This window comes from Hypanus sabinus, unplaced genomic scaffold, assembly GCF_030144855.1.
Source record: "Hypanus sabinus isolate sHypSab1 unplaced genomic scaffold, sHypSab1.hap1 scaffold_371, whole genome shotgun sequence".
Lineage (NCBI taxonomy): Eukaryota > Metazoa > Chordata > Chondrichthyes > Myliobatiformes > Dasyatidae > Hypanus > Hypanus sabinus.
The window spans coordinates 299,693-371,781 of NW_026781266.1; positions in this window are offsets into that span (position 1 = coordinate 299,693).

Here is a 72,089-nt window from a genome sequence, read left to right on the forward strand (position 1 = left end):
TAGTAGAATGTGGCTGGTTTGAGAGTATAATTAAAGTTAAATAGACGGCATCTCACATCACGGGAATGGGAGGTCACGTCATTCACTGGCAGGGATCAGGACCCTGCCAAACGGCCCATGTGTGCGCTGGAAAACATTGTTCTTCAAACTGTCCTCAGACCTCGCTAATCTCCCGAGGACACGCTCCCTTTTTTTTCACAGGTCTCTGGAATATCGATGTGGATCTTTTACAGTGTTTGTAGGAATATTTAAAGTGTATTTTATTCTAACACGTGTCAGCTGTCACTGTGATTTCCATCACTCAAACCGCCCGGAATGACTGGAACGAAAGAAGAAAAGATGATGAATGATCCCCTTTAATAAAGAAATGTTCTCCATTTTCCCTCCCAGAACAAATTCCTTCCCTCAATTTCAGAAGCGAATGTACTCCGGCAAATGATACAAAATAAATCGACTTCAAGGTGAATGTCTACTTTAAAAGCAACAATGATATAAACATATCCTATTTGAATAGCTAAAGCCAGGTATCATGGAAAATAACATGGGAAATTCGCATCATATATTTTTTTAAAGTACATAGATTAGAATATCCCTTGAGGAGTCAAATTCATGATGGGGACAATGAGTAAAAATAGCTTAACGTAAGTGTTTGTGCATTTGGTTGTCACTGATGTCCCTGACGTGATAGCCACGCTAATTACCTCAGTGGAATTGCTCTCTCCTCAATAAAAGTCTGCTAAACAGATCACCAGTCCATCTGAGCAGCTGAAATTTACCGTACCACTGAACGCTGCTTCTGACGGAATATGGGATATTCGACGATTTACTACATCGCGAGCATTTTCTATCCTACCCTTGTAGCGGTTGGTGTCCCCGGTAAGATGCCGGAGCTGGTTTCTTTATGTATTGTGTCGCCGTTACTCAGCTGCGGTATCCTCACAGTTACTAAGCACAGATGTTACCATCGGCCGTACCGTGTTTCAAGCATCTAATTGTTTTATTTTTAATTATCGTAATTTGATCGAATTGTTTTTTCTTTTGTCAGTTATGTATGTGAGGACATTGACATTGTTTCATAATTTCACCTCGCTAGGCTTTCTGAAGTGATGCTGGTCTCTGCTTTTCCAGGTCCGAGTCTCTATCAGTGCAGACACTTCGACATTATAGCAACGTGGCAGCTTATTTAAATGACGGTCCAGTCTAACTTCGACACGTCGATCTGTTCTTACATATGTCAGTGAATGATAAATTGTGTTTTGTATCTTTTGTTTCCACTTTCTCACCGCTGCAAACAATCCCTTCAACTATTTCATGCCAAATAATGGAAATGCTGTTGTTTACGATCTTTCGTTCACCGGTACGTGAGTCGTGGAACTCAGATTCTTTGCTCTAAACTGTCCAGCCGGAGCGCAGGGACTGAGAGCGCTTTCCTCTTCCAAACAGAACATACACGTGGTCAAAGAGATGCTGCTGACCAGATTTCTACTTTGCTTTTAAATTTCTTGCAGTTAATTTAACGGCGATTGTGATCCTATCTCGGGGAAAATGCGGACTCTCCAAATGCATCACCCGTTACCTGGTTGGAATGGCAACAGCGGATCTGATGGTGGTTATCGTTGCTGCTTTAGTGGAACAGACCAACAATATTTACATTTATTCCAGATCCCTGCTCATCACTCCTGTATGCACTCTGACACTTGTAATTCGGGCTGTAACGACCGACTGTTCTGTTTGGTTTACCGTCAGTTTTACTTTCGATCGCTTCATCGCAATATGTTCACAAAAGTTGCGGGAACGATACTGCACCGAGAGAACAGCAACGGTGGTTATGTTGACCGTGGTTATAGTGAGCTGCGGGAGATGTGTCCCGATTTACTTTGCCCTTGAACCTTACGTCATCATAGACAACACGCCGTGGCGGTGCATCGGCACATATGAATACGCTACTTCACCCGTGTGGAGGGGATACGCTTTACTGGAGAGCATTTTAACACCATTGCTGCCAATTGGCTTAATCCTGGTGTTTAACGGGTTAACTCTACGGTATATCGTTGTGGCAAATAGAGTCCGCAGAAGGCTTCGGCACAGCAGCGACAATCAGAAAGATGCCGAGGTGGAAAAACGCAGAAAATCGATGATTTTGTTGTTTTCTATATCAGCTAATTTCATAGTGTTTTGGCTGCCCAATGTAGCCCATTCCCTGAAATGGCAAACGCAAAACTTTTTTTACCAGGACAGATATTTGAGTTCCCCGGTATACATCCTACAGCAATTTGGGTTCATGTTGCAATTTCTCAGTATGTGCACCAATACGTGTTTCTATACACAGACACAGAGGAAATTCAGAGAAGAGTTGAGGAATGGAATGAAGTATGTGTTTACATTAAATGGCCATCTGTGTAGATAACGCCCGTGTCTAACAGCAATTCACTGGAGTTTTCAAATAAAGCCATTTTACAATGAACAGGTTTGGCAAATATATCATTAATTCATACTTTCTTATGCCTGGTCATCCAGGAGTTGCAAATTTGGCGGAAGGTTGCTGACTTGACAGAGTTCAGGTAGGTAGCAATACAAACGTTGAATGCTGCTACTGTGATTCTTACATTGGTTGAAGTATGTTACAAACTATCACAGACACTCGTCTGTCTGTGAAAGGTACATAAGATTCGCTTATGCACTATTACGTACTGGTGGGTATATTGTACTTGTCACGTGACAATGGTTTTGAGGGGTTGGACATGAGGTGATGGTTCTGTGACTGCAGAGTGACGTTCTTTTCCCCCCATTAGAGGTCATGTGGTAGTTTTTTCAACAGGGTATAAAAGGAGGTCCCTTCCATTTGAGGAGGGGCAGTTCGTGGCTGAATTCGCCACTGACTGCATGCTGCTACGCATTCCGATATTATGACGCAGTTTCGTTAATAAGTGGAGTTTTACTTTCTGCCTTAAGTTTAAAAGGTTATTGCCGGCAGTTTCGCCGCAACATTTCCAGTCAAGTCATTGGAGAGGAAGAGTTGTCGGAGTTCTGAAGTCCAGAAGAATCGGGAAAATTAATGTCGGCTGTGAAACAGGTTCGATTTTGTTTGATCCTCATTCGGAAGGAATTCGTTCGCTGTGCCCATGATGACCCGTGTTCTGCCAGAAGAATAGAGGGGTGGGTAAAGTTTCACCAAGGAAAGGTCAATGCCTTTAAGCCGTTTTATTTTCCCCGATCGTAAGTCCTCCGGGGAATGTATTCTTCGACGGGAATCAGCAGTAACGCCACGAAAGAGAACTTAAAACTTTTCAAGAAGTCTCTTCTTTTCACTGACTGTGTAAAAGCTTGGACCTTCGCATTACTACTTCTAAGCATTGTTTTTGCATTCTCACTTTAAGAACTGTTTTCGCAGCATCGTTTTAAACACTGTTCAAGCTGCCGCACAACAGCTGACTTCCGGTTAAGTTAGACGTTTGTTTACTTTTATATTTTTTTAAGCAGTGTTTAATAAATTTTTATTTGTTATAAAAAAACTGTCTCAATTATATATTCCTTGTTGCTGATTTGTTGCAGTAGTCTCGTTCGACTCTGTCTGGATGGCTTCATTTAACTGGTTTGGACTAGCCAGGGTGTAAAGACACGAATACACAAGGCTGGAGTGGGCACAGACACGTAAAATATGTTGATTATTGCTCTGTACAATGATCAGTAACCAGGTGACCCAGGTAGGTCAAGTGACCTTGAGCCTATGGTTTGGAGATCCAATGGTTCAATTGATGAGGAACGATATAAGATTCCGGAGCTTCAGATATGCAGGGGTGATAACTCTCCAGCGGCCAGAGGGCAACCATTGCCGAAAAGTAGGACCACTCGGACACGTGGAGATCGGGAACATGAGGATCGGAAGATGATGAGAGGCATTGATTGTGTGGATAGTCAGAGGCTTTTTACCAGGGCTGAAATGGTTGCCACAAGAGGACACAGGTTGAAGGTGCTGGGGAGTCGGTAGAGAGGAGATGTTCGATGTCACTCAGAGTGTGGTGAGTGCGTGGAATAGGCTGCCGGCAATAGTGGTGGAGGCGGATACGATTGGGTCTTTTTAAGAGACTTTTGGATAGGTACATGGAGCTTAGAAAAATAGAGGGCTATAGGTAAGCCTAGTCATTTCTAAGGTGGGAGCATGTTGGCCGAAGGCACTGTATTGTGCTGTAGAATTTCTATGTTTTCTATGTTTCTATGGAATACCTTGCAAGCGTAGACTCTTTTCCCGGATAATACCTTTTCTCTTCATTGACTGTTCATGGAGTGTTCGGGTTTTCCAGCAGGGTGCACACAGGAAGATAGTGTGTAAATCTACGTGCTTTTATAAGAAATAATAAAAGATACTTGTTGGTAAATACAGATTCTCTGTATCTCATTGATCATTGTTGCAAGGGGAGATTCTTGTCACAGTGGCGTCCATCATTAACATTGCCCACTAACAGGACGTGCCCTCTACACAGGGTTACCGTCGGGAAGGAGAAACAGAAGCTCCGGCTCAGAGATTCAGGAACAGTTTTTTTTCCCCTGCCACCTGTATCTCAGTTTTGTTTTCTCTATATTTATTTATCCTGCATTTCATTGCACTGCAACCGTAAAGTTAACAATTTCACGACGTATGTCTGTGATATTAAATCTGGTTCTGATTCTTTAAATGTACCTTTGATTCTGAATCAGATGCAGGGGGATGTGTCAGAACGAACTTACATTAGTTGAAAGCCTATCAGGACCTCGTGTACTGTGCTGTAATATTCTATGTTCTGTGCTCGATCGAGCATATCGGATCTTGCTATAGTTAAATCAGTCGATTAATTATTTAAAGCTACGACGCCTTGCTTTTACTCTCAATGCGTCGGATAATAAAGTGCAGGAGAATTTTTAAAAAAATAATAGGCCTTAAATATCAGTACCGACCGCTGGATATTCTCGATAGCTTTGCTTGGAAGGGACTCGCCAAGTATTATGTAATTATGAATTGCCCTCGGTGTTTAGACTACGTTGGTCATGGGTTATGAAGGGAAGTATCTGGACCAACAGGAACATTAGGGATAGTCATTATGGCCCGTGCGTAATAGGTCATGTCTAACCAATCTCACAGAGCTTTACGAGGTAGTTACCAGGAACGGTGTGGAAGGCAAGGCAGTGGATGCCGTCTAACAGGGACTTCAGCGAGGAATTTCCCAAGGTCCCTTATGGAAGGATGCTCTAGAAGGTTCAGTCGTCTGGCTTTCACGATGAGGTAGCAGATTGGATTCACCTTTGGCTATGTTGGGGAAGCTAGAGTGTGGTAATGGATGGTTGTCACTCTGACTGGGGAACCCTGATGTGTGGATTGTCTGAGGGATCGTTGCTGTGCCCGTTGTTATTTGTAATCTATTTCAACTATGTGGATAGTAATGTAGTTAACTGGATAAGCAAATTTGCAGATGACAGCAACATTACGGATGTCGTCGACAGTGATGTAGAGTACCGGAGCATGAAGCGTGATCTGGACCAGCTGGAAAAATGGGCTGAAAACTGTCAGATCTCTTTTAACACAGAGAAGTGTTAGATTTTTTTGGGAGGACCAGCCAGGCTTGGTCTGACACAATGAGAAATAGGGCACTGAGGAGTACGATAGGACAAACGAATCTGGGAATGCAGGTCCATAATTCAATGAAAGTTGCGGCACAGGTAGACAGGGTCGTAAAAAAGGATTTTCGCACGTTGGCCCTCATAGACTAAAGTACTGAGTACAGGAGTTGGGACATTACCTTTCTGTTGGTTAAGGCTTTATTGGGGCCAAATTTTGAATATTGTGTGCGGGAAAGTTGAAAATATGATTATAATAATTCAGAAAAAAATTACACGGCTATTGCCGTGACGGAGCGAATATTTTTAATTAAAATGAAAGATTACGTATGTCAGCACTTTATTCCCGAGCGGGTAGAAGACCGAGGGGAGATTTGAAAGAGGTATACAATATTATGAGACGTATAGAGAGTGTAAATGCAAATGGGCTTTTTCCACCGATGTTGGGTGCGAATACAACTAGAGATCTAGTGGAATGGTGAAATGTGAAATTTTTAAAGGAAACATGAGGGAAAACTTCTTCGCTCAGAGTGTAGACAGTGCTACCAACCGATCAGCAATTGAGATTCCGATGTGAACGTTTAAGAGATGATTGGATAAGTACTGGGATATGGATGGCCATGGGCCGGGTGAGATCGATGGGAGTAGGCAGTTTAAATAATTCCTCATGGGCTGGAGACCCTGTTTCTATGCAGTGGTTCCTCTGGCTGTCTGACTGTATGTCTATGTTAGAACTTCAGTGTCTCACAGCACGAACCAATCCAGAAAGTCGTTGACACTGTTCGATCCCTTTGTCCTTGCACACACTGAAGCATGGAGACTGAGTTAATGGATGGTTACAGCATGCGAAGACGGAAACTTGGGAAGTTCTTTATTCTGTATTCTCCAATTCCCTGCGATGGTTTTGAAGGAAGGCAAATGTGAGCCCGGATATTTGCTTTGCCTTCGCTGCGTTTTTAGTTTCTGTAGTTTTGTGTGTTTCATTTTTTATTGATTTCAGAGGGAGACATGGATTCCACACCGGCCATGTGGATTCAGGATTAAATAGATCGAAATATGAGCGTATCTACAGGCGATACGATAAAACCACGATTCAGAGATAAATTGGCATTAGGATAACGGTGCGTACTTGAACTGGCAATTTGGAATTGGCATTTTGGAAGGCTAGTTATTTTAATAAACAGTAAAAGCTGCTGCTGAATACTTTGAAATGCTGTTTTTAAGTTGTATGGCTCCATTGGGAATCATTGCTTTGAAGTCATTGTAGCATCTGCCCTGTAATATGTTAATGACAGGTCAGTTTCGATAACGTGGCGGTGCAGTCAATAGCTCAGCGATCAGTTTACGTCATCAGCCCTTTTTCCATAAATTAGCATCTTTATTGTAATATGTAAATGACGGGATAGTTAAGTTAACGTGCCGGTGCAGTCAGTAGCTCAGCGATTTGCATACATCGTCAGCCCTAATTCCATTAACTTTCCAGCTGTTGCTGTGTCGTCAGATTAAATAGGTTATTTCACTCAGCCCTGTTTCTCGGAACACTGTAACTGCAGAGTCCAAAATAGAGATGTAACTTGTACCACAATTTCGACCCTCCGTGCGGAACACGGTTGTCCGCTGTCTTCCAGCAAGAATTCACCCTATCTACTACATGATCTACCTTCTGTTAGGAAGCCAAATCTGAATCAACGAAACCAGGTTTCCTTCGATACCATGCCTCTGACTTTCTGAATGAGTCTACTATGGAGAACTGATCAAATGCCTGACCAGAATTAATGCACGCACATCGACTGTCCTGCTTCATCTGTTGGTATTATTTTCATTTTTTTTTTCAAATAATTCAATCTGGCTCATAAAGGACAACATGCCATGTTTTCTCTCCGTAGCCAGACAACATTTCTCCAAATATTCATAATTTCCTTCTTCAATAATCCTCTCCGGTAGTTTACCCACTACTGATGAAAGGCTCCCTGGTCTGTAATTCCAAGAAGTATCCCTATTATCTTTCGTCAACAAATGAATAATACTTTCCACCCCCCGCACCCCCCAAGTCATCCAGTTCTACTTCCGTGGCCAGCGATGAGACAAAGATCCTGTCCAAAAGCTCACTAATAACTTTTCTCGCTTTACCAAATTACCTGGACTATATCCCTGTTGGCACCGGAGAATCATCTATCATAATGTTTTCGAAGTTTCCCCCGAATCCTCTTTCTGAGCGTCTGCCGTTTTACGCTGTGTTTACATTCATCAATGTATTCAGTGAGGAGCTTCACTGTCTTTTTGGACTCCAGATACAAGTTTTCCTGTGATCTGTCCAGACTCTCTCCATTCTCCGCCTGTTCTTCACAGTGCAATTCGCCAAAAACTTCTCAAGTCCCCTTCCACCTTTTCTAACTCCATTGTTAAATTCTTTCCTTTCTACATTCTGACCCGCTATAGCCTTACTTGATTCTTTCTTCCTAATTTTTAAATACCGTTTTTTCTTCTCACCCAGGGTTACTTTACGCTATCATCCTTTCCCTGCTTCACGGAGACAAGCCTATACAGAACCCTATCTCAGTGCTCCCAATAGTGCTCCGTCATATTTGTTGCGCATTTCCCTGAGTAGCTCATTTCCCAATTAACCTTCCTGAGTTCCTGCCAGGAAGCACCATAATTCGCTGATCCCCAATTAAATAGTTCCCATGCTCCCTGATCAAGGTAAGTGGAGGGGAGTTGTGCCCTGTTGTTCTGTAATGCTGAGCCGCGGAAAGATCTGTCACCTGATCCGTTTCCTTTTCTAATATTCGATCCGGTATGGACTGTTCGCTAGTCCACCTGTCTTCTTATAGTGACATTAATCCTTCCTGGACACAACTGAGAAATTATGCTATACCGAAACTTTTTACCTTGAGGAATTGCCAAATAATATTGTGGAAGTTTCAGTTACCCGTGTCAATAAAATGGTAAATGTCCATGTCCCGCTTCCCGATCGGTTCCTCACTGGTCCCGTTGCAGGTTTTTTTTTGTTAGGGGGCGGCGGTATAGAATAATCCAAAGGAGTTGATCACATATCTCTCTTTGTCTCACTGTTGCCCTCCGTATCTTCAGCTGTGAGACTATCCCTAGTTTGCCATCGTACTCACTTTCCACTTTGTTACACCAACCTGTCCATTTTGGAACATCTAATTCCCGGGAATTCCTGAAGCCATCCCTGCCCTTGTGATAGTCGAGTGTCTGTGATAGTTTGGAACATACTTCAACCAATGAAACAATCACGCCAGCAGCATTTGAACGTTTGCATTGCTACCTACCCGAACTGTATGAAGTCAGCAATCTTCCGGCAATTCTGCAATTTCCGGATGACCAGGCATATGATTGCTTCAATTAATGACATACTGGCCAAGCATGTTCATTTAAAAAGGCTTTATTTGAAAACTCCGCTGAATTGTCAGTAGACACGGGCGTTATCTACACAGATGGCCATTTAATGTAAGCACATACGTTATTCCAATCCTCAACTCTTCCCTGAATTTCCTCTGTGTCAGTGTATAGATACAAGTATTGGTGCACATACTGAGAATTTGCAACATGAACCCTAATTGTTGTAGGATGTATACCGGGGAACTCAAATATCTGTCCTCGTAAAAATGGTTTTGCACTTGCCATTTCACAGAATAGGCTACAGAGGGCATCCAAAATAATATGAAATTAGCTGAAATAGAAAACAACAAAATCATCGATTAAGCCGATTGGTAGCAATGGTGTTAAAATACTGTCCAGTAATTCGTAACCTCTCCACACGGGTGAAGCAACGTATTCATATGTGACGGTGCACCGCCACGGCGTGTTGTCAATGATGACGTACGGTTCAAGGGCAAAGTAAAACGGGACACATTTCACGCAGCTCACTATAACCACGGTCACCATAATCACAGTTGCTGTGTTCTCGGTTCAGTATCGCTCCCGCAGCTTTCGACAACATATTGCGATGAAGCGATCGAAGGTAAAACTGACCGTGAACCAAACAGAACAGTCCCTCGTCACAACCCGAAATACAAGTGTCAGTGCGCATACAGGAGTGTTGAGCAGGGATCTGGAATAAATGTGGATATTGTTGGTCTGTTCCACTAAAGCAACAACGATAACCACCATCAGATCCGCTGTTGCCATTCCAACCAGGTAACGGGTGATGCATTTGGAGAGTCCGCATTTTCCACGAGATAGGATCACAATCGCCGTTAAGTTAACTGCAAGAAATCTGGAAACAAAAAAGAAATATGGTCAGCTCTCTGAATGCCCCCATTCTACCGATGCTGTGCAGGGTATAGTCTGTTTGGAACTGGAAAGCGGGAATCCAGTGTATGCGGTCTCGGTCACTGCACTCCGGCTGGAGGACAATGACGGATGTGAGTGTCAGTGGATTGGCGACACACCCACAGTTTAGAGCGAGGCATCCGAGTTCCACGACTCACGTACCGGTGAGCAGTCGATCGCTCCTGTAAACACCATTTCCATTATTAGAAGTGAAAGAACAGACGGGATTATTTGTAGTGGTGTCAAAGTGCCATCAAGGAGATATAAAGCACGAGTTCTCATTTACTAGCTTACAGAAGAACAGACCTAGTAAACAGGACCGTCATTTAAATAAGCTGCCACGTTGTTATAAGGTCGAAGTGTCTGCACTGATTCGAGATTCGAGTCTGGAAAAGCAGAAACCAGCATCATTTCAGAAAGCCTAACGAGGTGCAATTATGAAACAATGACAATATCGACATCAACTCAATTGAGAAAAGAAGAAAACACTGCGATCGAACTACAAACATGAAAATGAAACCATTGGATGTCTGTATCCTCCATTCCGGAAACATGTTTCAGCTGACGGTTGCATCTGTGCTTAGAAACAGTGCGGATACAGCACCAACGACGTCACCATGCATAAAGTAACCAGCTCCGGCATCTTACCAGGGACACCAACCGCTACAAGTGCGGGATAGAAAATGCTCGCGATGTAGTAAATCGACGGATATCCCATATTCCGTCAGAATCAGCGTTCAGTTGTCCGGAGCGTTTCAGCTGCTCAGATGGACTGGTGATCGGTTTAGCAGACTTTATTAAGGAGAGAGAAATTCCACTGAGGCAATTAGCGTGGCTATCACGTCAGGGACATTAGTGACAACCAGCTGCACAAACATTTACGATAAACTAATATTATTCACTCAATCCCCTTGGCCTGAAATTGACTCCTAAGGGATTTTGCAATGTAATTACTTTAAAATAAAATATGATGTGCTTTTTTTCCATGTTATTTTTCATGATACCTGGCTTCAGCTATTTAAATGAAGATATATTTTGTCATTGTTGCTTTTAAACAAGGCATTCAACTTGAAGTCGATTTATTTGGAACATTTGACGGAGCACATTCGCTACTGAAATTCATGGAAGGAGTTTGTTCTGGGTGGTGAAATGGAGAACACTTCTTTATGAAAGGCGAACATTCATCATCTTTTTTTTCGTTCGTTTCTGTCATTCCGGGCGGTTTGAGTGATGGAAATCAAAGTGACAGCTGATATGTGTTACAATACAATACACTGCACATTTTCCACCAAGCGCTTTAAAAGATCCACAGCGATATTCCAGAGACCTGTCGTCAAAAAGGAAGAGTGTCCTCGGGAGATCAGCGAGGGCTGAGGAAAGTTTCAAGAACAATGTTTTCCAGCGCACACATGGGCCGTTTGGCAGGAACTTGACCTCTGCCAGTGAAAGACTTCACCGCCGCATACCCGTAATCTGCGATGCAGTCTGTTTAACTTTAAAGATATTCTCAGACCTGCTACAATTCTACCACTATCTCTCCATCCATTCTCTGTTTGAACAAATATAGTAAGCAAAACATATGATCAATCAGCAGGTTCTCAGGCTGTTGTATCATTTGCCACGAAGTTGTATCTTTTTCCCCCTGATTTACTGTCAGGTATATTGCCTTTCGAGCGTCACTATGAGTCTGGCACAACAGCGGAAGTGGTCAAGCTCACCTGTCAATCACACTTCCTTCTGCTCCTGCAGTGCACCGCTCCGTGCCGATTGTGGTTCTCGTAGCGATGAGCGGCCCTCGGCTTATTGGAGAAAGTATCACCTCAGCCTTCAAATTCATCCTTCCAACGTGAATCACTCCGTAACGTTCCGGGTGCAACTCCATCTGTAACTTCCCAATAACCACCCTTCCACTTATTTATTCACATCATTTCAAAGCACAAATATCCTGGGGTCTCAGAACAGATCTCTGCAGGACACCACCGGCACCAGCGTCCGGGGAGATAACGCTCCATCCACAACTACCCTCGGCCTTCCGGGGTGTCAGTCCTGAATCCACAAGCCAACTTTCCCAGGACACCAAACCTTCTGAAAAGTCCTGCCATGCTTAACCGTCACATCCTCACAGAATTGAACCAGGCTCGTGAGACATGATCTGCCCCTCACAAAGCCATGCTGACTCTCCCAAGTTAGGTAATCCTTCGACAAATTCCCGTAACTCCTGTTTCTAAGAACGTTCTCCAATAATTTGCCCGTCACTGAAGTAGGACTCACCGCTTCCCGCAGTCTCCCAGTGGTACTCCCGACAACACAAGAGGACTTATCTATCCTATGTATTTTGTTTCCGCTCCGTGCCGATTGTAGTTCTCGTACTGATGTGCGGCGCTCGCCTCACTGGAGAAAGTCTCATCACTCTGTTTCCATTGTGGAACTCGTACTAATGTGCAGTACTCGGTTGACTCGAGCAAGTAATACCTCTGCCTTCAAATTAATTCTTCCAAAGTTAATCACTCCGTACCTTTCCGGGTTGAACTCCATCTGTAACTTTTCTGCGCTGCTCTGCCTCCTGTCACTGTCCTCTTGTATTCTATGACTACCTCCTACACTATCCATAATTCCACCAACTTCCACATCATTGAAAATACAATAACCCATCATTCCACTTCCTTATTCATATCACTTTTAAAGCAGATCAATCCGAGGGTCTCAGAACAAATCTCTGCAGGACACCACTGGCACCAGCATCCGGGGAGAAAATGTTCCATCCACAACTATCCTCTGCCTTCTTGGGCGTCATTCCTGAATCTACCAGCCAACTTCCTCAGGATACCAAGCCTTCTGACGCTCTGAAAGGTCCTACTGTGGAACCGTCACATCCTTACAAATTGAACGAGGCTCGTGAGACATGTTTTGCCCCTCACAAAGCCACACTGACTCTCCCAAATTAGGCAATACTCCTGCAGATTCCCATAAATCCTGTTTCTAAGAATGTTCTCCAATAATTTGCCCGTCACGGAACTAGGACTCACGGCTTCCCGCAGTCTCCCGGGGTTACTCCCGACCACACAAGAGGACTTATCCATCCTATTTGTTTTTTTTTTAAAGTTCCAGTACATCCTCTTTCTTAATCTCGGAATGTTGTAGAACATCTGCCTCACCGCTCTCCTCACAAGCTTCCCTGTCACTGGTAAATACTGAACGAAATTCTTTATTCAGGACCTGCCCTTCTTCTCCCGAACTCAGGGGCTTGTTTCATCTTCTATCCCCGTCAGTTCCTACACTCATTCCAGTCATCTGTTTTCTTCACATACATCTCGAATGGCTTGGAGTTTTCCTGAATGCCACTGCAGACCTTCAGTAGACGTTTCTACTTACCCTAATTCCATTCTTCAGTTTGTCCCCGGCTACTTCGTAAATCTACAGTCATGTCTGATCCTTGCTTTCTAATCCTGAGCTCAGCTTCCTGAAGCTTCTTTCTTCCTCTTGACCAGATGTTTCACATCTTTTGCCAATCATGGTTGCTTCACCCTACAGTCCTTTCCCTGTCTGAATGGGGCAAATCTATCCAGATCCCGGTGTAAGTGTAGCCTAAAATATATTCACATTTCCGTTGTGCATTTCCCAGGACACATCCGTTCCTGCTTTATGCTTCGATGTTCCAGCTTAATATCATTCTACTTCTACTGACACAGTTAATTACTTCGGGAACAGACAGAGGGCTGTGAGACGCCAGTGGGTAGAGTGTTTAATTTGGACCCTGCCACGCGGTCGTGGGCAGAGTTTGGGGCAATGGGATGGGTATGGGGAATGACAGGAGATTGTGGGGACTCAACGGGGCATTGAGATTACTTGGTGACTGACGCGGTCCTATGTGTTTAGTGTATGTAACCCTTTTACAAAAGGAGTGTGCTGGATCCCTTGTAATCTGCCTATCGACACAACGGATCGACAGACGGCGCAATAGCTACTGTCTACACACCGTCCCTACACATCTGGAGAAGAAGGATGCTTATGTGAGAATGCTATTCTTGGACGACAGTTCAGTATTCAACACCATAATTCCCCCCAGGTTCGACAGGAAACTCAGAGATCTCGTCCTTGACCCTGCCTCTCAGATCGCCAGCAGTTTGTAAGAGTGGGCTCCCTCACCTCCACCCCTCTGATTTTCAACACAGGAGCAGCTCAGGACCATGTACTGAGTCCCCTCATTTACTCCCTGTATACCCATGACTGTATCGCCACCCACAGCTCCAATCTGTTAACTTAATTTGCCGACGACACTACATTGATAGGCCTAATATCAGAAAATAACGAAGTGGCCTACAGGGAAGAAATTATCTCCCTGACGCAATGGTGTCAAGTAAACAATCTTTCCCTCAATGTCGCAAAATCAAAGATCTGGTTGTTGATTACAGGAGGAATGGAGATGGGCAAACCCCTATTAACATCAATGGATCTGCGCTTGAGAGGGTAAACAACTTTAGGTTCCTGCCATCCACATCACCGAGGACCTCACGTGGCCTGTACAGACCAACAACGCCTCTTTCACCTCAGACTGTTGAGAAAGTTGATATGGCCCCGAAATCCGAAGCTACCTGTGGGGGGGAGAGAGATTGAGAGATGCGGGGTGCAAGAGAGAGAGACGAGGCGGGAAACGAAAGTCTGAAGTGCCAGAAAGACTGAGGAGAGAATTAGACTGGTAGGAGAGAGAGAGAGAGAGAGAGAGAGAGAGAGAGAGAGAGAGAGAGAGAGAGAGAGGGAGGGAGAGAGAGAGAGAGAGAGAGAGAGAGAGAGAGAGAGAGAGAGAGAGAGAGAGAGGGAGGGGGAGAGAGAGAGAGAGAGAGAGGAGAGAGAGAGAGAGAGAGAGAGAGAGAGGGAGGGAGAGAGAGAGAGAGAGAGAGAGAGGGAGGGAGAGAGAGAGAGAGAGAGAGAGAGGGAGTGGGGAGAGAGAGAGAGAGAGAGAGAGAGAGAGAGAGAGAGAGAGAGAGAGAGGAAGCGGAAGAAAGTATGGAATGAGAGCCCATGCAAGGAGAGAGACTAGAGTCAAACAAGAGATGGGGAGGGTAAGGTAGACGTGAGGAAGACACTCTGGACAGAGGAAACTGGGGAAATCGAGAGGCTCGTGTTGCAGGCAGTGTCACGGGAAACAATTCACTGGTGGAAGGAAGAATAAATTCAATTAAATGCCAGCAAATTCTGGAAGCAAACATTACGCCGTCTGTAAAAAAGCTGAAGATGAAAAGAGGATGGCTTCTACAACAGGATAACGATCCTATGCACACCTCAGAATCCACAATGGACTACCTCAAGAGGCGCAAGCTGAAGATTTTGCCATGGACCTCATAGTCTCCCGAACTAAACATCATCGAACATCTGTGGCTGGACTTCAAAAGAGCAACGCGACCCAAGAATCTCACAGAACAAGAAGCCTTTTGCAAGGAAGAATGGGCGAAATTCCATCAACCAAGAATTGAAAGACAATTAGCTGCCTGCAGAAAGCGTCGACAAGCTGTGATACTTGACAAAGATGGTGTTACTAAGTACTGCCATGCAGGGTGCCGAAACTTTTGCTTCGGGCCCTTTTCCTTTTTTTTGTTATTTTCAAACTGTAAAAGATGAAAATAAAATGAAATCTGTCTTAAGATACTAAAGAAATGTGTAATCTTTAACGTTATGCCTTTCGGAAATCAGGTCAGCTTCTTCTCGCTCAGATATTCTCAGTAAAAGAAATTTTGACTACGGGTGTCCAAGCTTTTGCACGACACTACATATAGAAGAAAAGTGAGAGTGAAGGCAAGTGGGGAGAGAGGAATGAGACAGGGGAAAGGGGAAGTTGAGGGTGGAGGAAAGAGGCTGAGGGAGAGGGGGTGTGCTGAACGATTAGAGAGGGGTGAGAGAATGTTGAGGGTGAGTGAGGAAGAAAGGAGGGTCGAAGTAGTAGATTGTGCTGTAGAGAAGAAGATGCTCGGGGAGCTGCTCACAGACACGGTGTTGGGGGAGTTCCATTCCTTCTGTGGTAATATAGGACCGGGTAGTTAACACGAAAATATCGAAAACACGCCTTGGAGGAGTTTCGAGACCGTTGGGCTCCGCGGGGTGTAAATGCCATCGTGGATGGGGATGGCAACATTCTGGTGTAATGTCTATTGTCTATTTGTAGTGCAGTAATTGTGTTTTGCCACTGTTTTGTATATATTGTGTAGCACCGATATTTGTAATAAAGGATTTTGTAAAAAAAAATAAAAGACGAACAAAGTCAAGACGATGAAAGCAGAAATTAAGATAAACCAGAAATTATTCAACACATTACAGTATCCTGAAACAGTTTAACTCAAGCTGATTACTCACACAGGCACAATCAAGTGGCAGGTATAATCACCAAAATCATGCTTTAAATTGGAAACACATGAAAGAGACGATCCATTACTCTAAACCGAATCCTGAGGGAGGTTTAGTTATAGTCCGACGATTTTATCATGACCAATCCATTCCTAGATACAATGCATCAGACACATCCGGATATAATATTACAGGATTAAACAGCAAAAGCAATTTACTTAATAGTCAACCAATAAAAAACAAGAGACAAATCTGCAGGTATGTGTGCGTCATTCCAAACACACATAATAGACAGAAACAAATTGAGAAACTTGAGAAACAATAAAAATATGCTGATTTGAAAAATAAAATTGAAAGACTATGGTATATGAAAAGCGTATACAATGTCGCAATTGGCTTCATCCCAGAGTCACTGCACGACAATAATTACACCTACACAGCAATATTCATGTAAACCTCCAGAAAGCTACAATAATGAACATCACTGAGAGTTCTCATAGAGAACTCAGCAATTGAACTGAGAGTTCTCAGCAATTGAAAAATAAGTTTTACCAGTTTTAGCTGTGAGAACGAAAAAATTATTAACATACCTGCGTTTGTACTGGAGTGAATGCAGAGGAGATTCAACATGCATTTTACTCAGATGGAAATTTGGAAAGCTGCCAAACTCGACAGTTACAATTCGGGTCTGTGTCCAGGTGGGATGTTGTCTGCTCATCGCGTGTTGACGGATCCCATGTTGGGTGCAAACAGCTAAATCTCATTGCGGTGCTGCCCACTCACTGCGAGCTCGAAACAGTCCCGATCTGACCGTCGGGGTGCTCACTGTGATTTCAGTCCGCTCTCCTTGTGACGGCCATATTTCCAGCAGCTGCTCCGTCTGCGAGAAGCACCGGCTTTGTCCGTCACTTGAGCGCTGAGTATTTACACCGTAGGGCGGGATTTATTATTCAACCTGGTTCGGCGATTATGACAGCGGGGGTCATGGTCAAAAATCAAAATAAGATGCAGGATGAATTTAATCACTGGTCGGAGGTGAAGGTCGCAGGGTGCGGGCGCCGAGGTGTCTGTTCTCATGATGTGTCTCCTTCGGGCTGAAAACCAGTTTTATTCTCCCCGCTGCCACGTTCTCCAATGACCGCCGGTTTTGCACTGTCAAGGTGGGAAAAAGCACCCTACCACCACTGAGAAGAACTTCGACATTTTATTTATTAATTAGTTGACATGACCGGATATCTCGCTGCGCTGGGGAAATGCTCTCTGAATTTAGACTGAGTTACCCCATAAATAAACGTGTTTATGCAGCAAGTTAATACCATCAGCATGTATCCAGAGTGTTAAACATTTTCCAAGCCTTGGAGGGAGTCCGAGCAAAAACGGACGTTGGGGCGGCAATGACGGAAGAATGAGAAAACAGTGGACAGTGGAGTGGAGACACACGGGAAGAGAGAGATGGGTAGAGAACTGAAGGAGAAAGACTGGACGAAAGACGGGAGATAGGAGAGGTTGAGAAGCAGCGAGTGACAAGTACGGGGCATGAGATAGGAGAGGGATACGGGTTAAAGGAAAGTGACGGAGGAGAGAGAAACAGGACGACGGAAAATTGGAGAGAGAAGGAATGGACAGAGAGACCGCAGGACAGAAAGCCTTTGGGGGGGGTGTGGGGGGGAGAGAGATTGAGAGATGCGGGGTGCGAGAGAGAGAGACGAGGCGGAAAACGAAAGTCTGAAGTGGCAGAAAGACTGAGGAGAGAATTAGACTGGTAGGAGAGAGAGAGAGAGAGAGAGAGAGAGAGAGAGAGAGAGAGAGAGAGAGAGAGAGAGAGAGAGAGAGAGGAAGCGGAAGAAAGTATGGAATGAGAGCCCATGCAAGGAGAGAGACTAGAGTCAAACAAGAGACCGGGAGGGTAAGGTAGACGTGAGGAAGACACTCTGGACAGAGGAAACTGGGGAAATCGAGAGGGAATGGGTGAGAAATAGACAGCAGGGTGATAGTCCGGAGGAGAGAGACACGGGGTGGGGGTGAGTAGGATGGGAGACTGGGAGAGAGTGAGTCCCAGGTTGGGGAGAGATAGCGGGATTGGAAAGCGACAGTGATTGGAGAGGCAGAGACGGGATTGATAATGGGGGATAAGGGGAGACTGCAGAATGTGCAGAGACGAGGGAGAGAGACTTCTGGCAGAGAGATTGAGCGGGATAGTCTGGGAGAAATAGACTAGACAAGAGAGACTGCTTGGAGAATGGTTGGAGAATGGCCTGGGAGATCGACTGGAAGAGGAGAGACTGGGGAGGGACATGAACAGTTGTAAAGAGAGACTGGGGAGGGACATGAACAGGTGTAAAGAGACTGGGGGAGGACCTCCTCACTCTTCCTACCCACGTCATTGGCCCCTTCATGAAACACGACATCCGGCTTCTGACCCACCTTCTTGAGAATACTGAGAACTGGATCCGATAATCGCGGACCCGGGCACCAGGGAGGCAACAGACCATCCGGTCTGTTCTCGATCTCTTCCACAGAACCTCCTATCTGTCCCCCTAACTATCGAATCCCCTATCACTACTACTCTCCTCCTTTCATTCCTTCTCTTCTGAGCTGAGGGTCCAGTCTCGCCTGCCAGAGACGCAACCACTGCACCTTGTCCTTGGTAGGATGTCCCCACCAACCGTATCCAAAACGGTATATTTATTATTGATGGGAACGGCCACAGGAGTCCTCTGCTCTTCCTGTCTATTCCCCTTCCCTCTCCCGACAGTCATCCAGTTAACTGCCTCCTGATCCTACGGGTGACTATCTCCTGTAACTACTGTTTTTTTTTGCCTATGCCTCCCGAATGATCCGAATTTCATTCAGATCCAACTCCAGCTCCCGAACATGGTTTGTCAGGAGCTGCAGCTGAATGCACCTTTTACAGGTGTAGTCATCAGGGACAATTGTGCTCGCCATGATTTCCCACAGACTACAAACGGAGCACTCAACTACCCTAACTGCTGCCTCAATTACCTATTCCTATGGTGTTTAAATTAATGAAAGGAACTTACCCGGCCTTACCTCACTGGGAGCAGGTCCGTCCTGAGCCTGTGCTCGCCGAAGCCTCACACGCCAAACCTTCCTACTCTGTCTCCCACTGCTCCGTCGCCCACGCCGTTGATCTGCTCGTTTTTTAAATCTCCCGCTGCTTCACGGCCCACTTTCACGCGCTTGCGCAGTCGTGCCCCGTTCCACAGCCGAAGAGATGACTGACCCTTCTCAATCTGCTCGCTATTTAAATCTCCTGCAGCCTCACAGAGGGCGGCTCAATCCCGCCCAATCTGGTGGACTCTGTACAGAATACTCCAAATGGGGAGATGGCACCCTGCATGTTTCCGTGTTCGTCTCACAGTCAATTAACAAAGGAACACTCCACGTTGTCCTCCCTTTTTGCAGCTGCGATACTGTCCCTGGTTTCCATCGCGCACATTTTACACTCTGTTACCCGACCCTGTCCATTTTGAAACATCTAAAACGCGGAAAGTCCTGAAGCCATCCCTGCCCTTGTGACAGTCGAGTGTCTGTGATAGTTTGGAACATACTTCAAACAGTGTAACACTCACGTCAGCATTATTGAACGTTTGGATCGCAACCTACCTGAACAGTGTGAAGTCAGCAATCTTACGCCAATTCTGCAATTTCCAGATAATCAGGCATATACCAGAAAATCTGCAGATGCTGCCATCCCCCTTTCTTTCTCCCTCGGCCTTCCGTCCCATGATCTTCCCCCTTCTCCATCTCTGTATCCCTTTTGCCAACCAACTTTCCAGCTCTTAGCTTCATATCTCCCCCTCCTGTCCTCTCCTATCATTTCGGATTTCCCTCTCCCCCTCCCACATCAAATCTCTTAGTCACTCTTCTTTCAGTTAGTCCTGCCGAAGGGTCTCGGCCCGAAACGTCGACAGTACTTCTTCCTAAAGATGCTGCCTGAACTTTTGCGTTCCATCAGGATTTTGTGTGTGTATTGCTTGATCAGGCATGTGATTGTTTGAATTTATAACATATTTGCCAAGCCTGTTTATTGTAAAACGGCTTTATTTGAAAACTCCGCTGAATTGTCATTAGACAGTTGCGTTATCTGCACAGATAGCCATTTAATGTAAACACATACTTCATTCCATTCCTCAGCTCTTCTCTGAATTTCCTCTGTGTCAGTGCATAGATACAAGTATTGGTACACATGCTGAGAATTTGCAACATGAACCCAAATTGCTGTAGGATGTACACCGGGGAACTCAAATATCTGTCCTGGTAAAAATAGTTTTGCACTTGCCATTTCAGGGAATGGGCTACAGAGGGCATCCAAAATAATATAAAGTTAGCAGAAATAGAGAACAGCAAAATCATCGATTTTCTGCGTTTTTTCCAACTCGGCATCTTTCTGATTGTCGCTGCTGTGCCGAAGCTTTCTGCGGACTCTATTTGCCACAACGATATGTCTTACGGTTAACCCGTTAAACACCAGGATTAATCCGATTGGTAGCAATGGTGTTAAAATACTGTCCAGTAATTCGTATCCTCTCCACACGGGTGAAGTGGCGTATTCATGTGTGCCGATGCACCGCCACGGTGTGTTGTCAATGATGACGTAAGGTTCAATGGCAAAGTAAAACGGGACCCTTGACCCGCAGCTCACTATAACCACGGTCACGATAACCACCGTTGCTGTTCTCTCGGTACAGTATCGCTCCCGCAGCTTTCGGCAACATATTGCGATGAAACGATCGAAGCTAAAACTGACCGTGAACCAAACAGAACAGTCCGTCATTACAGCCCGAAATACCACTGTTAGAGCGCATACAGGAGTGATGAGCAGGGATCTGGAATAAATGTAGATATTGTTGGTCTGTTCCACTAAAGCAACAACGATAACCACCATCAGATCCGCTGCTGCCATTCCAACCAGGTAACGGGTGATGCATTTGGAGAGTCCGCATTTTCCCCGAGAAAGGATCACAATCGCCGTTAAATTAACTACAAGAAATTTGGAAACAAAATAGAAATACGGTCAGCTCCCTGAATGCCCCCATTCTACCGATGCTAAGCAGGGTATGGTCTATTTGGAAGTGGGAAGCGGGACTCCAGTGTGTGCGGTCTCGGTCGCTGCACTCCGGCTGGAGGACAATGACGGATGTGAGAGTCAGTGGATTGGCGACCTGCCCACAGTTTAGAGCGAGGCATCCGAATTCCACGACTCACGTGCCGGTGAGCAGTCGATCGCTCCTGTAAACAGCACCATTTCCATTATTAGAGGTGAAAGAACAGACAGGATTATTTGTAGCGGTGACAAAGTGCCATCATGGAGATATAAAGCACGAGTTCTCATTTACTGTCTAACTGATGAACAGACCTAGTAGACGGGACCGTCATTTCAATAAGCTGCCACGTTGTTATAAGGTCGAAGTGTCTGCACTGATAGAGATTCGGGCCTGGAAGAGCCGAGACCAGAGTCACTTCAGAAACTCTAGCGAGGTGAAATTATGAAACAACGACAATATCGACACCAACTTAATTGAGAAAAGAAGAAAATACTGCGATCGAACTACACAAAAATGAAAATAAAACCATTGGATGCTTGAAACCTCCATACCGGAAACATGTTTCAGCCGACGGTAGCATCTGTGCTTAGTAACAGCGCGGATAGCGCAGCAGAGTAACGACGGCACCATACATAAAGTAACCAGCTCCGGCATCTTACCGGGGACACCGACCGCTACAAGTGTGGGATAGAAAACTGCCGCGATGTAGTAAATCGCCGCATATCCCATATTATGTCAGAAGCAGCGTTTAATTGCACGGAACGTTTCAGCTGCTCAAGTGGACCAGTGATCGGTTTAGCAGACTTTTATTGAAGTGAGAGCAATTCCACTGAGGCAGTTAGCGTGGCGATCACGTCAGGGACATTAGTAACAACCAACTGCACAAACATTTACGTTAAACTATTTGTACTCACTCAATCTCCTTGTCATGAATTTGACTCCTCAAGGGATTTTGCAATGTAATTACTTTAAAACAAAATATGATGTGCTTTTTTCCCCCATGTTATTTTACATGATACCTGGCTTCAGCTATTTAAATGAAGATATATTTTGTCATTGATGCTTTTAAATCAGGCATTCAGCTTGAAGTCGATTTATTTGGAACATTTGACGGAGCACATTCGCTTCTGAAATTGAGGGAAGGAGTTTGTTCTGGCGGGTGAAACGGAGAACACTTCTTTATGAAAGGGGAACATTCATCATCATTTTTTTCGTTCGTTCCAGTCATTCCGAGCGGTGTGGGTGATGGAAATCACAGTGACAGCTAACATGTGTTACAATAAAATGCACTGCACATATTCCTCCAAACACTGTAAAAGATCCACAGCGATATTCCAGAGACCTGTAATCGAAAGGGGGACGGGTCTTCGGGAAATTAGCGAGGTCTGTGGACAGTTTGAAGAACAATGTTTTCCAGCGCACACATGGGCCGTTTGGCAGGAACTTGACCTCTGCCAATGAAGGACTTCACCGCCCCATACCCGTGACCTGCGATGCAGTCTGTTTAACTTTAAAGATATTCTCAGACCTGCCACAATTCTACCAGTATTTCTCCATCCATTCTCTATTTGAACAAATATAGTAAGCAAAATCTATGATCAATCAGCAGGTTCTCAGGCTGTTGTATCATTTGCTACGAAGTTGTATTTTTCTCTCCTGATTTACTGTCAGGTATATTGCCTTTCGAGCGTCACTATGATTATGTGCAGAACAGCAGAAGTGTTCAAGCTCACCTGTCAATCACACTTCCTTCTGCTGCTGTAGTGAACCGCTCCGTGACGATTGTGGTTCTCGTACCGATGAGCGGGCCTCGGTTTATTGGAGAAAGTCTCACCACTCTGCTTCCATTGTGGAACTCGTACTAATGTGCGGCCCTCGGTTGACTCGAGAAAGTATCACCTCAGCCTTCAAATTCATCCTTCCAACGTGAATCACTCCGTAACGTTCCGGGTTGAACTCCATCTGTAACTGCTCAGCGCTGCTCTGCGTCCTGTCACTGTCCTGTTGTAAACTCTGACTACCTTCTATACTATCCGTAATTCCACTAAACTCCACATCATTGCAAATACAATAAACTACCCTTCCACTTATTTATTCACATCATTTTAAAGCACAAATATCCTGGGGTCCCAGAACAGATCTCTGCAGGACACCACAGGCACCAGCATCCAGGGAGAAAACACTCCATCCACAACTATACTCTGCCTTCTCGGACGTCAGTCCTGAATCCACAAGCCAACTTTCCCAGGATACCAGTCCTTCTGAAAGGTCCTGCCATGGTTAACCGTACGTTTAACTGTCACATCCTTACGGAATTGAACCAGGCTCGTGAGACATGATCTGCCCCTCACAAAGCCATACTGATACTCCAAAATTAGGTTATGTTTCTCCAAACTCTCGTAAATCCTGTTTCTAAGAAAGTTCTCTGATAATTTGCCCATCACTGAAGTAGGACTCACCGCTTCACGCTTCAGGCTTTCTCCCGACCACACAAGAAGATATATTTAACCTACTGTATTTTTTTTTTCAAAAGTTCCAGTACATCCTCTCTCTTAACCTCGGCATGTTGTCGCACATCGGCCTGTTTAACGCCCTCCTCACATGTATCCCTCTCACTGGTGAATTCTGAACTAAAGACTTCATTCAGGACCTTCCTTTCTTCCCGCAACCTCAGGGGCTTGGTTCATTTTCTATCCCCGAACGGTCCTACATTCATTCCACTCATCTTTTTCTTCACATACATCTAGAATGGCTTGGGGTTTTCCTGAAAGTCACTGCAGACCTTCTGTTGTCGTTTCTAGTTATCCTAATTCCATTCTTCACTTTGTCCCCGGCTAGTTTGTGAATCTACAGTCATGTCTGATCCTTGCTTTCTAATCCTGAGCTCAGCTTCCTGAAGCTTCTTTCTTCATCTTGACCAGATGTTTCACATCTCTTGTCAGCCATGGTCCCTTCACCCTACCATCCTTTCCCTGTCTGAATGGGGAAAACCTGTCCAGAACCCCGTGTAAGTACAGCCTAAAATACCTTTATATTCAGTTGTGCATTTCCCAGGACATGTCCGTTCCAGATTTATGCTTTGATGTTCCAGCCTACTATCTTCATAATTCCACTTACACAGTTAATTACATCGGGAAATGACACAGAGCTGTGGGACGAGAGCGGGTAGAATGATTAACTTGAACCCTGACATGGGGCAGTGTGCAGAGAGTGGGGCAATGGGATGGGTATGGGGAATGACACGAGGTTGTGGGGACACAGCGGGGCATTGAGATTACTTGGTGACTGACGCGGGCTTGTGTCATTAATGTATGTAACTCTTTTACGAAAGGAGGGTGCTGGACCCCTTATGATTTGCCTTCCGACACAACCGATCGACAGACGGCACAATAGAAACTGCTCCACACACCGTCCTTATACATCTGGAGAAGAAGAATGCTTATGTGAGAATGCTATTCTTGGACGACAGTTCTGCATTCAACACCATCATTCCCCCCAGGCTCGACAGGAAGCTCAGAGATTTCGTCCTTGACCCTGCCTCTCAGATCGCCAGCAGGTTGTAAGAGTGGGGTCCCTCACCTCCACCCCTCTGACTTTCAACACAGGAGCCACTCAGGGCCAGGAACTGAGTCCCTTGCCTTAATCCCTGTATACCCATGACTGTATCGACACCTACAGCTCCAATCTGTTAATTAAATTTGCCAACGATACTATATTGATTGGACTAATCTCAAAAAAATAACTTCTTCTACAGGGAAAATGTTATCTCTCTGACACAGTGACATCAAGTAAACAACCTCTCCCTCACTGCCGCAAAAACAAAAGGGGCTGGTTGTTGATTACAGGAGGAATGGAGACGGGCTAACCCCTATTGACATCGATGGATCTGGGGTTGAGAGGGTAAACAGCTTTAAGTTCCTTGGCATCCACATCACCGAGGACCTTACGTGGCCTGTACATACTGGCTGTGTGGTGAAAAAGGCACAACAGCTTACTTAGAGATTATAAACTGTTTTAGGCCCCTTTTCTTAGAATGCATGGGCTAATACTTGAGTGAGATTACCAGGTTTATGAAAATGATTCCAGGAGCGAATGCCTTGTCATATAAAGAGAGTTTGATGGGTAATACAATTTAAACCTATCGTATGTCCCCGATGGGCTGCACGTGGAGAGGCTGTGTCCTATGGGTGGGAGGGTCTAGGACCAGAGGAATATTTTCTGAATAGAGGGTCGTCCATTTACAACGTTGATGAGTTTAGCCAGAGAGTGGTGAATCTGTGGAATTCGTTGCCACAGGCAGCTGCAGAGGCCAAGACTTTGTGCTTATTTAAGACAGGTTGATAGATTCTTGACTTGTCAGGACATGAAGGGATACAGGGGGAAAGCCGGAGATTGGGTCTGAGAGGAAAGTTGGATCAGCCATGATGAAATGGCGGAGTAAACTCGATAAACTAACTCTGCTCCCACGTCTTTTGGTCTTATGTTTAATATCCATCACTCCGTTGTATTGTATCTGGCTGATCTGGCTCATACATTGCCAACTCTATTGCAACGTTCATAATTTTGCTCTGCACTGACCCGGTCTAAAGTTCATGTCTTTTTCTTTAAAATATAGTTCTACTATTAACTTAAGTAATTCTTCTACCTTTAATGTTGAAGGAGCGAGCGACTGTCTATACAGGATATGTCAACCTATAATAATTATTACTATATTTTACTTGATTCTCAGCTCAAGCTGGTATAACGAGGTAGAGCCATCGCGAAACACACTCATTTCTCAGTTTGCCAGGAAAACGTGTGGCAAATCGCTGTGATGTCTTCTGTGGACGGACATGAGTGATTCACTTGATCTTCCATAGTGACCATTTCTTCATGTTTCTGGATAGTGCTCTAATTTAAGTTTAGTGGTGTGTATTTTGTATTAGTTTTACACATGCCGGCATGCAGTGCTCAATTCTGGTTTAGTTAAGAAAAACATATCCTGAGGAGGTTTTTTTATTAACACTCCTCCCCATCTCCCAGTTTCACCGATGAAGTACCTCCTTGTTATTCTTCCTCCCTTGCCCACTACACTTCTTACTCTGCAATATCATCTCATTTTTCAAAAAAGAAAGACAATAGTCCAGGAGAATCGTGGACAGAAGTGAGTGTAAATGCCATTACTAATGTGAAGCTGGAACGCCTGGATGTAGATAAGAATTCTGGACCAGATTATGTACACCACAGTGTTCAGAAAGAGGTAGTTGAAGAGTTTGTTAAGGCATTAGAGTCATGGAACATTACAACGAAGGGAATGCCATTCGACCAGTCTAGTCTGTGCCAAGCCATTAATTTGCCGAGTTCCAGCATCATTTAAAGGGACCATAGTCATCCATTCCCTCTCATCCGTATACCCACTCAAACTTCTCTGAATTGTTGAAAATTGATCCTGCCACTTGCTCTGTTAGCATATTTCACATTCCCACGGCCTCTGAGTGAAGACCTTCCCCCACATGTTTCTCTTAAAGCATGAGTAATGATCTTCCAAGAGTCTCTCGATTTTGGTATGTTTCTGCCGAACTAGGAAGTTGCAAATGTCACCCCATGCTTTAAGAAGGAGGGGAGGCAGAAGAAAGGAAATTATAGAACAGTTAGTCTGACCTCAGTGGTTGGATTCCATTAAGGATGATTTTTCGGGGTACTTGGCGCATGCAAAAGTCGGCCAAATTCCGCATGGTTTATTTCAGGGTATATATTGCCTGACAAATCTCTTGGAATTCTTTGACAAAATAACAAGCAGAATAGACAAAGGTAAGACAGTGCATGTTTTTGTCCTGGATTTTCAGATGGTTTTTAAGGACTTGATGTACTTGATGCTGCCAAACAAGATCACAACTCTTAGCTTTACAGGAAAGATACTGACACGGATCGAAGATTGGTTTACTGCCATGAGGCAGAGTTAGAATAATGCGAGCCTATTCTGTTTGCTACCGGTAACCAATCGCGTTCCTATGGAGTTGGTAATGAAATTGCGTCTGTTCATGTTAAAATCAACGATTTGGATGACAGAGTTGATGGCTTGGTGACCAACTTTGTAGTTGCTATGAAGGTAGGTGCCGGATAGGCAGCTTAGAGCAAAGTGGGTGTCAGCAGAAGGACTCAGACAGGTTTGAATAACAGACAATGAAGTGGCAGATGGAATACAGTGTAGGGACTGCGGTCTACAGTCAGGTACTGAGGTTCACTCAGCGTAATGTTGCATGAACATCATTAGCAAAACACTCCGACACCATACTAGTTTCATTTCGTTACAGATAAAAATGCCAGTTTGTTACTAGATGTAAGCTACATTTCCAGATTGGTGGATAAGTGTGCTGACACCCCTCGCTATCTGTAAAAACTGTGACCGGATCCTAATGTTTATTTAATATTGACCGTGTCTTTAAAATGATAGAATGTGGGTGTACACCGATCTAGAGAGAGAGAGAGAGAGAGAGAGAGAGAGAGAGCACCGAACAGGTCCTGAGTCTCCATGGTTACGGAAGGGCGGAGCTCTATAATGTACAGCTGATGTTCAGCATGTTTGGGATAGATACCAGGTCAGCTGGATTTTCAGACAGACACACGGAAGACACCTACAGAAATACAGAAAAAATAGACACTGGTTCAGCTTTCAGTGCCCACTAAAGGGTGGGTTTTGCTCGCAGTGTGGTAACGGGGTGACCGGCGGAAAGCTACCGGAGTTTTTAACCCTTGCCTGGGTTGACAGCTTTACCGCGTGAAAACGGAACTCTCTTTTGTGTGGTCACAGTCGGTGACTTTAACAGAGACTTCGGAGAACAACGTGGGAAGAATCGACGGTATCGGCACCTGGAAAACAAAGCATCTCTCTCCCCCTCCCCCTCTCTCTCTCTCTCTCTCTCTCTCTCTCTCTCTCCCTCCCTCTCTCTCTCTCTCTCTCTCTCTCTCTCTCTCTCTCTCTCTCTCTCTCTCTCTCTCTCTCTCTCTCTCTCTCTCTCTCCCTCTCTCTCGCTCTCCCTCTCTCGCTCTCTCTCTGTATATATGTGTATATATACACATATACTCTGCTAAGCTATTTGATTTAAATGATTTTATATTCAGTATATTTCGTAGATACTAATAAAATAAAGAGTTTGCAGCAAAAGACACAGACTCCAGGTGTGTTCCATTTCTGATGGTCGTTTTAACCAGTTACGGGATACATAACAAAACTGAGGCCTGCGTCCGGGATATGAACAAATTGTTGCGAGCTATTCTAAAAATTTGGGGGCTTGTTGATTGCCTGATTATCAATCTTATTGATTACTCTCCTTTGATTGTCTTGTGTGTGGAAAACAGCAGAAATGGATGTTGAGCAATTGCTGGAAATTCAGACCCTGCAGCTTTGAAGAAAGCTACAGAGCACAAATTGTGGAACGCTGATAATGAATTGAAACTTAAGGTAAAGAAGGGTATGACGAACGGAGAACTCCGAAGGAAAATAGCCGAGCGCTATATTTCTACGAGTGAATTTAGTGAGGAGGAGTTAAAGGTGTTTCCTTTAGGTAAAGAGGAGATCCAGTTGCGACTGGAACAAATGAAGTTAGAGAGATTTAAATTAGATAGAGAGATCCAGAGAGAGAGAAATGGAAGCGACAGGATCAAACGCCAGGTAGGAGTAATGAACTGGTGGTTCCGTTTAATGTCAGCCAAGAAATTAATTTAGTACCACCATTTGATGAAGCCGACGTCGACAGGTATTTCCTACACTTTGAAAAGGTGGCCCGGAGTCGGAAATGGCCGAGGGATCAGTGGGCTGTCATGTTACAAAGTGTGTTGAAGGGGAAGGCTCAGCAGGCGTATTCTGCCCTGACCCTTGAACAGTCAGACGATTATGCCACAGTGAAAGGTGCAGTGCTTAATATTTAAGCGTTGCCTCCGGAGGTGTTCAGACAAAAGTTCAGAGATTTGAAAGTCTTGGAATCAAGCCTATGTGGAGTTTGCCCATTATAAACGGGTGTACTTCGATCGTTGAACTACCTCAAAAAGGGCGAAAGAGAATATTGACAATTTAATAGAGTTGATATTGATCGCAGAATTTAAATCGGTGGAATGCTGTCGGAATATTTAACTCTTGCCTGGGTTGATAGCTTTACCGCGTGAAGACGGTGCGCATTTGTGTGGTCACAATCGGTAACTTTAACAGGACTTCGGAGGACAACGGAACAATCGACGGCATCGGCTTACTTGGGAAACAAATCACTTTTCTTTCTCTGCTCTATTCTACTCAACTTAATATCACGAACTGAACTGACGTCATTGCTATACCATCGTAAGAATATTATTTACCACCTAAGAATGAAGAAGTTTGGGGTTTTATATTTACACACTTATCTATGCATAAACTCTGCCAACCTATCCGATTTATCTGGTTTTATATTACCATATTACGTAGATACTAATAAATTGAGTTTTGTTTGTAGCAATACCAGACTCCAGGTGTGTTCCATTTCTGCTGGTTCTTTTAACCCGTTACGGGGCACGTAACAAAACAGTTCCAACCCCTACATCACACCGCATTTCTGTAAACCCCTTCTACCCTTACAGCACTCGGGATCTCCGCTAAACTTCCATCATCCACCCTGGTGCATACAGACGACAGCAGACCCGAGGAAGATACAGTCGTGTCAGATTGATTGGCTCATAAAACACTGTTGGCCAGAAGAAACTACAGTCTGATCAAGGACAAGGGAAGCAGACAGACCAGTTCTCTCTGTTTCCCCCATTTTGTGGACTGATTCTTACACTGGAATAATTTAATCAGAGGAACTGAATGTGGACACACGGAGCTTCAGGTAATGATCTGCTAAACCTGAGACCATTCTCAAAGAAGTCGCCATTTGTTATGTGAAGGGCGTGGACTCTGAACTGATTCCTGACCCAGGGACAATCTAATCAGAGCAATAAACCTGAGACCATGCTCAGAGGAGCAGCTACTTGTTATGTAAAATGCCAGACATATCAAAGAAGCAATCTGTCGTCTCGTCAGACTCTGTCTGGTTTGCCTCATTTAACCGGTTTGGACCAGTCGGGGTGTAAAGATACGAATACATAAGGCTGGGGTGGGAAAAGCCACGTGATATGTGTTGGCTGTAGCTCTGTACAATGATCAGTAACCAGGTGACCCAGGTAGGTCAGGTGACCTTGAGTCAATGGTTCGGAGATCCAATGGTTCAATTGATGAGGAACGATATAAGATTCCGGAGCTTCAGATATGCTGGGGTGATAACTCTCCAGCGGCCAGAGACCAACCATTAACGGAATGCAGGACCACACGGACAAGTGGAGATCGGGAACATGAGGATCGGAAGATGATGAGAGCCATTGGTCGGGTGGATATTCAGAGGCTTTTTCCCAGGGCTGAAATGATTGCCACAAGAGACCACAGGTTGAAGGTGCTGGAGTGTCGGTACAGAGGAGATGTTCGATGTTACTCAGAGAGTGGTGAGTGCGTGGATCAGGCTGCCGGCAACAGTGGTGGAGGCGGATACGATTGGGTCTTCGGACGAGACCTTTGGATAGGTACATGAAGCTTAGAAAAATAGAGGGCTCTGGGGAAGCCTAGTCATTTCTAAGGTAGGGACATGTTCGGGCCAACATTGTGGGCCGTAGGCCCTGTATTGTGCTGTAGATTTTCTATGTTTTCTATGTTTCTATGGAATGTCTTACCAGCGTAGACTCTTTTCCCGGGTAATACCTTTTCTCTTCATTGACTGTTCATAGAGTGTCAGGGTTTCCAGTAGGGTGCACACAGGAAGATAGTGCTTTGAGTAGAAATCATAAAATATACTTGTTGGTAAATATAGATTCTCTGTAACTCATTGATCATTGTTACAAGGGATGATTCTTGTCACAGTGGCGTCCATCATTAACATTGCCCACTAACAGGACGTGCCCTCTACACAGTGTTACCATCGGGAAGGAGATACAGAAGCCTGAAAGCTCAGGCTCAGCGATCCAGGAACAGCTTTTTTCCCCGCTGCCACCTGTATCTCAGTTTAGTTTTCTCTATATTTATTTATCCTGTATTTCATTGTACTGCTAAAGTAAAGTTAACAATTTTGCGACGTATGTCTGTGATATTAAATCTGCTTCTGCTTCTTTAGATGTACCTTTGATTCTGATTCAGAAGCGAGGGGGATGTGTTCGATCGAACTTACATTAGTTGAAAGCCTATTAGAACCTCGTGTACTGTGCTGTAATATTCTATGTTCTGTGCTCGATCGAGCATATCGTTTCTTCCAATAGTTAACTAGGTCGACTAACTATTTAAAGCTGTGACGCCTTGCTTTTTCAGATTCCTCTCAATGCGTCAGATAATAAAGTGCAGAGAATTTAAAGAAATAATAGGCCATAAATATCATTACCGACCGCGGGATGATCTCGATAGCTTTGCTTGGAAAGGACTCGCCAAGTATTATGTAATGATAAATTGCCCTTGGTGTTCAGACTACGCTGGTCATGGGGTATGAAGGGAAGTATCTGGGCAAACAGGAACATTAGCGATGGTCAGTATGGGCCAGTGCATTGTAGGTCATGTCTAACCCATCTCACAGAGCTTTCCGAGGTAGTTACCAGGAATGGGGTGGCAGGCAGGCATGGATACCGCCTACAGGGACTGCAGCAAGGAATTTCTCAAGGTTCCGTAGGGGAGGATGCTGCAGAAGGTTCAGTCGCTTGGCTTTCATGATGAACTATTAAATTGCTGTCACCATTGGCTACGTTGGGGAAACTAGAGTGTGGTAATGGATGGTTGTCACTCTGACGGGGGACCTGTGATGAGTGGAGTGTCTCAGGGATCGTTGCTGTCATCGTTGTTTGTTGTTTCTCATCTATATCAATGATCTGGATAATGATGTCGTTAACTGGATCAGCAAACTGCCGATGAGAGCAGCATTACCTGTGTAGTTGACAGCGAGGAAGAGTACCGGAGCATGGTACCGAAAAAGGGATCTGGACCAGCTAAAACAAAGGGCTGAAAAGAAGAGGATCTGGTTTAACGCAGACAATTGTTAGATGTTGCAGTTGGGAGGAGCAGCCAGAGTTACTCTGACACAATGAGAAATAGGGCACCGAGGAGTACGATAGAACAAACGAATCTGGGAATGCAGGTCCGTAATTCAATGAAAGTTCCGGCACAGTTGGACAGGGTCATAAAAACAGCATTTCGCACATTGACCTGCATAGACCAACGTACAGATCACAGGAGTTGCGATGTTATTTTGATCTTGTTTAAGACTTTATTTGGGGCCTAATTTGCAATATTGTGTGCGGTTTTGCTCAACTACCTACAAGGCAGACGTAAATAAATTTGAAAGAATGCAGAAAAAAATACACGGCTATTGCTGAGACTGAATGTTTTGAATAAAAAAAAAGATTACCTATGTTGGCACTATTCCCGAGGGGGTAGAAGACTGAGGGGAGATTTGATAGAGGTATACAACAATATGAGGCGAATGGACAGTGTAAATGCAAGCGGGCTTTCTCTACTGATGTTGGTCGAGAATACAACTAGAGATCATGGGTGAATGGTAATATGTGAAATGTTTAAGGGAATCATGAGCGGAAACTTCTTCAACCAGAGAGTTGTCGGAGTGTAGATGTGCTGCCAGCGCGAGTGCTAATAGAGATTCCGATTTCAACTTTTAAGATGTTATTGGATAAGTCCACGGTGGAGAGGGATATGGATGGCCACGTTCCGGGTCTGGGTCGATGGGAGTACGTAGTGTAAATAATTCCTCCCGGAACTGATGGGCTGAAGACCCTGTTTCTGTGCACTGGTTTCCCATGGCTGTCTGACTGTGTGTCTGGGTTAGAACTTCAGTGTCTCACAGCACCGACCAGTCTAGAAAGTTGTTGGTACTGTTCGATCCCTCTGTACTTGCACACACTGAAGCACGGAGACTGAGTAAAATGGATGGTTACAGCATGAGGATATGGAAGCGCAGATGTGAGATGATAAAGGGAGTATCACACCACAGGAATATGTCCTCACCTCTTCAGTAAGGCGGTAAAGACAATAGTTCCGGTCTGGAGGTGGGTGTGACTGTGGTCCCCGTACAGTGAAAAAATCTGTTGATTCACTGTTGGTAATGGTGGTCATTCGCCCCGATACTGTAAATCAACGGATCCATTTAATCCGAAACATATCCTTGGTCAGAAATTGGACGTGAGAGATCCTGGAAGTCGTTGGATGCTTGGAGTTACGGAGACGTCATATTTTAATTGTTTTGAACATTAACTCGTGGAAGATACGTTATTTTTGCGTCTCCTTGTCCTGGAGTCGAAAGGCTTTAATAAATATTGTCTGCTTGCCATTCCAAATGTTTGTTAACTGTTGAACAAATAAGAGCATGCCGTTTTCTACGATACTTTTAAATATAAATTCAATGCGGATGTAAAATATTGCATGAGGTGTGGACGTAAGTGAGTTCAATTCAAAGACGGAGAGAGAAGGATCATGAATGACTTTATTGCAGTGATGTACTTATTCAGTTTGTGTTGGGGGAGATTTGACCAGTTTGATCAGTTCTCCATAGTAGATTCATTTGGAAAGTCAGGAGGCAAGGGATCTGGGGTAAATTTTTGTCTCCTTGCGAGAAATGATTTCCAGGAACTGATGCGAAATTCGGAGGCAGCATATCATTCCGAAATTCTGTGAGGCGTCAGTCTATGCTAGCCTCCCCTCTCGTAAAATATGTTGGTTGTAGATCTGTACTATGATCAGTAACCAGGTGTCCCAGGTACGTCAGGTGATCTTGAGCCAATGGTTTGGATATCCAATGGTTCAATTGATGAGGAACACTATAAGATTACGGATCTTCAAACATGCAGGGCTGATAACTCCAGCGTCCAGAGACCAACCATTGCCGAACAGTAGGACTCCACGGACACGTGGAGATCGGGAACATGAGGATTGGAAGATGATGAGAGGTATTGTTCATGTGGATATTCAGAGGCTTTTTCCCAGGGCTGAAATGGTTGCCACAAGAGGACACAAGTTGAAGGTGCTGGGGAGTCGGTACAGAGGAGATGACAGAGGTAATGTTTTTGACTCAAAGAGTGGTGAGTGCGTGGAATGGGCTGCCGGCAACAGTGGTGCAGGCGGATACGATTGGGTCTTTTTAAGGGACTTTCGATTGGTGCATGGAGCTTAGAAAAATAGAGGGCTATAGGTTAGCCTAATTATCTCTAAGGTAGGGACATGTTCCGCACAACTTTGTGGGCCGTGGGCCTTGTATTGTGCTATAGAATTTATATGTTTTCTATGTTTCTATGGAATGCCTTGCCAGCGTAGACTCTTTTCCCGGGTAATAACTTTTCTTTTCATTGACTGTTCATGGAGTGTCCGGATTTCCAGTAGGGTGCACACAGGAAGATAAATCTACGTGCATTTAGTACAAATTATAAATGATACTTGTTGCTAAATATGTCTGTGATATTAAATCTGGTTCTGATTTTTTTAACTGTATCTTTGAAAGCTTTTATTCTGATTCATATGCAGGGGTGATGTGTCACATCGAACTTACATTAATTAAAACCCTACCAGAACCTCGTGTACTGTGCTGTAATATTCTATGTTCTGTGCTCGATCGAGCGTACCGTATCTTGCTATAGTTAAGTAAGTCGATTAATTATTTAAAGCTCTGACGCCTTGCTTTTCCAGACTACTCTCAATGCGTCAGAAAAGAAAGTGCAGGAGAATTTAAAGAAATAATAGGTCATAAATATCATTACCGACCGCGGGATGATCTCGATAGCTTTGCTTGGAAAGGACTCGCCAAGTATTATGTAATGATGAATTGCCCTCGGTGTTCAGACTACGCTGGTCATGGGGTATGAAGGGAAGTATCTGGACAAACAGGAACATTAGCGATAGTCAGTATGGGCCAGTGCATAGTAGGTCATGTCTAACCCATCTCACAGAGCTTTACGAGGTAGTCACCAGGAATGGTGTGGTGGCAAGGCAGTGGATGCCGGCCAACGGGGACTTTGGCAAGGAATTTCTCAAGGTTCCGTATGGGAGGATGCTCGAGAACGTTCAGTCGTTTGGCTTTCACAATGAGGAAGTAAATTGGATTCACCATTGGCTACGTTGGGGAAGCTAGAGTGTGGGAATGGACGGTTGTCTCTCTGAATGGGGACCTGTGATGAGGGGAGTGTCCCAGGGATCGGCGCTGTGTCCGTTGTTATTTGTAATCTATGTCAACTATCTGGATAATAATGTTGTTAACTTTAACGACGTATAATTTGACGATGTCAACAACATTAGGGGTGTAGTCGACAGCGGGGAAGAGTACCGGAGCATGAAGCAGGATCTGGACCTGCTGGCAAAATGGGCTGAAAATGGCAGATCGGATTTAACACAGACAATTGTTGGATTTGCCCTTTGGGCGGACCAGCCAGGGTGGGTCTGACACAATGAGAAATAGGGCACTGAGGAGTACGATAGAACAAATGAATCTGGGAACGCAGGTCCATAATTCAATGGAAGTTGCAGCACAGGTAGACAGGGTCGTAAAAAAAGACTTTCGCACGTTGGCCTTCAGACACCAAAGTACTGAGTGTAGGAGTCGGGACGTTACCTTGCTGTTGTTTAAGGCTTCATTGGGGCCTAATTTGGAATATTGTGTGCAAGAAAGATGAAAATATGATTAAAATAATGCGGAAAAAATCACACGGCTATTGCCGGGACGGACTGAATGTTTTTAATTAAAAGGAAAGATTACGTATGTCAGCACTTTATTCCCGAGCGGGTAGAAGACTGAGGGGAGATTTGATAGAGGTATACAACATTATGAGGCGGATAGTGAGTGTAAATACAAGCAGGCCTTCTCCACTGATATCGGGCGAGAATACAACTGACGATCATGTGTGAGAGTGAAATGTGTGTGGGCTTTTTCCACCGATGTTGGGTGCGAATACAACTAGAGATCTAATGGAATGGTGAAATGTGAAATTTTTAAAGGAAACATGAGGGAAAACTTCTTCGCTCAGAGTGTAGACAGTGCTACCAACCCGATCAGCAATTGAGATTCCGATGTGAACGTTTAAGAGATGATTGGATAAGTACTGGGATATGGATGACCACTGTCCGGGCGAGGTCGATGGGAGTAGGCAGTTTAAATAATTCCTCACGGACCGAACGAGCTGGAGAGCCTCTTTCTGTGCAGGGGTTCCCTCTGGCAGCCTGACTGTATGCCTGGGTTAGAACCTTAGTGTCTCACAGCATCGACCAATCTAGAAAGTCGGTAATACTGTTCGATCCCTCTGTCCTTGCGCACACTGAAACATGGAGACTGAGTTAATGGATGGTTACAGCATGAGAAGACGGGAACTTTGGAAGTTCTTTATTCTGTATTCTCCTTTTCCCTGCGACGGTTTTGAAGGAAGAAAAATGTGAGCCCGGATATTTGCTTTGCCTTCGCTGCGTTTTTAGTTTGTGTTGTTTTGTATGTTTCGTTTATTAATGATTTCAGAGGGAGACACGGATTCCACACCGGCCATGTGGACTCAGGATTAAATAGATCGAAATAAGAGCGTATCTACACTCGATACGATCAATCCACGATTCAGAGTTAAATTGGCATTAGGATAACTTGGGGCGAACTTGAACTGGCAATTTGGAATCGGCATTTTGGAAGGCTAGTTATTTTAATAAGCAGTAAAAGCTGCTGCTGAACACTTTGAAGAGCTGTTTTTAATTTGTAGGGCTCCATTGGAAATCATTGCTTTGAAGTCATTGTAGCATCTGCCCTATAATATGTTAATGACAGGTCAGTTTCGATAACGTGGCGGTGCAGTCAATAGCTGAGCGATCAGCTTACGTCATCAGCCCTATTTCCATAAATTAGCATCTTTACTGTAATATGTAAATGCCGGGATAGTTAAGATAACGTGCCGGTGCAGTCAATAGCTCAGCGATTTGCATACATCGTCAGCCCTAATTCCATTAACTTTCCAGCTGTTGCTGTGTCGTCAGATTAAATAGGTTATTTCACTCAGCCCTGTTTCTCGGAACACTGTAACTGCAGATTCCAAAATAGAGTTGTAACTTGTACCACAATTTCAACCCTCCGTGCGGAACACGGTTGTCCGCTGTCTTTCAGCAAGAATTCACCCTATCTACTACATGATCTACCTTCTGTTAGGAAGCCAAATCTGAATCAACGCAGCCAGGTTTCCTTCGATTCCATGCCTCCTGACTTTCTGAGTGAGGCTACTATGGGGAACTGATCAAACGCCTGACCAGAATTAATGCCCCCACATCGAGTGTCCTGGTTCATCTGTTGATTTTATTTTCACTTTTTGTTTTCAAATAATCAAATCTGACTCATAAAGGACAACATGCCACGTTGTCTCTCCATAGCCAGACTACGTATCTCCAAATATTCATAATTTCCTTCATCAATAATCCTCTCCAGTAGTTTACCCACTACTGATGTAAGGCTCCTTGGTCTGTAATTCCAAGAATTATCCCTATTATCTTTCGTCAACAAATGAATAATATTTTCCACCCCCCGCACCCCCCAAGTCATCCAGTTCTACTTCCGTGGCCAGCGATGAGACAAAGATCCTGTCCAAAAGCTCACTAATATCTTCTCTCGCTTTACCAAATTACCTGGACTATATCCCTTCTGGAACTGGGGAATCATCCATCATAATGCTTTCGAAGTTTCCCCCGAATCCTCTTTCTGAGCGTCTGCTGTTTTACGCTGTGTTCACATTCATCAATGTATTCAGTGAGGAGCTTCACTGCCTTTTGGAATCCAGATACAAGTTTTCCTCTGATCTGCCCAGACTCTCTCCAGTCTCCCCCTGTTCTTCACAGTGCAACTCGCCAAGAACTATTCAAGTCCCCTCCTACCTCTTCTAATTCCATTGTTAAAAGTTTTCTTTCCACATTCTGAACCGCTATTGCCTTACCTGATTTTTTCTTCCTAATTTTTAAGTACCGTTCTTTCTTCCTCTTGAGGAGTTGTTCCAACTTTCTTGTCACTCAGAGTTACTTCACGCTATCATCCTTTCCCTGCTTCACAGAGACAAGCCTATACAGAACCCTCTGTCAGTGCTCCCTATACAATCCCTTCATATTTGTTGTGCATTTCCCTGAGAAGATCATTTCCCAATTTACCTTCCCATGTTCCTGCCAGGTAGCACCATAATTCGCTGATCCCCATTAAATAAATCCCATGCTCCCTGGTCAAGGTATGTAGAGGGGAGTTGTGCCCTGTTGTTCTGTAATGCTGAGCCGCGGAAAGATCTGTCACCTGATCCGTTTCCTTTTCTAATTCTAGATCCGGTATGGGCTGTTCGCTAGTCTGCCTTTCTTCATATAGTGACATGAATCCTTCCTGACGCAACTGAGAAATTATGCCATAGCGAAACCTCTTACCCTGGGGAGGTTCCAAAGAATGTTGGAGATGTTTCATTTCCCCGTGTCGACAACATGGTACATGTCCAAACCCCGTTTCCCTCACTTTTCCCGTCGCGCATTCTTTTTTCTAAATCTCGTGGGTGTCTGTATAGAATACTACAAATGGGTTGATTCATGTGTCTGTGTTCGTCGCACAGTCCATTAACAAACGTACGCTCCACGTCGTCCTCCCTTTCTGTATCTGCGATCCAGTTCCTGGTTTCCAATCGTGTTTTTTTCTTTTCCCTGTCCATTTTCAAACATCTAAAACCCGGAGATCCCTGAAGCCATCCCTGCCCTTATGACAGTCGAGTGTCTGTGATAGTTTGGAACAGACTTCAACCAGTGTAACAATCACGCCAGCAGCATTGAGCGTTTGTATTGCTACCTACCTGAACTGTATGAAGTCAGCAATCTTCCGCCAATTCTGCAATTTTCAGATGACCAGGCATATGATTGTTTGAATTAATGACACATTTGCCAAAACGGTTCAATGTAAAACGGATTTATTTGAAAATTCTGCTGAATTGTCATTAGACGCGAGCGTTATCTACACCGATGGCCATTTAATGTAAACACATACTTCATTCCATTCCTCAGCTCTTCTCTGAATTTCCTCTGTGTCACTATATAGTTGCAAGTATTGGTGCAAATGCTGTGAATTTGCAACATGAACCCAAATTGCTGTAGGATGTATACCGGGGAATTCAAATATATGTCCTCATAAAAATAGTTTTGCGCTTGCCATTTTAGAGAATGGGCTACAGAGGGCATCCAAAATCATATGAAATTAGCTGATATAGAAAACAACAAAATCATCGATTTTCTGCGCTTTTCTACCTTGGCATCTTTCTGATTGTCGGTGCTATGCCGATGCCTTCTGCGGACTCTATTTGCCACAGCAATATGCCTTACGGTTAATCCGTTAAACACCAGGATTAAGCCGATTGGTATCAATGGTGTTAACATATTGTCCAGTAATTGGTATCCTCTCCACACGGGTGAAGTAGAGTATTCATATGTGACGGTGCACCGCCACGGCGTGTTGTCAATGATGACGTAAGGTTCAATGGCAAAGTAAAACGGGACACTTCTCCCGCAGCTCACTATAACCACAGTTGCTGTTCCCTCGGTGCAGTATCGCTCCGACAGCTTTCGACAACATATTGCGATGAAGCGATCGAAGGTAAAACTGACAGTGAACCATACAGAACAGTCCGTCGTTACAACCCGAAACACAAGTGTCAGAGCGCATACAGGAGTGATGAGCAGGGTTCTGGAATAAATGTAGATATTGTTGGTCTGTTCCACTAAAGCAACAACGATAACCACCATCAGATCCGCTGTTGCCATTCCAACCAGGTAACGGGTGATGCATTTGGAGAATCCGCATTTTCCCCGAGATAGGATCACAATCGCCGTTAAATTAACTGCAAGAAATTCGGAAAGGAAAAAGAAATATGGTCAGCTCCCTAAATGCCCCCATTCTACCGATGGTATGCAGGGTATGGTCCATTTGGAAGTGGATAGCGGGAATCCAGTATGTGCGGCCTCGGTCGCTGCACTGCGGCTGGAGGACAATGACGGATGTGAGTGTCAGTGGACTGTCGACCTTCCAACAGTTTAGAGCGAGGCATCCGAGTTCCACGACTCACGTACCGGTGAGCAGTCGATCGCTCCTGTAAACAACACCACTTCCATTATTGGAGTTCAAAGAACAGAGGGGATTATTTGAATCGGTGTCAAAGTGCCATCAAGGAGATATAAAGCACGAGTTCTCATTTACTGACTTAGAGCATAACAGACCTACGTGTCGGAAATAGACTGGACAGTCATTTAAATAAGCTGCCACGTTGTTATACCGTCGAAGTGTCTGCACTGATAGAGTCTCGGACCTAGGAAAGCAGAGACCGACATCACTTCAGAAAGCCTGGCGAGGTGAAATTATGAAACAATGTCAATATCAGCACGAACATAACTGATAAAAGAAAAAAAAATCACTTCGATCAAATTATGAAACAACGACAATATCGACATCGGCTTAACTGAGAAAAGAAGAAAACACTGCGATCGAAATATGAAAAATGAAAATAAAACAATCAGATGCCCGAATCCTCCATTCCGGAAACACGTTTCAGCCGACGGTAGCATCTGTGCTCAGTAACAGTGTGGATACCGCAGCAGAGTAACGACGGCACCATACATAAAGTGACCAGCTCCGGCATCTTACCGGGGACACCAACCGCTACAATTGTGGGATAGAAAATGGCCGCGATGTTGTAAATCGCCGGATATCCCATATTCCGTCAGAAGCAGCGTTCAGTTGTTTCAGCTGCTCACATTGACTGTTGATCGGTTTAGCAGACTTTTATTGAAGTGAGAGAAATTCCACTGAGGCAGTTAGCGTGGCTATCACGTCAGGGACATTAGTGACAAACAACTGCACAAACACGTATGTTAAACTATTTTTACTCACTGCTCCCGTGTCCTTAGTTTGGCTCCTCAAGGGAGATTGCAATCTATTAAATTTAAAACAAAACATGATGTGGATTTTGCATGTTATTTTCCATGATACCTGGCTTCAGCAATTTAAATAGGATTTTTTTTTTCTCTATATCTGCGTTACTTTTAAAGTCGGTATTCATTTTGAAGTCGACTTATTTTGTCACATTTGACGGAGCACATTCGCTTTTGAAATTGAGGGAAGGAGTTTGTTCTGACAGGTGAAATGGAGAACACTTCTTTATTAAAGGTGAACTTTCGTTCATTCTTTTCTTTCCTTCGTTCCAGTTATTCCAGGCGCTTTGAGTGTTGGAAATCACAGAGTCAGCTGGCATTTGTTAGAATAAAATACACTGCACATATTCCTCCAAACACTGTAAAAGATGCACATCGATATTCGAGAGTCCTGTGACCAAAAAGGAATCGTGTCCTCGGGAAATTAGCGGGGGCTGTGGACAGTTTGAAGAGCAATGTTTTCCAGCGAACACATGGGCCGTTTGGCAGGAACCTGATCTCTACCAGTAAATGACCTGATCACCTCATACCCGGGACGTGCGATGCAAACTATTCAACTTTAAAGATCTTCTCAAATCTGCCACAATTCGACCAATATTTCGCCATCCATTCTCTGTTTAAACAAAAGTAACAAGTAAAGTCCCTGACCAATCTGCAGGTTTCCAGGCGGTTCTGTTATTTGCCAAAAAATTTTATTTTTTTTCTCCTGATTTACTTTCAGGGATATTGCCTTTTGAGTGTCAGTGTAAGTATGCGGCGAACAGTGGATGTGTTCAAGCTCATCTTCTGACACACTTCTTCCTGCTTCTGCAGTGCACTGCTCCGTGTCTATTGTGATAATCATAGCGATGAGCGGGCCTCGGCTTGTTGGAGAGAATCTCACCACTGTGTTTCCATTATGGAACTCGTACTAATGTGCGGCCCTCGGTTGACTCGAGCAAGTATCGCCTCTCTGCCTTCAAATTCATCCTTCCAAAGTGAATTCCATTCTTCAGTTTGTCCCCGGCTACTTTAAAAATCTACAGTCATGTCCAATCCCTGTTTTCTAATCCTGAGGTCAGCTTCCTGAAGTTTCTTTCTTCCTCTTGACCAGATGTTTCACATCTCTTGTCAACCATGGTTCCTTCACCCTACCGTCCTTTCCCTGTCTGAATTGGACAAATCTGTCCAGAAGCCCATGTAAATGCAGCCTAAATTACCTGCACATTTCCATTGTGCATTTCCCAGAACATATCCGTACCTTATTTATGGTTTGAAGTTCCAGCCTAATATTATCATAATTCCACTTATACTGTTAATTACATTGGGGATTGACACAGGGCTGTGGGACGAGAGAGGGTAGGGTGATGAATTTGGACCCTGACCCGGGGCTGCGGGCAGAGAGTGGGAAAATGGGATGGGTATGGAGAATGACACAATGTTGTGGGGATACGGCGTGGCATTGAGATGAGAACCATTGAATATTACAGCACAGAAACAGGCCTTTTGGCCCTTCTTAGCTGTGCCGAACCATTTTTCTGCCTAGTCCCACTGACCTGCACCTGGGCCTTATCCCTCCAAACCCCTCTCATCCGTATATCTATCCATGTTTTTCTTAAATGTCAAATGTGAGCCTTCATTCACAACTTCATCTGGTAGCTCATTCCACACACCTACCACTCTCTGCGTGTAGAAGCCCCCTCCCCCCCCCCCACAATGCTCCCTTTAAACTTTTCCCGCTTCACCCTTAAACCATGACCTCCAGTTTTTTCCCCTGGCCCCAGTGGAAAAAACTTACTTGCATTCACTCTGTCTATATCCGTCATAATTTTGTACACCTCTATCAAATCACCTCTCATTCTCCTACGCTCCAGGGTATAAAGTCCTAACCTATTCAACCTTTCTCTGTAACTCAGTTTCTCAAGTCCCGGCAACATCCTTGTAAACCTTCTCTGCACTTTTTCAACCTTACTAGTATCGTTCCCGTAATTAGGTGACAAAAACTGCACACAATACTCTAAATTCGGTCTCACCAATGTCTTATACAACTCACCATTACATTCCAACTCTTATACTCAATACTTTGATTTATAAAGGCCAATCTATCAAAAACTCTCTGTGCAACCCTATCTACTTGTGACACCACTTTTAGCGAATTATCTATCTGTACTCCCAGATCCCTCTATTCTACTGCACTAGTGTCCTACCATCTACCTTGTATGTTCTACCTTGGTTTGACTTTCCGAAGTGCAACACCTCAAACTTGCCCGCATTAAACTCTCAGCCTTTTTTCAGCCCATTCCTCCAATTGGTCCAAATCCCTCTGGAAACTTTGTAAACCTTCCTCCATGTTCACTACACCTCCACTCTTTGCATCATCAGCAGATTTGCGGATCCAATTTGCCACATTATCATCCAGATCAATGATATAGATGACAAATAGCAATTAACCCAGCACTGATCCCTGTGGCACACCACTAGTCACAGGCCTCCACTCAGTGCAGCAATCCTCCACTACCACTCTCTGACTTCTTCCATTGAGCTAATGTCTAATCCAATTTAATACCTCACCATGTATACCGAGCGAATCTTTCTAACTAACCTCCCATGCTGGACTTCGTCGAAGGCCTTACTGAAGTCCATGTATACAACATCCACTGCCTTGTCTTCATCCACTTTCCTTGTAACCTCCTCGAAAAACTGTAATAGATTGGTTAAACATGACCTGCCACGCACAAAACCATGCTGACTTTTCTAAGTCCCAGTCTATCCAAATTCTTGTAGATCCTTTTTAAATCTTTTTATTTATTTTCAAATAAATATAGTAAGAAAATATCGAATACAGAGAGGTTAAGAGTACATAATTGATAGATTAAAATACAAATACAAACAATTAATAGTTCATATATGCTAGCCTCCCAAACTCATAGTACGTTACAATAAATGGAAGAAAAAAAAACAAAAAAACCTAAAAAAAAAACCATCATGGGTAAAATAATACATCACATATACACAGTAGTGTCAATAACTCCGCACCTCTACCCAAATAAGATATCAAAAATAAGGTTTGAGAAAAGTCAGCCTAACTCATATGAAAATGTTGAATAAATGATCTCCAGGTTTCTTCGAATTTAACTGACGGATTAAAAATAGCACTTCTAATTTTTTCAAAGCTCAAACAAGAAATAGTTTGAGAAAACCACTGAAATGTGTTTGAAGGATTAATTTCTTTCCATTTCAATAAGATAGATCATCTAGCCTTTAATGTAGTAAATGCAATCATCCGCCTGGCTGCAGGGGAGAATTGACCATTGTGCGCCACTGGCAAGCCGAAGATAGCAGTAATAGGGTGAACGTGCAACTTGATATTAAAACTGTTGAGATTTTACCAAAAATATTTTTCCAAAAATTGTGCAGGCAGGGGTAAGACCAAAACATGTGCGTGAATGAGGCAATTTCAGAGTGACATCTGTCACAGATAGGCTTAACATGACAGTAAAATCAAGCAAGTTTGTCCTTAGACATATGAGACCTATGTAAAAATTTAATTGCGTTAGGGCATGTTTGGCACAAATAGAGGAGGAATTAACTAACTGTAAAATTTTCTCTCACTGCACTGCAGACAAGAGAGTGAAGTTCTTTTTCCCATTCTGTCTTAATTTTGTCTGATACCTCTGGTTGTGTTTTCATCATCATATTATATATGACAGCTGCTAAACCATTCTGAAAGGGATTCAGAGCATTTTTTGCCCGGAATGTCCATTAGACATAAATTCGGAAAGGATTATGACACTTCACTTTTAAAAAAAATCTACTTAGTCAGTATCTCAAAAAATGAGTTTCAGGCAGATTATATTTATTGGACTACTGTTCAAAGGGCATAAATCTATTATCTAAAAACAGATCACGAAAAAATATTATGCATTTTGTTTTCCACAACACAACGGCTTGGTCTATAAGACAGGGCTGAAAAAAAAGTTCTATATAACAGGGCTTGATAAGATAAACGTATAAGATAAGATAAGATAAGATAAAACAAGAGATTTACGGAATTGAAACCAAATTCATAGTGTATGTTTAACTATAGGATTAGTTATTTGTTTATTCAATTTTGGTAAGGCAAAGGGAAGCGAAGATCCTAAAATAGAAAACAATGAGTAGTCTTGTACAGATTTGTACTCCAGGTTTATCCATTGTGGGCTTGATAATGTAATCGATTTTAGTGTCCAAAGTTAAATTTCGAATATTAGCTGGCCAATAGTAAAATCTTAGGTTAGGCAAAGACAAACCACCTTCCGTTTTAGGTTTCTGTAAATATTTTTCAATTAATCTGGGATTATTATTCTGCCATATATACGAAGTAATTTTGGAATCAATAATGTCAAAACAGGATTTAGGAATAAAAATTGGTAATGCTTGCAATAGGTGTAAACATTTAGGGTTAAGAAAAACTTGTAGTTCCTATCTCTCAGTATTTCTTCCGATACTTTATCTACTACAGACCTCAAACTTACCAGCCTATAAATTCCCGGCTTACATTTTGAGCGTTTTTAAAACAACGGAACCACATGAGCCATCCTCCAATCCTCAGGCACCTGACCCGTGAATATCGACATTTTAAATATTTCTGCCAGGGCCTCGGCAATTTCAATACTAGTCCCCTTCAAGGTCCGAGGGAATATCCTGTCAGGTCCTGGTGATTTCTCTAGTCTGATTTGCCTCAAGACAGCAAGAACCTCCTCCCCTTTAATCTGTATAAATTCCACGACCTCCCTACTTCTTTGCCTTGTTTTCATAGACCCTATTCCAGTTCCCTTAGTAAATACAAGTGTAAATAAAAATCAATATCTCTCCCGTTTCTTTTGGATCCATACATAGTCGACCACACTGATCTTCAACAGGACCAATTCTATCCCTTAATATCCTTTTGCTCTTAACATACCTGTAAAAGCTCTTAGGATTATCCTTCACCCTGACTGTCAAAACAACCTCATGCCTTCTTTTTATCCCTCCTGATTTCTTTCTTAAGTATTTTCTTACTGTTTTATACTCCTCAAGCATCTTATTTCCTCCCTGTTGCCTATACATGTTATATATCTCTCTTTTCTTCTTTATCAGAGTTCCAATATCCCTCGAGAACCAAGGTTCCTTATTCTCATTCATTTTGCCTTTAACCCTGACAGGAACATATAAACTCTGCACTCTCAAAATTTCTCCTTTGAAAGCCTCCCACTTACCAATGACATCCTTGCCAGAGAACAACCTGTCGCAAACTACGTTTTTTTGATTTTTTTTCTCATTTCTTCTAATTTGGCCTTTTTCCAGTTTGGAACTTCAACCTAAAGACCAGATCTATATCTATCTTTATCCATGATCAAGTTGAAACTAATGACGTTATGAAACAAAGTGCTTCCCTACACACACTTCCGTCACCTGCCCTAACTCATTTTCTAATAGGAGATCTAATATTACATCTTCCCTAATTGGTACATCTGTATATTCACTTAGAAAACTTTCCTGAACACATTTCACAAATTCTAATCCATCTGGACCTTTAACAGTAAGTCAGTCCCAATCAATGTGTGGGAAATTAAAATCCCCTACAATCACAACTTTCTGTCTCCTGCAGTTGTCTGTTGTCTCTCTACAGATTCACTCCTCCAATTCTCTCTGACTATTGGGTGGTCTATAATACAACCCCATTAATGTGGTCATACCTTTCCTGTTTCTCAGCGCCACCCATATGGCCTCAGTAGACAAGCCCTCTAATCTGTCCTGCCGAAGCACTGCTGTAATATTTTACCCGACTAGCAAAGCCACCGCCAGCCCGCCCTTCATCCCTCTGCCTCTATCACGTCTGAAGCATCAGAACCCTGGAATATTGAGCTGCCAGTCCTGCCCCTCCTGTAACCAAGTTTCAGTAATGCGTATGATGTCATAATTCCACGTATCAATCCAGGCCCTCAGCTCTTCTGCCTTTCCCACAATACTCCTCGCATTGAAATATACACACCTCAGAAGATTATTGCCACCACACACAACCTTACTATTTGTGATTTCGCATGAACTACTAACATCATTTATTTTTACCTGCGTCCCACTATCTACGCTGACACGCTGGTTCCCATCCCCCTGCAAATCTAATTTAAACCCTCCTCAATAACACTAGCAAACCTCCCTGCAAGTATATTGGTCACCTTGTACTTCAGGTGTAACCCGTCTCTCTTGCACAGGTTCCACCTGCCCCAGAAGAGGTCCCAATGATCTAGAAATCTGAAACCCTGCCCCCTACACCAGTTGCTCAGCCACGTGTTCATCTGCCAGAGAATCCTACTCTTACCCTCACTGGCACGTGCACAGGTAGGAATCGGAAGATTCCTACCCTCAATGACCTGTTTTTCAACTTCTTACCAAGCTCTCTCTACTCATTCTTCAGGACCTCCTGACTCTTTCTACCAATGTCATTGGTACCGATGTCTACCACGACATCTGTCTGATCACCCTCCCACCTCAGAATGCTATACACGCGATCAGAGACATCCCTGAACCTGGTACCCGGGAGGTAACAAACCATCCGGGAGTTTCTCTCACGACCACAGAATCTCCTGTCTGTTCCCATGACTATGGAGTCACCTATCACTACCGCTCTCCTCTTCTTCCTCCCTGCGTTTTGGTCTGCAGAACCAGGCTCAGTGACAAAGATCCGGATGCTGCAGCTTGTTCCAGGTCAGCCATCCGCCCCCCACCCCACCCCCCACCAGTATCCAAATCGGTATACCTGTTTTGGAGGGAAATGGCCAAAGGGGAATCCTGAACTACCTGCTCTTTTCCGTTACCTTGCCTGATGGTAACCCAGTTACCTGTGCCCTGTTCCTTCGGTGTAACTCCCTGCTGGAAGCTACTGTCTACAAACTGCTTGGCTTCCCGAGCTCATCCTGCTCCTGCTCCAGTTCCCTAACACGGTATGTTAGGAGCTGCAGCTGGATGCACTTCTTGCAGGTATCGTTGTCAGGGACACCGGAGGTCTTCCTGAATTCCCACATCCTGCAAGAGGACCATTCCATCATCCTGCCTGGCATATTCTCTAGTCTGAACAAAAAAAAAATATAAATTACCGGAACTCTCCTCGCCTCTGCCTGTTTCTTGCCGAAACCTGATTGAGCCAAAGTCATCCCACTCCGACTCAGTCCACTCCAACGATGGCCGCTGTATATGGCGGTGTTTCTTTTAAACCTTGGCGCGTTACGTCACACACGTGCGCAGCCTGGCCTCATTTCCCGGAGCTGTAAAAGAAAAACGACCTTTTCTCCGCGATGCCTTCAGTCTTCCACTCACACCACTGTATCCCTAAAACGGGCCCGATTAAAGAGTGGCATTTTGTGCAGGACCTACGAGCCATTAATAAGATATTCATCCCTGTTGCTCCGCTGGCGCCGCACACCAACATTATGCTTACTTTGATACCTGCGGGAGCTAGTACCTTTACTGTAGTCGATCGGTGCTCAGCATTTTCCTCCACACCTTTGCACGAAGACTGCCAATATTTATTTGCCTTACTTATAGGAATGAACAATATACGTGGACACGTCTGCCCCAGGGATTTACTGAAAGCCCCGCAGTTTATGCTGCAGCAGTTAAGAATGATTTGTCCGAATGCCAGCTGTCTGAATATTCCACGTGATTCAGTATGCAGACAACATCCTGATAGCTCCTGCTGCAGAGCCACAACGTCTGGCAGATTATTTAACACTCCTTGAACTTCTGACGAGAAGAGAGCACAGTGTGTCTGTGGAGAAAATGCAGTTTTGCCAAGATACGGTCCAGTACCCTAGAATCCAGCTCAGTAAAAGTTGGCGAAGTTTGGGAAGAGATCGAATAAAAGCAATAAAGAAGGTCCCAGTCATCAAAACAAAAAAAAAAAACATTATTGTTTCTTTTCTGAGCATGGTAGTGCACTGTCGACAGTGGATCCCAGAATACCGGGAGAGCGATGCAGTATTGCGTTCTACTACATTGAAAACGGAGCCCCTCATCGTGAAATGGACACCCGAAAGGGAGAAAGCCTTTGATGACCTAAATGTAATAGTAGAAAAATCTATCCCTATTGCATTGGATCGCCCGTGTACTGTGATGGTACTTCATGCCGTAATGTTCCTGTTGAAATTAGCTGCTACTCAGCATTTTACCACGGCTAGAAGGACAGGTTATGAAGTGATGCTTCTCTCTCGATGCAACTGTCCGTACAAAAGATCTCCGGCTATTAATCCAGCTACTTTTGTTATGTCACCATCTGCACAGCAGGATGGGGATGGCATTAACTCTCTGTTCGCAATGGAAGCCACAACTACTCCCCTCCACCAGATCTGAGAAGTGAACCCATTGATAACCCTGCTTTAATTCGTTTCAAAGATGTCTCTTTGCACCGCCCAAGAGTTGATCTGTTGCTGGCAGGTTATGCTGCAGTGACTGCCCACGAGGTGGCAGAAGCTTATCCCTTGACAATAGGAAGAACAGCGCAGGCGGCGGGACTCTATGCCGTTACCCGAGCTTGCTTGCGTTTTGGCCTAAGGAAAAGCTGCCAAAGTTTATTCCGACTCACGTTATGTGTTTGGGATAACACATGACTTTGGGCAATTGTGGAATATATAGAGGACTTATCATCGCTTCTGGGAAAGCGATTCAACACGCCTCCTTCGTACTGAAGCTTTCAGAAAGTATACAGTTGCCACAGACTTTAGTGATATTTTAGTGCGAGGTACACACCTCAGGCGAGAATGAGGAATCCAAGGGGTATCGGTTCGCAGACATGGTAGCAAAACAGGTGGCCCTTCAGTGACAACCTGTGCCACAGACCCCTCTGGTAGAATCGGGAGGGAAGAAGCTCTCTGTGTGTACTGACATCCAGCAGTTGCAGGAAGCCCAAAATCTTGTCTCACAGGAAAGGAAATGTGCCTGGATCAAATCCGCATGTTACCAGTGTACCGGGCTATGGCGTCACCCAGACGGCTGAGTGTTGCGGCCGCTTTGTTTGCTTTTGCCCCGGCTCATCTGGCACATGGCCCGGTTCACACGGGCAAAGGAGGGATGCGGCACGCGATCACTCAACAATGGTACACCCCTGGGATAACAGTAACTATCGACAAGGTTGCACAGTTTAGTTGTCCAGCAAAACAATAGAGGAAATACGCCCGCTGGATTCGGTCACCTACTCCAACCAGGAAAGCCTTTTGAAAACCTGCAAATTGATTTTGTACATCTGCCTGCTGAAAGGAGGTTTAAGTATATATTGGTCATAGAAGACATGTTTTTTCCGATGGACGAAGGCCTATCCAAATACCAGGAATGACGTAAGCACTGCGGTGAACATATTAATGAAAGAAATTATACCTAGGTTTGGATTTCCCCTGCGATAAATAGCGGGAGGGAACCCATTTTACAAATAAATTAGTACAGGTACTGAAGGAAGCCTTGGGGTTCCAGAAGAAATTGTATATACCCTATCAGCCTCAGTCCTCAGCTGGAAAGAGCAAACGGGGAAACAAAAGCGGCTTTGGCAAAAGTTTGCCAGCAAAACGGTCCCGGACGGCCAGAGGCGGTGCTCTTAGTAACGTACACTCTGTGAAATCAGAAGAATAGAAATACAGGACTTACCCCTTGTGAAATTCTGATGGGGTGGCCTATGACAACAGGAGCTAAGCCTCCCAAGACCCCAGAAAGGGTAGTGATAATATGGAGTGAGAAATCCGCACAAACATTGTGTCAGGAGGAAGGGAAATTGTATGAGTGGGTCCGGCAAGCCCAGGCACATTTAACTGAAGGTTAATGCCGGGAGACAGAATATATGTGAGATCAATGAATGAAAACTCTTCCTCTCCCAGGCTGCTGAGGACCCAAACAGCTGTTAAGGTGAAGGAGAAATCTGATTGAATACATGCCACTAGTTGCAAGTTGCACCACCACGAATACGAAATAAAACACTGAACCAGTGACATCTTCTCCGAGGGAGAGAGAGAGAGAGAAAGGAACGGCGCTGAGGACCAAGAACAAAGTGCTATTGCGAGAGTAAAATCTAAATCTTTTCTAACCTGCACCTCATGTTATATACATAGTGACTGATTATTAGCAAAACATATACTCAATACAGGACTACCATGAAGGGAGTACGGATAATAATCATATGGAGTTGGGATTGAAGGAATATTTTCCTGGCTACAGCCCCCCTTTTACGGTCTTGTTGCCCGGGTCTGCTTCGCGGTCGTAGTTCATTGTGTCATACAAATATGCGTTCGCCAGGTCTGCGCCCGTACAAAGTCAGAGTCAGGGAGATGGTAGCGTTACTCTATGCACAATCACACATCACGGTGAGGGAAAAAGAAGAGGATAGTTGTGATGAAGAGGCATGTTGTACTTACGTTCCCGATGCCTCAGAAAACATAACTGACTTAGGCCATCACGTTATGGAGAAGGTTAAGGAGATTACGAAGGTGGGAGAACAACTGGAAAATGTTAGCAGTGGAGGATCTTGGTGTGAAGGAATATGGGGATGGTTTTCCGGATATAGAAGCTGGATTACACATGGAAATATAATATTTGCCATGACATTTGCTTTAGGGTGCAGTGTATATGGAGCACTGAGGCTGTGCTGTTATCAGTTGATAATGAGGTCCTTGACCGGTCCCAAGGGCGTCCCGATGGTGTCCCAAATGGTGAGGGATAAAGTTAGCAGGGAGCACTGGGGGTGGAGGAGGGGGTTGAAGAGGTGCACTCTGGGAAGGAAAGACATTGCCCCTATGGCTATGAACCCCTTCATGAAGAGAAGGAAGAAATTCACTGAGGAATCATGGAAGAATAATACTAAGACACTGTGAAATTAAGGGGTTAATGTTTTTTTCACAGGAAAAAAAAGTGTGAAGTCAAGGCTGCAGTCAATTATGTGTGGTTTAGGTACATTGTGTGATTGAAATGTGCGCTGTAGATGGGATGTGGGAACTGTTATATCTATGCATCTTTGTCCTGTGGATTGTCACATGTCTGCGATCGAGCACGCCTGATATACTTGTCTGGAACTGGCACTTAAGCAAACGTATAACCATAACTGTTCAAGGGCATACTGTGTAACTTCATTATTCTGTAGAATTATATTCTAAATTCTTCCTTATGTTAGATGCTTCTTGTCATGTACACTTGGGTATAAATAAGAGTGTACTTTATTGTTCAGCCGAGTTCCAAGATACCGCTTTTAGGTGCTTGGCCTCCCCGTGGTATCATGTGATAAATAAAGTATTTTTTTACGGCACTCTTCCTCCAAGTCCGAGTATTCTTTCCGCGACAGGGACTGATTGAATTCATCTTCGCTTTCACCCGATACACCCAATACGATAAAACCACAATTCTGAGGTAAGTTGGCATCGGGATAAATTGGGGCGTCCCTGAACTGTAAATTTGGAATTTGTATTTTGGAAGACTTTTTCTGATGAACACCAGAAGCAGCTGAAATTTTGAAATTTCAAAAACAAAAATTTTGAAAAACGCTTTGAAATTCTGTATTTAAGTTATAGGGCTCAATTGGAAAAGATTGTTTTGACGTCATTGTAGCATCTGCCCTGTAATATGTAAATGACAGGTCAGTTTAGTAAACCTGCTGGTGCAGTCAACAGCTCATGGATGCCCGCTGTCTTCCAATTCACTGTATCTACTACATCATCTGCCTTCTGTTAGTAAACCGATTATGTATCAACGCAGCCAGGTTTCCCTTGATCCTTGGTGAGACCACACCTGGAGTATTGTGTGCAGTTTTGGTCCCCAAATCTGAGGAAAAACATTCTTGCCATAGAGGGAATACAAAGAAAGGTTCAGCAGATTGATTCCTAGTTTAGCAGGTATTTCAGATGACGGAAGACTCGATCGACTGGGCTTACTCTCACTGGAATTTAGAAGATTGAGCGGGGATCTGATTAAAACGTATAAAATTCTAAAGTGATTAGACAGGCTAGATGCAGGAAGATTGTTCCCGATGTTGAGGAAGTCCAGAACGAGGGGCACAGTTTAAGGATAAAGGTTATGATTTTAGGACCGAGATGAGGAGAAACATCTTCACACAGAGAGTGGTGAATCTGTGGAATTCTCTGCCACAGTAAACAGTTGAGGCCAGTTCATTGGCTATAATTAAGAGGGAGTTAGATATGGCCCTTGTGGCTAAAGGGATCAGGAGGTATGGAGAGAAAGCAAGTACAGGGTTCGGAGTTGGATGATCAGCCATGATCATACTGAACGGCGGTGCAGGCTCGAAGGGCTGAATGGCCTACTACTGCACCTATTTTCTATGCTTCTATGATCCCACGCCTCCTGACTTTCTGAATGAGTCCACTATGGAGAACTGATCGAACGCCTGACCGAAATTAATGCACCCACATCGACTGCTCTAATTCATCTGTTTGTGTTATTTTCCAAATAATTCAATCTGATTCATAAAGGAAAACGTGCCACTCTAAAAGCCATGTTGACTCTCAGTAGACCGACTACGTTTCTCTAATTATTCATAAAGTCCCTCGACAATAATCCTCTCCAATAGTTTACCCACTACTGACATAAGGCTCACTGGTCTATAATTCGGACTATCCCTATTCGTCAACAAAGATAATAGATATAACATCTGTCACACACCACCCCCCCCCCCCAGTCTTCTAGTTCTACTTCCATGGCTAGTGAAGAAATAAATTTCCTATCCAAAAGCTCAACAATATCTTCGCTCGCCTTCCAAAATTACCTGGACTATATCTCTTCCGGCACCGGGGAATCATCTATCATAATGTTTTCCAACTTTCCAGCGAATCCTCTTTCTTAGCGTCGGCTTGTTCGTGCATATCTGCCTTTTCACGCTGTGTTCATATTCATCAATGTATTCAGTGAGGAGCTTCACTGCCTTCTTTGACTCCAGACACAGATTTTCCTCTTTTCCCTCTGACCTTCTCCCACTGCCTCTCGTCATCCCCCTGTTCTTCACAATGCAACTCGCCAAGGACTTCTGGTCCCCTTCTATCTCCTCTCAGTCTAGTTTAACATTCTCTCCAGTCTGCTCTGTGATTCACCAGAACCCTACCCGATCCCTTCTTCCTGAATTTTCAGTTTCTTTCTTTGTTCCTCTTGACTCGTTCCAATTTTCTTGTCTCCCAGGGTTATTTTACACTGTCATCCTTGCCCTGTGTCACTGAGACAATCCTATACGGAACCCCATGTCAGTGCTTCCAAAACAATCTCCACATATCTGTTGTGTATTTCCCAGAATACATTATTTCCCAATGTGCGTTTCCAAGTTACTGCCAGGAAGCACCATAATTGGCAGACACCCAAGGCAAATACATTCCCTGCTCCCTGGTCCAAACCCTGTGCAAGGGATCGGGGATTTCTGCCCTGTTGCTCTGACATGTTGACCCGCCGAGAGAGTTGTCACCTGACCCGTTTCCTTTTCTAATAGCAGATCTGTTATGGACTGTTCGCTGGTCTCTTTTCTTCTTATAGTGACATGAATCCTTCTTGGACACACTTGAGAAATTATGCCATACCTAAACCTTCAACCCTGGGGAGGTGCCAAGGAATATTGGGGAAGTTTCAGTTACCCGTGCTAATAACATGGTCGATGTTCATGTTCCGCTCCCGATCGGTCCCTCATTGGTCCCGTTGTGTTTTTTTTTGTTAATCTGGTGGGCGGCTCTACAGTGTTGTCCATATCGGGTGTTCGCGTCCTTCATGTTTCTGTGTTCGTCTCCCAGTCTATTAACAAACGAACGTTCCACGTTGTCCTCCCTTTCTGCAGCTGCGCTACTATCCCTGGTTTCACATGGCACTCCCTTTACACTCTGTTACCCGACCCTGTCCATTTTGAAACTTATAAAACCCAGAAAGTCCTGAAGCCGTCCCTACCCTTGTGACAGTCGAGTCTCTGTGATAGTTTGGAACATACTTCAACAAAAGTGACAATCATCCAGCAGCACTGGAAGTTTGTATCGCTAACTACCTGAACTGTAGGTGAGAAATCTTATGCCTGTTCTGTAATTTCCGAATGACAAGGCATATGATTGTTTGAATCTATGACATATTTGCCAAACCTGTTCATTGTAAAACGGCTTTATTTGAAAACTCCTCTGTTATAATTAGAAGCGGGCGTTATCTACACAGATGGTCATTTAATGTAAACACATACTTCATTCCATTCCTCAGCTCTTCTCTGAATTTCCTCTGTGTCAGTGTATTGATACAAGTATTGGTGCACACGCTGAGCATTTGCAACTTATACCCAACTTGTTGTAGGATATATAACGGGGAACATAGATATCTGTCCTCGTAAAAATAGTTTTGCACTTGCCATTTCAAGGAATGGGTTATATTGGGCATCCAAATTAATATGAAATTAGCTGATATGGAAAACAACAAAATCATCGATTTTCTGCGTTTTTCCACCTCGGCATCTTTCTGATTGTCGCTGCTGTCCCGAAGCTTTCTGCGGACTCTATTTGTCAGAACGATATGTCTTACGGTTAACCCGTTAAACACTAGGATTAAGCCGATTGGTAGTAATGGTGTTAAAATACTCTCCAGTAATGCGTATCCTCTCCACACGGGTGAAGTAACGTATTCATATGTGACGGTGCACCGCCACGGCGTGTTGTCAATGATGACGTAAGGTTCAATGGCAAAGTAAATCGGGACACTTCTCCCACCGCTCACTATAACCACGGTCACCATAACCACCGTTGCTGTTCTCTCGGCGCAGTATCGCTCCCGCAGCTTTTGGCAACATATTGCGATGAAGCGATCGAAGGTAAAACTGACCGTGAACCAAACAGAACAGTCCTGCGTCACAGCCGCAAATACAAGTGTCAGAGCGCATACAGGAGTGATGAGCAGGGATCTGGAATAAATGTAGATATTGTTGGTCTGTTCCACTAAAGCAAAAACGATAACCACCACTAGATCCTCTGTTGCCATTCCAACCAGGTAACGGGTGATGCATTTGGAGAGTCCGCCTTTTCCACGAGATAGGATTACAATTGCGGATAAATTAACTGCAAGAAGTTTGAAAAAGTATTAGAAATGTGAATAGAATAAATGTGGGTATTGTTGGTCTGTTCCACTGAAGCCGCAAAGACAACCACCATCAAATCCGCTGATTCCTTTCCAAACAGGTGACGGGTGATGCATTTTCCCCGAGAGAGGATCACAATCGCTGTTAAATAAACTTTAAAAAAATGAAAAAGAAATAGAAATCTGGTCCACAGCAACTCTCTCTGAATGCACCCATTCTTCCGATTCTAAGCAGGGTGTGATCTGATTGGAAGTGGAAAGTGGAAATCCAGTGTGTGCGGTATCATTAGCTGCACACTGGCTGGAGGATAATGACGCATATTGGAATGGCAGAGGATTGACGAAACTGCGACAGTTGACAGCGTGGAAATGGGTTCTACGACTGACGTACCGCTGGGCACTCGGTCGGCCCTGTTAACAACACCGTTTCCATTATTAGAGTTGAAAATGCTGAAGGGATTGTTTGTAGCGGTGACAAATTTGAGTCAAGGAGATGTAAAGCACGAGTTCTCATTTACTGACATACAGAAGAACAGACCTACGTGTCGGAAATAGACTGCACCGTCATTTAAATAAGCTGCCACGTTGTTACAAGGTCTAAGTGTCTGCACTGATAGAGACTCGGAACTAGAAAAGCAGAGACCAGCATCACTTCAGAAAGCTCAGCGAAGTGAAATTAGTAAACATAGACAATATGTGAATCAACGTAACTGACGAAGAAAAAAAGTGCAATCGAAGTATGGAAAATGTAAATAAAACAATCAGTTTCCTGAATCCTCCATTCCGGAAACAAGTTTCAGCCGATGGTAGCACCTGTGCTCAGTAACAGTGCGGATACCGCAGCAGAGTAACGACGGCACCATAAATAAAGTAACCAGCTCCGGCATCTTACCGGGGACACCATCCGCTACAAGTGTGGGATAGTAAATTGCCGCGATGTAGTAAATCGCCGGATATTCCATATTCCGTCAGAAGTAGCGTTCAGTTGTACGGAGCGTTTCAGCTGCTCAGATGGACTGGTGATCGGTTTATCAGACTTTTATTGAGGAGAGAGCAATTCCACTGAGGCAATTAGCGAGGTTGTCACGTCAGGGACATTAGTGACAACCAACTGCACAAACATTTACGTTAAACTATTCTTACTCACCGTTCCCGTGTCATGAATTTGACTCCGCAAAGGATATTACAATCTATTTACTTTAAAACAAAATTTGATGTGTTTTTATTCCCATGTTATTTTCCATGAGACCAGGCTTTAGTTATTTAAATGGAATATTTTTAGATTGTTGCTTTAAAATAATCATTCATCTTGAAGTCAATTTATTTTGTAACATTTGACGGAGCACATGCGCTTCTGAATTTGCGGGAAGGAGTTTGTTCTGGCAGGTGAAATGGTGGACACCTCTTTTTTATAGGGGGACATTCATTCATTCTTTTCTTTCGTTTGTACCGGTCATTCTGGGCGGGTTGTGTGATGGAATAAACAATGACAGCTGGCTCGCATTACACTAACACTGCACTTATATTTCTCCGAACACTTTAAAAGATCCGCAGCGATATTCCAGAGACCTGTGATCAAAAAGGAATCGTGTCCTCGGGAAATTAGCGAGGGGTGTGGGCAGTTTGAAGTACAATGATTTATAGCGCACACATGGGACGTTTGGCAGGAACCTGAGCTCTGCCAGTGAATGAATTGACCTCCCATTCCAATGATGTGCAGTCTGTTTAACTTAAAAGATAATCTCAAACCTTCCAAGTTCTACCATTATTTCTCCACCCATTCCCTGTTTGAATAAAAGAAGTGATTCAATTCTGTGAACAATCTCAGGCTGTTCTATTCTTTGCAACGAAGGTGTCTTATTTTCTCCTGATTTACTGTCAGGTATATTGCCTTTCGATCGTCACTATGAGTATGTGCAGAACAGCGGAGTGTTCAAGACTCACCTGTCAATCGCACTTCTTCCTGCTCCTGCAGTGCAGCACACAGTGCCGATTGCGGTACTCGCACCATTGAGCGGCCGTGGCCTGATTTGAGAAAGTCTCATCACTCTGTTTCTATTGCAGAACTCATTCTGATTGCTGTACTTGGTTGTTTCGAGGAAGTATCACCTTATAACCAGATAACAATTACAGCAGCCAAACAGGCCTTCCCGGCCCTTCCAGTCCGTGCCGAACGCTTACTCTAACCTAGTCCTACCTACCTTTGCTCAGCCCATAGCACTCCATTCCTATCCTGTCCATATACTCATTCATTTTTTTAAATGACAAAATCAAACCTGCCTCTAGCACTTCTTGGAAGATCGTTCCAGACAGCTACCACTCTCCGAGTAAAGAAATTCCCCCTCGTGTTACCCTTAAACTTTTGCCGCTTAACTCTCAACTCATGTCCTCTTGTTTGAATCTCCTCGATCTCAATGGAAAAAAGCATATCCACGTCAATTCTATATATCCGCCTCATAATTTTAAATACCTCTATCAAGTTCCCCCCTCAACCTTCTGCTCTCCAAAGAATATAGACCTAAGGTGTTCAACCTTTCTCTGTAACTCTCTGTAACATTCTCGAAAATCTCCTCTGTACTCTGTCTATTTTGATGCCACCTTTCCTGTATTCGGTGACCAGAACTGTACACAATACTCCAAATTCGGCCTTACCAACGCCTTGTAAATTTTAACATTACATCCCAACTCCTGTACTCAATGCTCTGATTTATAAAGGTCAGCATACCAAAAGCTTTCTTCACCACCACATGAGATTCCACCTTCAGGGAAATATGCACCATTATTCCTAGATTTCCTCACACTGTCTACAAGCTTTCTCTATTTGTGAACTAACCTTCTCTCTCCCAGTCTCTTCAATTTCCAGGTGATGTGCTCACATTGTAATATCATTCTGTTCATCATCTTCGGTCCATTCAACTCTATTCATCCATGTCTTCGGTACTGACGGGTGTAACATCGGACACGATGTCTTGCAACACCGGAACAAGCTCTCCCGCCACCATGTCCCTGACTAGCGGAAGATTCCCGGTTGTGCATTGACGTAGCAGTGACAGCAATTTCTCAGAGTTCATCAGTCAACCGCCTGCTGCAATGCGGACCTTTGGATGATTCCAAACGTCAAAGTTGAGCTTCCCTCGAATTACTACACACAAACTCTTTCAGTGCTCCAGCGAACAACGTAGTTACAATTTTCCCAATCAAAATGAATGGCATATTGCAGACTAGTCCGAAACTGTCATAAGAAAATCGAAATGATTCTTATATTATTTATGAGTGGGACATAACTCGAATAGATTCACGTTCTGGTTCACTTTGAGGAATATGTAACGGAATCAGCAAATGTAAGAGTGCATTGATACACGGTGAAGGAGCAATTTAGAATTGCTGAGGGAAATATATTCATATAAATAATGCTGGTGCATGTGCCAGGCTGTCTTGGTGGATTTTATTTCGTTCAATTTATGAAATTAATTACACACTTATTTATTTAAATTAGTTAATATATTTAGTTTGATTATTTTTATTCCGCCTTTCAGAAGCTGTGTTGCCAAAAAATAGAGATTTACGGATCAGATGCTGCCCAGTTGATGCTGTGTGTTTTAGCGAAGAAACCATCATTATTCTTTACTGCACTCTCTCTCACAATTCTAACATCATCCAATTGCAGAAGGCTGTTGTTTTAAGAATAGCTCAGTGAATACAGATTTTATTTTAAGAGTATTCACTAGATTGGTGGAACAGCGTGAAAGAAGGAAAAAAAATCCCAGTGGCTCACACTGAGTCAGATATTCACAGGTACGGGACTAAGAGAACACCCGTAACGCTGGACCAGACAGATGTAGAATGAAACCCACACTGCACGGTAGTAGAGAGTGTCAGATACCGAATGGAATTCACACTCTCACACTGCAGCAGAGATGGGCAGATACAGAATGAAGTGCTTACGAAATGTTTAGAAAAACAGGTAATGATATTGAACCAGAAGATTTTAATGCTACCAGGATGGAGATTAGGATCGAAATCACGAGAGCCTGAGGTGCAATGAAAGGCCTTTCCGAGCAGTATTAATGAAAATCACAAGGCGGTCTAGAAGTATGGGATGAGCAATGGGGATAAGATGTGAGAGAATAGTATCAATCCATTGTGAACGTGTAATAGTGTGTAGGGAACCGGAGGAGATAGCAGAGGTACTTAATGAATACTTTGCTTCAGTATTAACTACGGATAAAAAAAAGTTTCTTGGCAATTGTAGATGTGATTTGCAGTGGACGGAAAATATTAAGTGTGTAGATGTTAAGGAAGAGGATGTGCTTGTTACAGCGAATGAGGCGAACCGAAGTGCAGGACACAGGCATGGAGAATTGGTCAGGATGGAGACGTAAACGGCAAACAGGAGGGAGAGCAAGTAGGCAGGAGGCGTCGGACAGAATATATCTTGACTCGGAGCGTCGAGAAAGAAAAGGCGGATAAAACTCTTCTTAGTCCGGAGAGACAGAGATACACTGAAGTAAAACATTAGAAGACTTATGTTGATGCGAAAAGACTGTGTTTCACGGGTAAACCTCTGAACTGGAATTCAACTTGGAAAACTGAACTTGACACGAAGAAATGGAGTTTCACAGGTAATTCTCGATACTGGAGGAAAAACTTAGAAGATACGGTCCTAAGCGGTCGGGAAACGTTAATTACCACACAGGCAAAACCAACTATCAGGCAACTAGTGGGTGCAAATCCGCGGTTCCTATGCTGCAGGTCCTGATGAAAATTAGGTATGCCGTTATCAAAGGGATTTAGCAGCAAATGGGAAATAAGCAGTCGGAATCGTGGCGCAATCAAAGGAACATAAAAGAAAATACGGAATTGACGATCAAGACCATGATAGTACCATCCCCCCCCCCACCCCCAACGGGTGCTTCCAGGCGAATGGACAATAGACAATAGACAACAGGTGCAGAAGTAGACCATTCGGCCCTTCGAGCCTGCATCGTCATTTTGAGGTCATGGCTGGTCATCTACTATCAATACCCTGTTCCTGCCTTGTCCCCATATCCCTTGATCCCCCTATCCATATGATACCTATCTAGCTCCTTCTTGAAAGCATCCAGAGAATTGGCCTCCACTACCTTCCGAGGCAGTTCATTCCAGCCTCCCACAACTCTCTGGGAGAAGATGTTTTTCCTTAACTCTGTCCTAAACCACCTACCCCTTATTCTCAAACCATGCCCTCTGGTACTGGACTCTCCCAGCATCTGGAAAATATGTCCTGCCTCTATCGTGTCCAAAACCTTAATAATCTTATACGTTGCAATCTGATCCGTTCTCAATCTCCTTAATTCCAGCGTGTACAAGTCCAGTCTCTCTAACCTCTCTGCGTAAGACTGTCCTGACATCCCAGGAATTAACCTCGTGAATCTACGCTGCACTTCCTCTACAGCCAGGATGCCTTCCTTAACCCTGGAGACAAAAACTGTACACAATACTCCAGGTGTGGTCTCACCAGGGCTCTGTACAAATGCAAGAGGATTTCCTTGCTCTTGTACTCAATTCACTTTGTAATAAAGGCCAACACTCCATTAGCCCTCTACACTGCCTGCTGCACTTGCTCATTCACCTTCAGTGACTGATGAACAAGGACTCCTAGATCTCTTTGTATTTCTCCCTTACCTAACTTTACACCGTTCAGATAATAATCTGCCTTCCTGTTCTTACTCCCAAAGTGGATAACCTCACACATATTCACATTAAACGCCATCTGCCAAGTATCTGCCCATTCATCCAGCCTATCCAAGTCACCCTGAATTCTCCAAACTTCCTCATCACATGTCACACTGCCACCCAGCAAACTTACTGATGTTAACCGTAAACAGTTGTGCTCCCAATACCGAGCCCTGTGGCACCCCACTAATCACCACCAGCCATTCCGATAAATACCTATTCACCGGTACCCTTTGCTTTCTATCTGCCAACAAGTTTTCTATCCATGTCAATGTCTTCCCCTCAATGCCATGAGATTTGATGTTATCCACCAATCTCCTATGTGGGACCTTATCAAATGCCTTCTGAAAATCGAGGTACACTACATCCACTGGATCCCCCTTGTCTAACGTCCTGGTTAAATCCTCAAAAACTCCAATAGATTAGTCAAGCATGATTTGTCCTTGCTAAATCCATGCTGGCTCGGCCCAATCCTATCACTGCTATCTAGATATCCCACTATTCCATCTTTAATAATGAACTCTAGCATCTTCCCCACTACTGATGTTAGGCTGACAGGTCGATAGTTCTCTGTTTTCTCCCTCCCTACTTTCTTAAAAACTGGGATAACATTAGCCATTCTCCAATCCTCAGGAACTGATCCTGAATCAAAGGAACATTGGAAAATGATTAATAATGCATCCGCAATTTCCAGGGCCACATCCTTTAGTACACTAGGATGCAGATCATCTGGACCTATGGATTTGTCAGCCTTCAGTCCCATCAGTCTACTCAACACCGTTTCCTTCCTAATGTCAATCTGTTTAATTTCCTCTGTTACCCTATGTCCTTGGCCCATCCATACATCTGGGAGATTGCTTGTGTCTTCCTTAGTGAAGACAGATCTAAAGTACTTATTAAATTCTTCTGCCATTTCTCTGTTTCCCACAACAATTTCACCCAATTCATTCTTCAAGGGCCCATCATTGTTCTTAACTATCTTCTTTCTCTTCACATACATAAAAAAGCTTTTGCAATCCTCCTTTATATTCCTGGCTAGCTCGCGTTCGTACCTCATTTTTTCTCCCCGTATTGCCTTTTTAGTTAAGTTCTGTTGTTCCTTAAAAATTTCCCAATCATCTGTCCCTCCCACTCACGTTAGCTCTGTCATACTTCGTTTTTTTTTAATGCTATGCAATCTCTGACTTCCTTTGGCAACCACTGTGGCCCCTTTCCCCCTTTGAATCCTTTCTTCTCCAGGGGATGAACTGATTTTGCATCTTGTGAATTATTCCCAAGAATACCTGCCATTGCTGTTCCACTGTCTTTTCTGCTAGGCTATCCGTCCAGTTCACGTTGGCCAGCTCCTCCCTCATGGCTCCATAGTCTCCCCTGTTCATCTGCAACACTGACACCTCCGAGCTGCCCTTATCCTTCTCAAATTGCATATAAAATCTTATCATATTATGATCACTTCCTCCTAATTTCTCCTTTATTTCAAGATTGCTTATCAAATCCTGTTCATTACATAGCGCTAAATCAAGAATAGCCTTGTCCCTGGTCGGCTCTCGTACAACCTGTTCCAAAAATGCATCCCGTAGGCACTCTTCAAACTCCCTATCCTGGGGTCCAGCACCAACCTGATTCTCCCAGTTCACCTGCACGTTGAAATCTCCCATAACTACTGCGACATTACCTTTGCCACATCCCAATGTTAACACCCTGTTCAACTTGCACCCAATATCCATGCCACTGTTTGGTGGCCTGTAGACAACAACCATTAGGGTCTTTTTGCCCTTACTGTTCCTCAATTCTATCCACACAGACTCCACTTCTCCTGATCCTATGTCCCCCTTTGCAAAGGACTGAATCTCATTCCTCACGAATAGCGCCACCCCACCCTCTCTGCCCACATTTCTGTCCCTACGATAGCACGTATACCCTTGTACATTCATCTCCCAGGTCTGATCTCCCTGAAGCCATGTCTCCGTTATCCTAACAACATCATAGTTACCCATTCGCACCTGAGCTTCAAGCTCATCCGTCTTATTACTGACAGTTCGTGCATTTAGATACAGAATTTTTAGCCTATTTCCCCTCTCTATGTTTGAATCTCTGCCTATTGTGCTTAACCCTGCTCCCCGAACTCCCTTCGGGTTATACGCCGCTAGAATTTTGTTATCCTTCCTAAATTTACTTATTCTTTCTGCACATTTAACCCCATGTTCCGTCAAACCATCCCTCTGTACATGTGTCCTCCTTTTCACTTGTTCCGCCTCACCTTTCACTACTACACACTTAATATTCCGGAACCATGTAGTCCGCACCTGTCCTTTATTCTTCATCTCGCTAATCTCTCTCACATTCTGGATCCCCGCCCCCTGCAAATTTAGATTAACCCCCCCCCCCCGCTCAAGCATCACTAGCAAACTTCCCTGCAAGAATGTCAGTACAGCTCCAGTTCAGGTGTAAACCGTCCCTTCGGAACAGATCCCACCTTCCCTGGAACAAAGCCCAATTATCTAAAAACCTGAAGCCCTCCGTTCTGCACCATCCTCTCAGCCACGTATTAATCTGTATAATCCTTCTGTTCCTTTCCGCACTCGCACGTGGCACAGTTAGCAATCCTGAGACTGTTACCCTGGAACGATCAGGCTTGTCCGGATTGTCTCGATGGAATCACGGATGAGGGAATGATCCAGGATGAAGGAACGGAGGATCCAGGAGCGTTCCTCCGGGCCGTATCCCTCATAATCGACCAGGTGCTGCCTCGGCGGCGCACATCCAGTATTCACAAGACGGTGTACGCTGGGTGGTCGTCAATGATCCGAGCGGGTGGAAGGGGTTTGGCAGAAGGGCACAATTAGCTAAGAGAAACCGGTTTCATTTGGGAGACGCGGAAAGTGGGATGAATGTGCATGGATCTGGGCAGCTTGAGTCTGTCTGCTGAGGGGTTGATTATACTCTCAATTTCGAATGGTCCCATGTAGCGAGGGGCGAGTTTCCTGGGTTCATTCTTAAAGGGAATATCTTTTGACGAGAGCCAAACCTTCTGCCCAGGCCGCTAATTAGGTGTAGAAATTAGATGGCGATCGGCAATCCTCCGGGTTGCAGTCGGCTGAGTGGAGCAGGGCCACGGGTGCATCCTTCCAGACCTTGCCGCACTGGCGGAGATGGGCCTGAACTGAAGGTACATCGATGTCGTCTTCATGTGCAGGAAACAGAGGGGGTTGGTAACCGAGGCAGAATTCGAAGGGAGACATTCCGGTGGCGGTGCTGACCAGGGAGTTGTGGGTGTAGTTTACCCAACCTAGATGAGTGATCTAGGATGACGGGTTGCTGGCGGTTATGCAGCACAGTGCTGCTTACAAATCCTGGTTTGCTCGTTCTGTTTCACTTTTAGCCTGGGGGTAGAAGCCAGAAGACAGACTTACTGAGCCTGCAAGGGCTAGACAAAAGGTTATCCAGACTTAAGAGATGAATTGCGGACCCCTCTCAGATATAATATCCGATGTAATAACATGATAACGGAAGATGTGATGAACAAGGAGGCCGTGTGTTTCCCGGGCTGTAGGGAGTTTGGGAAGTGCACAGCATTGGAGAGGCGGTCCAGCACGGTGAGTGCGGCAGTGATCCCATGTGAAGGGGATAGTCCCGTAATGACATTCAGCGCAATGTGAGACCAAGAGCGGCTCGGGAGAGGTAGGGGACGAAGCAATCCAGCAGGTGGTCGGTGTGAGGCATTTACACAGGTACACACAGAAAAGGCAGAGACCGAGGAGCGAGTGTCAGCATCCATGAAGTGCCACCAGAACTGTCTCTTCAGAAAGGACAGAGTCTGATCGATCCCGGGATGGCAGGCGAAACGAGAAGTGTGCCCCCACTGAAGAACCTGAAACCCGAGCAGCGTCGGGAACGAAGAGACGATTGACGGCTCCATTCCCTGGGTCAGGTTGAGTCCGCTGGGCCTCGCTGACTATGGATTCCATCTCCCAGGTGAGGGCAGCCACCACACCGGATGGTGGAAGAATGGTCTCGGGGTTGGGAAGCCCTACTCGGAAACATATTGACGAGAGAGAGCATCGGGCTTCCCGTTCGTGGAACCAGGACGATAGGCGAGTGTGAATCATTGTAATACTCAAAGGGCTTGGCGGGATTTCAGGCGTTTAGCGGTTTGGAGTTATGCGAGGTTCTAGCTGCCCGTCCAGACGATGAATGGATGTTCCGTTCCCGCCAGCCAGTGTCTCCACTTCTCCAAAGCGAGTTTGACGGCCAGTGACTCCCGGGTCCCTACGTCGTGGTTCCGTTCGGCGGAGTTTAGGCGGCGAGAGGAGGAAGCGCAGGGATGGAGCTCTTGGTCTGGGCTGGAGCGTTGGAAGAGGACCGCTCCCACCCCAGAGTCGGAGGCATCGACTTCCACAATGAATTGACCAGACGGGTCGGGTTGGGGCCAGGATGGGAGCGGAAGTGAAAGCATCTTCAGCTCCGAGAAGGCCGAGTCCGCTGCCGGTGTCCAGTTTGAAGGGGTCTCAGGAGACCCCTGGAAATCGCTGGAGTTGCTTAAGCGTCGTGGGGTTTGGCCACTCCGTCACCGCCCGGATCTTTTCGGGATCCGCCCTCAACTGCCCGCTCTCAATGATGTACTCCAACAAACTGACGGAACGGACATGGAACCTACACTTCTCTGCCTTAACGAATAGCTTGTTCTCCAAAAGCCTCTGAAAAACCTGACGGGCATGATGCGTGTGTTCCTGGAGATAACGGGAGAAGATTGAGATGTCGTCCAAAGAAAAGAAAACGAAACGGTTAATAAATTACGTAAATATATAGTTTATCAGGGCTTGGAAGAGAGCGGGGGCATTGATGAGGCCGAATAGCATGATCAGGTATTCGAAATGACCAAGAGGGGTATTACAAGCTGTTTTCCCACTCATCCCCCTCCCTTATCCTGACCAGGTGATAGACACTCCGCAGATCCAAGTTGTGACTCCCTGAAGGGGCTCGAAGGCAGGGATAAGTGGAGACTTATTCGTTATGGTGATGCTACACAGGACACGGTAGTCAAAGCAGTGGCGCAGTGAGCCCTGTTTCTTCCCCACAAAGAAGAATCCTGCGCCTAATAGGGGAAGACGAGGGTCGGATAATGCCCGCCGCGAAAGTGTCATTTAGGTAAGGCCTCCATTGCTTCCTTTCTGGTCGGGCCGGTTATACAGCCGACAGGCGGGTAAAGGGGCTCCGGGGAGAAGGTCCCACGCTGTATATAGTCCAGAACGTCCGTTACTAACATGACTAAGTATGTTTCATCATACTACTTTGCGCGTTCCTAAAAGGAGCCAACGGATGTGATCACGGAGAGGGAGAGAGAGTGTGAAGCTCGCGTAAACCGTTCAGGAAAGCGAGATCGGGGATACAGTGTGGGAAGGAGTGTGGTCAAGCCGGCTGGGTGGGAGAGGTCAGCGGTTGCTTGTTTCACAGGGACTTCAGAATGGAAGCACTGTAATCCAGAATGCCCTGCAGAAAGGAGAATCCCCTGATCATCCAGTGCATTTATCGACAGAATTCTCCGTCTCACACTTCCCTACAGCAACCCATTCTCTCTCTCTCTCTCACTCTCTCTCTCTCTGTCTCTCTCTCTCTCTCTCTCTCTCTCTCTCTCTCTCTCTCTCTTCTCTCTCTCTCTCTCTCTCTCTCTCTCACTCTCTCTCTCTCTCTCTCTCTCTCTCTCTCTCTCTCTCTCTCTCTCTCCTCTCTCTCTCTCTCTCTCTCTCTCTCTCTCTCTCTCTCTCAACCCCCAGTGTCTATTTCCCTCCCAAGTATTTTAATATCACGTCTCTCTGTATCCACCAGTCTCCCCAGCCCTGCCCCCGGCCACTCTGCCTCTCTCTCCATGATTAAATCACCATCCCGGTCTCTCCCTCTCACCTCTTCTGCCATGAATTTCTCTCCTTACCCGCCGTTACTCCTACCTTTCTCCCCCAACACCTGTCTTAGGCTCTCCCCTCCCGAGTTCTCATAGTCTTCTTCCTCAAACCGACCTCTCCCCATCCCAAAGGATCTGTTCTCACCCCAGATCTCTCAACCTCCCCGGTCTCCCTCCTCTGGTCTTTCTCTGAGCCCTCTGTCTCTCTCTACACCAGTTTCTCTCCCAAGTCTCTCCTCCCAGTCCCTCTCTCCGAAGCCTTTCTATCTCTGTACCCTAGCTCTATCCCCGCCCAACCCGGTCTCCCCTCAGTTTCTTTCTCCCTTTGCCATTTCCTCCTCTCTTAGAATCTCGGCTGCGTCTCTCTCTCCCTCGCGTCCTTTTCTTCTCAGAGTCTCTCCGCTGTCTCTCTCTACAATCCCCAGTCTCTTTCTCCTCCCACCCGTCTCTCAAATTCTCTCTAGCCCGACTCTCCCCAATCCCGGCCTCTCTTTCCCAGCCTCTCTCTCTACCTAGCCCAACCCCGCGCCCTCCCTCCGGACGTTCCCTCCAACATTCGCTTTCTCGTCAGTCACTCTCCGGGCCCCCTGTCTCTGCAAAGTTCTCTTTGTCACGTCTCCCTCTCCCTCTGCGTTTCTCACTCCTTTCCTCGGCTATCCGCCTCCTGCTTTCTGCCGACACCGAACTCCGTCCCCCCTCCGATCTCCCTGTCCATCCTTTCCCCAATCCCCGATCTCTCTCCACACCGGGATTCCTCGACATCCCCGGCCTCCCTGCCCATGGTCTTTCTCTACCCTCCTCTATCTCTCGCTACCTCACCAGTCTCTGTCCCCGTCTCTTTCTCCCCTGTTCCTCTCTCTCGACTCTCTGTCCAGCGTCGACTCCTTTCCCGGGTAGTGCCTTTTTTCTCCATTGAATGTTCATGGAGTGTCAGGGGTTCTCGTACAGTGCAGACAAATAGATAGCATGTGAATCTACCTGTATTTTACTTCAAATAATAAAAGTTACTTGTTGATAAACACAGCTTCTCTGTATCTCACTGATCATTATTACAAGGGGCTATTTGTGTAGCAGTGGCGTCCATCATTAAAGTTAAGGACACGCCAACGACACAGCGTTACCATCGGGAAGGAGATACAGAAGCCTGAAAGCCTACGCGCAGCGATTCAGGAACAGCTTCTTCCCCGCTGCCACCTGCAACTCGTTTTTTTCCCACTCTATTTAATCATCGTGCACGTCATTGTACTGCTACAGTAAAGTTAACAAATTTCACGACATACGCCTATGATATTAAATCTGGTTCGGCTAACATTCTATGTTCTATGCTCCATGTAGTGTATCGTATCTTACTACTTAAGTCCAGTCGATTCGTTATTTAAAGCTACGTTTCCTTCCTATTCCAGACTACTCTCAATGCGTCTGATAATATTGCAGGAGAATTTAACAGCAATAGGCCATATATGTCAGAACCGGCCGCTGAATGATATGGATAGTTTTGCTTGGAAGGGACACCTCAAGTATTACGTAATGAGGAATTGTCCTTCGTGTTCAGCTACGCTGGTCATGGGGTATGAAGGGAAGTGTCTGGACAAACAGGAACATTAGCGATAGTCAGTATGGATCAGTATTTTTAGAGATGGAATATATAATTTTCTGGATAGACAGGGTCCGAACAGTTAACATGGATTTGTGCGTAGAAGGTCATGTTTTACAAATCTTATTGAATTTTTGAAGAGGTTACTAAGAAAGTTGACCAGCGTAAAGAAGGGGATGTTGTCTATATGGACTTCAGTAAGGCCTTTGACAAGGTACCATACGGAAGATTAGTTAGGAAGGTTCAATCGTTAGGTATTAATATTGAAGTAGTATAATGGATTCAACTGTGGTTGGATGGGAGATGCCAGAGAGTAGTGGTGGATAACTGTTTGTCAGGTTGGAGGCCGGTGACTAGTGGTGTGTCTCAGGGATCTGTGCTGGGTCCAATGTTGTTTGTATTATACATTAATGATCCAGATGATGGGGTGGTAAATTGGATTAGTAAGCATGCAGATGATACTAAGGTAAGTGGCGTTGTGGACAATGAAGTAGGTTTTCAAAGTTTGCAGAGAGATTTAGGCCAGGTAGAAGAGTGGGCTGAAAGATGGCAGATGGAGTTTAATGCTGATAAGTGTGAGGTGCTACATTTTTGTAGAAATAATCAAGATAGGACATGCATGGTAAATGGAGGCATTGAGCAATGCAGTAGAACAGATTGATTTAGGAATAATGGTGAATAGTTCCCTGAAGGTGGGATATCATGTTGATATAGTGGTGAAGAATGCTTTTGATATGCTGGCCTTTATAAATCAGAACATTTAGTATTGGAGTTTTGATGCAATGTTAACATTGTACAAGGCAAAATTTAAGGCCAGATTTAGAGTATTGTGCACAGTTCTGGTCACCGAATTATAGGAAAGATGTCAACAAAATAGAGAAAGAGTACAGAGGAGATTTACTAGATTTACTGGCATCTTACCTGTGTTTCAGCACCTAAGTTACAGAGAAAGGTTGAACAAATTAGCTGTTTATTGTTTCGAACGTAAAAGATTGAGTGGTGACTTGATAGAGGTTTGTTTTTAATTTATGAGGGGAATAGATAGAGTTGAGGTGGATAGGCTTTTCCAATGAGAGTAGGGAGACTCAAACAAGAGGACATCAGTTGAGAGTCAGGGGGCAAAAGTTTAGGTGTGACACGAGGGGATACTTCTTTACTGACAGAATAAAGAAGTATGGAACGAGCTTCCTGTAGAAGTGGCAGAGGCAGGATCGATATTGTCATTTAAAATAAAATTTGTAGATATATGGACAAGAAAGGATTGAAGGGTTATGGGCTGAGTGCATGTCGTTGAGACTAGGTGAGAGTAAGCGTTCGGCACGGACTAGAAGGGCCGTGATGGCCTGTTTCGGTGCTGTAATATTTATATGGCTATACGATAAAACCAGGATTCAGAGGTAAATTTGTATTAGGACAAAATGGTGTGCACTTGAACTGGGAATTTGGAATCATCATTTTGGAAGGCTAGTTCTTTTAGTGAGCACCAAAAAGCTTCTGCTCAACACTTTGAAATGCCTGTTTTAAGTTGTAGGGTTCCATTGGAAAAGATTGTGTTGAATTCATTGTAGCATCTGCCCTGTAAGATGTAAATTACAGGTCAGTTTAGACAACGTGGCGATGCAGTCAATTGCTCAGCGATTTGCTTACATCGGCAGCCCTAATTCCATAAATTATCCAGCTACTGCAGTGTGGTCAGATTAAATCGGTTATTTCCCTGTATCGCTACAGAGTCCTAATATAGTTGTAAAGTCTACCGAAATTTCGACGCTCCTTGGGGAACTCGGCTGCCCGCTGTCTTCCAGCCAGAATTCACTCTATCTACTACATCATCTGTCTTCTATGAGTAAGCCAATTCTGAATTAGCACAGCCAGGTTTCCCTCGATCCTATGCCTCCTGACTTTCTGAATGATTCCTCTATTGGGAACGGTTCAAACGCCTGAGCAAGATTATTACATCCATATTGATTGTTCTGATTCATCTGTTTGTTTTTCACTGTTACAAATAATTCAATCTGGTTCTTAAAGGACAGTATGCCCCTCGAAAACACCACGTTGACTCATCATAACCCTACCCGAACTTTTCTTCCTGAACCTTAAGTAACTTTCTTTCTTCCTCTTGGCGAGCTGTTCCAACTTTCTTGTCAGCCAGGTTTACTTTACGCTATCATCCTTTCCTTGCATCAATGAGACAGACTCTTACTGAACCCGATGTCAATGCTCCTTAAACAATCCCAACATATCTGTTGCGTATTTCCCTGAGTACATCATTTCCCAATGTACGTTCCCAAGTTCCTGCCAGGGAGCACCATACATCGCAGACCCCCAATTAAATACATTCCACGCTACCTGGCCCGATCCCTGTGCAATGTGAATGTCGGGGAGTTCTGCCCAATTTCTCTGACATCCTGACCCGCAGAGAGATTTGTCACCTTACCCATTTGCTTTTCTAATACTAGATCTGGTATGGACTGTCTGCCAGACCGCCTTTCTTTTCATAGTGACATGTATCCTTCCTGGACACAACTGTGAAATTATGCCATACCTCAACCTTTAAACCTG